The sequence below is a fragment of the Syngnathus leptorhynchus genome, chromosome 14 (assembly GCF_054491065.1).
Source record: "Syngnathus leptorhynchus isolate UIUO chromosome 14, UIUO_Slep, whole genome shotgun sequence".
NCBI classification, from domain to species: Eukaryota; Metazoa; Chordata; class Actinopteri; order Syngnathiformes; family Syngnathidae; genus Syngnathus; species Syngnathus leptorhynchus.
Window position 1 is genome coordinate 20,612 of NC_141208.1, and position 66,363 is coordinate 86,974.

At 46.1% G+C, this 66,363-nt stretch overlaps 10 protein-coding genes, 1 long non-coding RNA gene and 1 other non-coding gene across 24 annotated transcripts in view; 6 read left to right on the top strand and 6 right to left on the bottom strand.

The window, feature by feature from the left end:
• LOC147045686 (uncharacterized) overlaps positions 1-804 on the bottom strand; it is a 4,049-nt gene extending 3,245 nt beyond the window's left edge. The window contains exon 1 of the mRNA XM_085930363.1: positions 696-804. The gene's annotated coding sequence lies outside the window, so the exon portion shown is untranslated. The remainder of the gene's footprint in view (positions 1-695) is intronic.
• On the bottom strand, positions 470-541 carry trnag-ucc (transfer RNA glycine (anticodon UCC)). Its single transcript has one exon. It is a non-coding gene; the product is annotated as a tRNA-Gly (tRNA).
• A 2,315-nt stretch (positions 805-3,119) lies between the features above and the next one.
• LOC147045688 (transcription factor Jun-like) lies at positions 3,120-5,020 on the top strand. Its single transcript, XM_085930749.1, has one exon. It carries the CDS (start codon positions 3,503-3,505, stop codon positions 4,460-4,462), a length of 960 nt encoding a protein of 319 aa, XP_085786875.1. The 5' UTR covers positions 3,120-3,502; the 3' UTR covers positions 4,463-5,020.
• Positions 5,021-6,326: 1,306 nt separating this feature from the next.
• tada1 (transcriptional adaptor 1) lies at positions 6,327-9,459 on the bottom strand. 4 transcript variants are annotated; one of them, XM_085930070.1, is made up of 8 exons: positions 9,223-9,459; positions 8,316-8,407; positions 8,159-8,224; positions 7,905-7,999; positions 7,565-7,777; positions 7,313-7,464; positions 6,976-7,213; positions 6,327-6,887 (listed from the first exon to the last, which is right to left on the bottom strand). In XM_085930070.1, the coding sequence occupies exons 1-8, from the start codon at positions 9,225-9,227 to the stop codon at positions 6,732-6,734; spliced, it is 1,017 nt and encodes a 338-aa protein (XP_085786196.1). In that variant the 5' UTR covers positions 9,228-9,459; the 3' UTR covers positions 6,327-6,731. The 4 variants fall into 4 exon arrangements, with proteins under 4 accessions (XP_085786196.1, XP_085786195.1, XP_085786197.1 ...); XM_085930069.1 differs by lacking the exon at positions 9,223-9,459 and adding an exon at positions 8,838-8,874; XM_085930071.1 differs by lacking the exon at positions 9,223-9,459 and adding an exon at positions 8,738-8,870 and having other exon boundaries at positions 7,057-7,213.
• A 382-nt stretch (positions 9,460-9,841) lies between these two features.
• On the top strand, positions 9,842-13,228 carry slc25a24l (solute carrier family 25 member 24, like). Of its 3 annotated transcripts, none has more exons than XM_085930399.1 (10): positions 9,842-10,120; positions 10,367-10,493; positions 11,006-11,093; positions 11,432-11,543; positions 11,642-11,800; positions 11,915-12,052; positions 12,177-12,287; positions 12,363-12,530; positions 12,600-12,754; positions 12,882-13,228. In XM_085930399.1, exons 1-10 carry the CDS (start codon positions 9,998-10,000, stop codon positions 12,943-12,945), a joined length of 1,245 nt encoding a protein of 414 aa, XP_085786525.1. In that variant the 5' UTR covers positions 9,842-9,997; the 3' UTR covers positions 12,946-13,228. The 3 variants fall into 3 exon arrangements, with proteins under 3 accessions (XP_085786525.1, XP_085786524.1, XP_085786526.1); XM_085930398.1 differs by having other exon boundaries at positions 12,616-12,754; XM_085930400.1 differs by having other exon boundaries at positions 12,681-12,754.
• Positions 13,229-13,404: 176 nt separating this feature from the next.
• fubp1 (far upstream element (FUSE) binding protein 1) lies at positions 13,405-22,529 on the top strand. Of its 3 annotated transcripts, none has more exons than XM_085929218.1 (20): positions 13,405-13,561; positions 14,036-14,159; positions 14,864-14,899; positions 14,969-15,005; positions 15,177-15,223; positions 15,293-15,364; positions 15,440-15,497; positions 15,587-15,749; positions 15,837-15,935; positions 16,082-16,216; positions 16,296-16,398; positions 16,594-16,836; positions 16,899-17,059; positions 17,208-17,359; positions 17,439-17,515; positions 17,601-17,726; positions 17,986-18,060; positions 18,456-18,518; positions 19,169-19,338; positions 19,445-22,529. In XM_085929218.1, the coding sequence occupies exons 1-20, from the start codon at positions 13,475-13,477 to the stop codon at positions 19,490-19,492; spliced, it is 2,076 nt and encodes a 691-aa protein (XP_085785344.1). In that variant the 5' UTR covers positions 13,405-13,474; the 3' UTR covers positions 19,493-22,529. The 3 variants fall into 3 exon arrangements, with proteins under 3 accessions (XP_085785344.1, XP_085785345.1, XP_085785346.1); XM_085929219.1 differs by having other exon boundaries at positions 14,036-14,126; XM_085929220.1 differs by lacking the exon at positions 17,986-18,060 and having other exon boundaries at positions 14,036-14,126.
• Positions 22,530-22,641: 112 nt separating this feature from the next.
• miga1 (mitoguardin 1) lies at positions 22,642-26,560 on the bottom strand. The gene is made up of 14 exons (XM_085929222.1): positions 26,338-26,560; positions 26,020-26,164; positions 25,561-25,723; positions 25,227-25,436; positions 25,025-25,155; positions 24,785-24,911; positions 24,633-24,721; positions 24,343-24,452; positions 24,202-24,274; positions 24,045-24,131; positions 23,716-23,949; positions 23,594-23,647; positions 23,317-23,433; positions 22,642-23,243 (listed from the first exon to the last, which is right to left on the bottom strand). Exons 2-14 carry the CDS (start codon positions 26,110-26,112, stop codon positions 23,103-23,105), a joined length of 1,629 nt encoding a protein of 542 aa, XP_085785348.1. The 5' UTR covers positions 26,113-26,164; positions 26,338-26,560; the 3' UTR covers positions 22,642-23,102.
• A 503-nt stretch (positions 26,561-27,063) lies between these two features.
• ap1s3b (adaptor related protein complex 1 subunit sigma 3b) lies at positions 27,064-32,667 on the top strand. 4 transcript variants are annotated; one of them, XM_085929223.1, is made up of 6 exons: positions 27,064-27,225; positions 28,934-29,112; positions 29,249-29,357; positions 30,104-30,241; positions 32,048-32,106; positions 32,276-32,667. In XM_085929223.1, the coding sequence occupies exons 1-5, from the start codon at positions 27,223-27,225 to the stop codon at positions 32,090-32,092; spliced, it is 474 nt and encodes a 157-aa protein (XP_085785349.1). In that variant the 5' UTR covers positions 27,064-27,222; the 3' UTR covers positions 32,093-32,106; positions 32,276-32,667. The 4 variants fall into 4 exon arrangements, with proteins under 4 accessions (XP_085785349.1, XP_085785352.1, XP_085785353.1 ...); XM_085929227.1 differs by lacking the exon at positions 27,064-27,225 and adding an exon at positions 27,548-27,834 and having other exon boundaries at positions 28,957-29,112; XM_085929225.1 differs by lacking the exon at positions 27,064-27,225 and adding an exon at positions 27,574-27,834.
• Positions 32,668-32,735: 68 nt separating this feature from the next.
• scg2b (secretogranin II b) lies at positions 32,736-35,962 on the bottom strand. The gene is made up of 2 exons (XM_085929221.1): positions 35,843-35,962; positions 32,736-35,170 (listed from the first exon to the last, which is right to left on the bottom strand). The coding sequence occupies exon 2, from the start codon at positions 35,149-35,151 to the stop codon at positions 33,376-33,378; it is 1,776 nt and encodes a 591-aa protein (XP_085785347.1). The 5' UTR covers positions 35,152-35,170; positions 35,843-35,962; the 3' UTR covers positions 32,736-33,375.
• A 734-nt stretch (positions 35,963-36,696) lies between these two features.
• LOC147045695 (uncharacterized) lies at positions 36,697-43,938 on the top strand. Its single transcript, XR_015068212.1, has 3 exons — positions 36,697-36,838; positions 39,961-40,058; positions 41,352-43,938. It is a non-coding gene; the product is annotated as an uncharacterized LOC147045695 (long non-coding RNA).
• acsl3b (acyl-CoA synthetase long chain family member 3b) lies at positions 43,372-49,392 on the bottom strand. 3 transcript variants are annotated; one of them, XM_085930197.1, is made up of 16 exons: positions 49,170-49,392; positions 48,074-48,135; positions 47,768-48,009; positions 47,294-47,471; positions 47,113-47,222; positions 46,909-47,047; positions 46,654-46,804; positions 46,355-46,478; positions 46,188-46,259; positions 45,971-46,110; positions 45,702-45,874; positions 45,558-45,632; positions 45,291-45,482; positions 44,836-44,950; positions 44,607-44,764; positions 43,372-44,474 (listed from the first exon to the last, which is right to left on the bottom strand). In XM_085930197.1, the coding sequence occupies exons 1-16, from the start codon at positions 49,172-49,174 to the stop codon at positions 44,317-44,319; spliced, it is 2,094 nt and encodes a 697-aa protein (XP_085786323.1). In that variant the 5' UTR covers positions 49,175-49,392; the 3' UTR covers positions 43,372-44,316. The 3 variants fall into 3 exon arrangements, with proteins under 3 accessions (XP_085786323.1, XP_085786322.1, XP_085786320.1); XM_085930196.1 differs by having other exon boundaries at positions 47,768-48,135; XM_085930194.1 differs by having other exon boundaries at positions 47,768-48,245.
• Positions 49,393-56,293: 6,901 nt separating this feature from the next.
• Positions 56,294-66,363, top strand: part of LOC147045697 (paired box protein Pax-3-like) — a 17,748-nt gene continuing 7,678 nt past the window's right edge. Inside the window, exons 1-4 of the mRNA XM_085929502.1 lie at positions 56,294-56,697; positions 56,805-57,040; positions 57,834-57,963; positions 58,085-58,231. Coding sequence (XP_085785628.1) covers positions 56,394-56,697; positions 56,805-57,040; positions 57,834-57,963; positions 58,085-58,231 — 817 coding nt within the window. The 5' untranslated portion in view covers positions 56,294-56,393. The remainder of the gene's footprint in view (positions 56,698-56,804; positions 57,041-57,833; positions 57,964-58,084; positions 58,232-66,363) is intronic.

A 66,363-nucleotide genomic window follows, 5' to 3' on the forward strand; every position in this document is an offset into this window, starting at 1 on the left:
GTTGTATTAGCGCAGTGAGCGCAACACAAATAATAAAACAGACATGTATTATTATTACATTGTTATTATTATAACATTATTCCTCATTGTAGTTTTACAATACAATATAAAGAAAAACTGTGTTTTAGCAAAGGATGGTTTCGATCCATTGACCTCTGGGTTACGCCTATGCAAGGTTTCAGGTTCCAATCCCGGACCAATCCTCATTTTTCCCCCAACAACTGTTGGTAGTTTCTGACGCAATACAGCTCCTTCAGTTTTGTGCTACACTGAACTTTAGCCTGATAGATTGAACATTGATAGCTAGCTATTTGTACTGCTTATCATAGAATTACTGTCTCATGTAAACCTGGTATCTGGTCAGCTACTGGGATGCACTAGTAATACTGTTTCACGCGTCATTTGTAACACGTATCTATCACTTTAGTATGAAAAAGAAGGTGGGGTCTCAAAAAAAAAAAAGTGTATTTGCGTTGGCCGGGAATCGAACCCGGGTCAACTGCTTGGAAGGCAGCTATGCTCACCACTATACCACCAACGCTGTACGGTACCTCCCAGTTTAGTTTGATTTAAATCCTATTCCTGACAGATTAGTTCATCCCAGCGACGCATTAAAAACACACTCCAGAACGATGAGGTCCCTCTTTCTTTCGTTTTACCACAACAAAAACAACAAACCCTTTTATTCCACTCACGTCCCTACTCGTAGGAAGTCCTGCTACGCCCTCTGGTGGTCAACACGGCGCCGGAAGCCGGCACTTCCATCGATCATCCATCCATTTTCTATACTGCTTGTCCCCACGGTAAAACCTACAAATGAGATGATATTTATTCTAGGCGTATCATTGCAAATTCATTTGAATTGTAAAACACTGCATTGCATTGTCATATATTTTGCACATGTCCTATCATGAATAATATACGTGTGGAATGCATGGCTATTGGGAGGGACAACTTGATGGTTTCCCATCCAAACGTCAAAGGGACAAAAAACCGCCAACGAGAATAAAAATGCTGATGTCACAGTTTCACTTGATCGTTGTTATCAGCCTAAAATATGTTGCCTATTTTGACCATTCTTGCCATTGCCTCCTAAGCTGTAGTGAAAATGTCAAATGAGCTTGAATAAATCATGTCGTGTGCTTTCCGACTAACCGTGACCCAGTTGTAGAAAGAATTGGGCTATAGGGGCTTTGATGCTGCCCAACTGATGACTTATGCAGTGCATGGCCTCCTCTGCACAAGCCAGCGGATCAGACACAGCAACTGCACGAGTTATTGGAAGGAGCCTTGACAGGTGTGGCCTGGTCCAAAGACTAATGTCTTATTTTTAGTGTATCTGGCTTAAAGGCTCACTGTTCTCCGATGTTACGAGAAGGGACGCAGACAGTCGAGAGGGACGACGACTCGACGGAGCGAGCAAAATATTATTATTATTATTCGGCAATCGTACATCTGACTCTTCTGTGAAATGAAATGAACTAGACCGTGGTCTATAACACTAATGGTGGTCCAATCAACAAATAGAATCGGTGAGTCAGCAAATCATTTTCGTAGACGCTCATGTTGCCGACGAAATGAAATGTACCATCGTATCGTGTTTGTGACAATACGTTGCTCGACTAACAACTGTGTTTGTCGCAAATACGAGGACCGTCACAAACACGCACGGAGGAGCGGCTTTTGCATGTTTCTGGGTTCAAAGCCATTATACACACGACAGGGAGTAGCTTGCGGCCACTTTGGCTGTGGAGATTGAAAAGACGGGTTTCGTACGTCTCGGCTTGTCATTGAGTGCGTCTCCACCGCTCTGCGAATGAAACGCAAGACTCCAAAAAAGTGCATTTACACGTGGTTTGAAATCAACGTAAATGTGTGCGCGTGCAAACGGCGACGCAGCGTACGTCACTGTGACGTGTGTTCTTTCAACTATGTTAACCTTTGACTGATACAACAATTTGACAGTAGCAAAGGTCAGATGGTGAGTTCAGGAGTAGTTTAAAGAGCAGACTAAATCCAGATGTTGTTCTTCGCTGCACGCAGGGAAAAAACCCCTGAGAATTTCTCTACTCTTTCCTTTGTTAACATTGCCACGAGCGTTAGCAGTGTCACAAACGCTTGCTCGTGATCTAGCCCTTCAAAGGTGCAGAACATAGGCAAACAAACAAACAAACAAACAAACAAACAAACGCCATCTGATCGCCAGCCAGCAGAACGCTCAAATCATTCAATCTGAATTTACAATCCAAATGAGTCATCTCGTGCTGCCTTTGCCAAATCAATGCACAAACATTAACCCACAGATGAAGCAGCTATATTTTGAGGAGTTCTCCACTCCATCCTGTCTGAACGCTATTGTGTTCTTAGTGTTAAAAGGAAGCAGCAGCAGCAGCAGCAGCAGCAGCAGCAGCAGCAGCAGCAGCAGCAGCGTCGTCTGTGTTGGACCAGCAGCGGGGAAAGAAGTGAGATAGTGTCCATACACAGAAATCCAGCAGCAAGACAGGAAGAAACAGATGGTCTTCAACAAACATAGCACAGACACTGAAATTTCATCTGTCTTTCCTGCTACTTTGTGTGTGTACCCTTGGCTCAGTGCTTATTGCTTAGACGTATTCAAACACGTTATGCGTACTGGCTTCTCTGTTTTGGTTCAAGTGGAGCATGGACTGTCCCACCTCCTGACTGACTGACTGACTGACTGACTGACTGACTGACTGACTGACTGACTGACTGACTGAATGACTGACTGACTTTAAGGCCTCTCAGCTCATGATTTGAGGGCTCGTAGAAAGCAGCTCACATTAGGCAGTTCTATCTGCAGCAAGTTGCAAGCCTATGGAGGGCATGATAAAGGCGTTTGAAACTTTTCACCCTTCAAAGAACGACTTGCCTGCTAGTGGTCATGAAGGAGCGTTTCAGTAACGACTGAGCGGGTCAGGAAATATTCAAAAACACATAACGTAATGCCAGACGACATTGCTCCACTGTCTGCATTACCTAATCCCATCAAGCACCGCGGGGGGCGGGGACAGGGCTTGTTGTCGGAGCAACCCCCATGTCAGGAGATAGACCCCGCCCGGTGAATGCGCTCCAGCCAATCGGAACGCTTAGAAATGACATCATTGTTATTTTCAGGGGAGCTGCAGCTCAGAGGTGGATAAAGTTCGTCTCCACGTTGGAAGTGATCGAAAGTACTATCCCAAATCCGGCACTGGCTTTTCTGTTTAAGGAGGAGGATCAATCGAAAGAGGATTGTTTTGTCGGACATTTTACGGTTGGTGGCGGGGGAACGACGGTGTTTTTTTTGGGGTTTTTTTTTTTTTTTTTTTTTTTTTTTTTTAAACCGATGTTCGTGCGCTTGGCGAGAGAAAAGTTTTGTCGGGACACAAAGTTGTCAAGGGATTTGAACTTCAACAAAAGGCCGAGAGAAAGCAAGTCGTACGTCATCGGTGGACTGTTTTCAAGGTGGGACGCCCTCTTGTAAAGTGATCCAAAAAACTTCATGTCCGGGAAAATGGAAACGACATTCTACGACGACGCCGTGAACGCGTCCAACTCTCATCTCGACGGCGCGAGGGTACAGTACGGCTTCAACACAAAAGCCCTCAAACAATCCATGACTCTGAATCTAAACGAGCCCCGAAACTTCAAACCCCAGCTGGGCTCCAAGGCCCTGGACATCCTCACGTCGCCCGATGTGGGTCTGCTGAAGCTGGCCTCTCCGGAGCTGGAGCGGCTAATCATCCAGTCGTGCACGGGGCTGACGACCCCCACCCCGACCCAATTCGTCTGTCCCAAGAACATCACCGACGAGCAGGAGGGCTTTGCAGAGGGCTTCGCAAGGGCGCTGGCCGAGCTCCACTACCACCAGATGAGCGCAGCCCACCACCACCCCGAGGCGCCGCCGCCGCCGCAGACCACCGGCATGGCATCCGGCTCGGCCGCGTCCGACACCAGCGATAACGCTTACAGTTGCACGGTGCGCGCCCCGGACCCTCCGCAATACACCAACTTGGCCAATTTCAACCGAGCCGTGCTGGGCTCCAATGAGAGACCCCCACCCGCCGCCTGCTACTCGGCGCCCCCACCGGCTCCCCACGTGGTGGACCACCAAGCTCCGCACTCGAGGCTGCGTGCCCTGAAAGAGGAGCCGCAGACGGTGCCCGAGATGCCCGGCGAGACGCCGCCGCTCTCCCCCATCGACATGGAGAGCCAGGAGCGCATCAAGGCGGAGAGGAAGCGCATGAGAAACCGGGTAGCCGCGTCCAAGTGCCGCAAACGGAAGCTGGAGAGGATATCTCGTCTGGAGGACAGGGTGAAAAACCTCAAGAGCCAGCACACGGAGTTGGTGTCGTCTGCCAACATCCTGCGGGACGAGCTGGCTCTGCTCAAGCAAAAGGTCATGGACCACGTCAACAGTGGCTGTCAGCTCATCTTGACGCAGCAGCTCGAGGCTTTCTAGACTCCCGGCGGTGGTCGTGGGTGGCTGCTGCTGCCGCCGCCGCCGCCGCGTGTCGGGACATGTCCCGAGGGACCAAATTAGTCCGAGTGGACGCAAGTCCAAATGATCGTCAGCTCAGGCACTTTCTCCTTCCGGCTTTTCTGCAGACACGCTGATTTGTTACGATGAATGATGCAGAAGCTGGGCCAGCCACGCACGGACAAAGTACGACATCATACCTGTTACAAAGGTCACTTAAAAGGGCTTCGTCAGAGGCGTTTCGAGACTGACGTGACGTGGGAGCCTTTACCCAGCCGATATGATGTCAAGCAAGCAAGCCGCAATAAATAACACGTTAGATGCACTTGTACTACAGCAACACTAACACCATCTAACCTTTTACGCACTCAGGTGTGAATCGTTTACTGACTTTACCTGCCTTACTTACTCGTAATCCTCACATTGATGCAACTTTTGGGATACAGGTCAGGTGTAACTCGTGTTAGACGTCGAATGTTTGTACGCTGATTTGGAGCACTTCACCGTTGTACAGAAGACAAAATAAAACGTTGAACTCAACATTGCTTTCATGCCTTCTTACTAAGAAATCTTTCCTAGGACCGAGTGGGCCAAAACCGCACAGACTTGCTTATGTGGACATGGATATGCAAATTCGTGGGCAGAAAGGGAGTCGCTTGCGGTGCGGCGCGGTGACTTGGAAGTGAGGGCGCAAAGCCGCAAGCTGATTGGACCTCCGCGTACTGGAAGTGAGTCGCGACCTGCCATGTTTGGTAAGAGGCTGTTCGTCAGCATGGTGGGTGGGAAGTCTTCTGAGTCTTTTTCAGAACCACTCAGGTCTTCACTTACCAACTGTGCTTTGAATTCATTTACGTGAGGATGTGACCTCACTTCACAACCTTTTACGTAAAAGTCCTCAAAAATGATGTACTACGTACAAGGCAACACTATAGGATTTTTCTCAATTTCTTCATCAAGTGAATTCTGCCATGTTTATTACCTTTTATTATCTCTTCGGTGTGGAGAGAAAAAAAGTGGGGAACCTCGCCACCTTTTAAGAGGGATTTCCACCAATGGTAATAATAGATTTGGGTCATTTATGATACGAGCAAACGGCAAAACATTTACTGGTTAGATTTTTGGGTTCTCCCAAGATTACAGTTGAATCACAGGTGGCATCAAACGTCATCGCGTCTTAGGCTTCCCCAACAGTGATGTGCATTCTAGTTCTTTTAGGTGAACTGAATCTTTAGACATCATCTTTAGACAGAATCATCATTACAACATCCAGTGGAAACAACCCATACACATCAAACAATATAACCACACAACAACAACAACCCCCCATTATTATAAATAATAATAATTGGCTCGGGTAATTAACACACTTCTTTCTATAATACACCTGCACACTGATCGGTTGGCAACAGTCTCTCAACCGGTCATGAACGGGAAGTTGCGTCACTGACTCGTTCGTGAACGGGAAATTACGTCACCGACTGCTAAAGTCCCTCCTCCATCTATCGATCTATCGCTCGGTGCTGATTGGTCGTTCGCGAAGAAGCACCAGTGAGTGACAGACAGCATTGCCGCTATGCCATTGCCAGCAGACACACGTTATGGCGACATTGATGTTTTCATTTTGTATTTGTTGGCTTGTAGTTGATGGTGTTATTATATCGAATGTGTTTGTGTTTGAATAAAAGGTTGAAAGAAAACGTTATGCCGACATTTGTTAATTTTGGGGACACCAACTCGTATAACAACGTAAAACATATTGTCAGATGAAGCAGTTAACCAAATGGAGTCTGATTTCTATGTTTTGATTGGCGAATTTAGAAACAAGGAACAAAACACCAGACAAGTTATAACATAAATGTTTATTAAAATAATAATAATAATAAAAGTATATCTCAAACCAGCAATCTAATGTGAAACTGCGGTCAATATGTTGGCTAACAATATTTCGGCATATAACACGTTCACATACTGATCCGTTGATGCACGGGAAGGCAGTTCACCTACTCGTTCACTTTACTCGTTTGCGAACGGGAAAGTCAGGGTTCGTTCCCTGCCCAACCTCAGAGGAAGGTGCTAAAGTCTAAAAGGAAACACTTTCATCTTTGCAACAGAACAAAAATCTGCCAGCACCAGGCTGACACGCAGTGGCGTGGCGTGGCGTGGCCGCCGTCCATTTACTTTTGTTACACCGTGCTTCATCCAGCCTCGCTCGTCATTTGGACACGCCGCTTCCAGTTTAGCGTTATCCGTCTCAGCTGACCAGCACGACGCCGTCTTTGGCGGCTAGTCGCTGCCTGTGCACGCGGTCCTGCTCCAGTTCTTCGTGGCTGGGGTGCCAGAGCCGCGATAGGATGCGCTCCATATTCAGAGCGTACATGGTATGGGAGGACATCACCCCGCGGTGAACCTGGAGCAGACAAATATGAGCAAAGAAAAGTCATCCGTGGGCTTCTGCCTCTTCCAAAGCATTTGCAAGATGAGAATCATGTTCCTACACTGCCAATATTAGTAAACCACTTCAACAATGTCAAGTGTGCTTCCGAGAAGTTACGGTGGGTGCTGGTGCAGAGTCTGACCCGCAAGGCCTCCAGGAGGTCAAACATGGTGACGGGAGGGAGCGCCGTTTGGAGAGCGGCGGCAGAGCAGGCTAACAAGTGAACGGCTTGCTGCTCGGCCTGATCCGGCGAGATCTGCGGCGGCGGGCCGGTGGGGAGCGAAGCGCTCGGAAGAGGGCTGAAGGGGAGACATAACAGTGGTCTCCAATTCCAGCGTCGGACAAACTGCGACGCGGGGCGGGGGGGGTGTTAGGGTTAGGGGTGTCGTCGCTCCTACCGTTCGGTGACGCCGCGATAGGCCGCCAGGCTGTTCTTCAGATAAGGCTGCGGTGCGACGTCGCTGCCGAAGGCGTAAGGGAACTGGCCGTCCCGCAAGCGATACGTTTTCCTTCGGGAAATGACGGCGGTCAAAACGTCTTTCAAATGGTGCTGCAATCAAGCCGAGACACAAATCAGGCCAATGGAGCTGAAATGATTTCAATTCACACTCAGACACACTCGCCGTTGGATTGAGTCTTTTTCGACTCACCTCCACGGCGCAGGTCATCGCGCTGACCGCATCCTCCGTGATATTATCCAGGCCCAGCTCAAAAGCGGTCACCATCATGCGGGCCTCCAGTTGACCCCGTGTGGGCAACAGCAAAGTGTGGGCGCTCAGTCGGAGTTCCTCATCCTCGCCGAGCGCCTCCCGCGGGCTGAACGGCTGTGCCGCGCTCAGAGGGTTCTGAGGCTGGAAACGATGCTGAGAGACCAAACAGGACGCACGCATGCATACAGGTGAAACGAGGAACCCGATGCGATTATTCTGAAATGTCGACGACGCACACGTTCGTAACATTTGTTGGGGTGTAACCGAATGTGACACGCACGTCAAATTTCTGTCTCGAGGAACATTTCTTTTTTCCTTTAGGTTTGCCCGGTTTTGAAGCAGAGCCACTTTGCCATTGCAATTGCCCAGCGCCCTCTAGAGGAAAGATAAAATACACACATGTAAGTACATTACAGCCCATTTACATATTTGGCAAATATTATTTCATGAATACTGGTTGGTATAAACCGTGCGTTATACATAAGCGGATCGCAGCTGCAAAGTAACATGCTGCAGATAAATAAATGAACTAACCTGGAGTGGAGACAATGATCTGGCAGCGTGTCAGAATTGCCAGGAGGAAGTCATTATGAACATGGACTGCACAGAGCGAGAGAGAGAGAGAATAAAAAGGGAAAGAATTATTTTGGTTTGGAAAAAAATAAAGCAACGTTACTAATAATGTACAAACCATTTTCCTGTGCCAACAGGCGTCGTGCCTCAATATCAAACTCTTCCTTGCTTATCTTCTGCTTGAACCACAGTTTGAGGTTTGCCCAGTATCTGGACGGACAGAAAAGAATCAACACACACACACACACACACACATAACCTGCCACGACACGAAGAAAAAGTGTGTACGTATTGAGCACTTTTGGATTTTCCTGTACAGTGCAGTATATGATGTGTCGCAACAATACAGTAGCCACACAATGAAGCCACGCAGGATGAATAAAACATAACAGAAGCAACGCCACCGACGTCAGTGTGAAAGCTAGCCGCACGCACACACTTACACACACACACAGACACAGCTAAGAGGCTAAATGTATTCAAATCTCTCAAACAGCGCATGAGAACCTTCCCCTCACCACACGGAAAGGATCTACTCACTGTTTGACATTATCGCCAATTGCATCAGTTAAATTCTTCTTCGCGATTTCAAGCTCGCTAGCATGAGATGCCATAGCGTCCACCCGAGCGGAACACTTACGTCATCATCCAGCGACCTTTTCTGAATATCCAAAACTTTATTGCAAAATGTTTCCCATATTAAAGAGCGACCTTTACGACTTGGGGCGATTTGTATTTTTTCCCGAAGATACGAATTGCCATTCATGTCATTAAACAGTGTATGATGAAGTAAATCAAAGTTTGGAGATAAAATGCATATTGAGTCATTTATTTATTTATTTATTTATTTATTTATTTATTTATTTATTTATTTATAGTTACGTACTCCATTCAGAAATTAACTAATAATCGTAAGAATAATATTTTTTCTCTTATTATTTTTTTTCCAGCTACCAACAGCGCAGGTAACGTATCACATCCACTGTCTATTTTTACAGGAATGGTTTGAAGGTTTTTTTTCTCACCTCATGCCTGATGTACACAACTTAATACTCCATTCAGAAATTAACTGATAGTTGAAATAATTATGTTTTTTCTCTTCTTTATCATTTTCGGCTACCCTTACCCTCACCCCAGGTAACCTCTCACACTTATATTTTACGGAAGTGGTTTGAACCTTTCAGTCGACTGATAAGTAAATAGGAAAATGTCTTCCTTTAAAGTTGAAATAGACTCGCATCTCCCTCCCTTTGCGGCGTCGATAGTAAGTCAAGCTCACGGACTCGAAGTCTGACTGTCGGCAGCTTCCCCTTCAGAAATTCTGGAAGCTATTATTTTGAAAAGGCGTATCCTTTTTGACTCAGGGAGTCGCTGTTTCAGGCGCATCATTTAATCATTCCTCGGCGTCACTATCCTGGTGCTGCACATCATCCGAGAGGTAATAAATCTGCGTATGGCGTCATGACAAACGAACGCATCAGTCAACCCGCATTCTTATTAACAGCATCATTACCTTATTGGTTACTAAATACAGATGCAATTTTGATCTTATTATATTTTATTTTTTCATATATTTATTGTAACAACTGCCCCCCCCCCCCTCCCCAGACTTCTATTTTAGATTATTTACATGATGATATTTCGGACCGACTGGGCCAAATGGCTACCGGCTGCAACTATACAGCGCCACCTGCTGTACCAACAAGACAGTGTGGCGCATTGTATCGGTGATTTACTATCACTCAGTGAGTCAGCACGTGTGCGAGGGTGCAGCGCAGTGCGGATCATCATCATCACCAAATGGCTCAATTTCGAGGATTATTTGTTAAACTGGACCGGAATCGGGATGGTTTCATCTCGTTGTCGGAGCTGCACAGTGAAATGAGCTCGCACGGCATCTCGGTGGCAGATGCTAAGGTGCAGGTAAAGCTTCTACGGCTTGGATGATGCTGACATTATTTTCTTCAGCTCCGTTCGTTAACATGTGCTTACCACACACACACACACACACACACACACACACACACACACACACACACACACACACACACACACACACACACACACACACACACACACACACACACACACACACACTCACTCACTCACTCACTCACTCACTCACTCACTCACTCACTCACTCACTCACTCACTCACACATTCATATAGAATGTGATTAAGTCCTACGACAATGACAACAATGGCCAGTTGGATTACGACGAGTTTCTCAGCTACATGATGGACCGAGAGAGGAAATGGAAGATTTGCTTCGAACACCTGGACAAGAACAAGAGTGGTGAGTGACTCAATGTAAATGATTGAAATGAAATTTGAGGAACATTTTTAAACAGTAAATAAAATGGAAAATACACCCACGGGCCACAGCATTGCAGGTACACCTGCACCATCGAATGCAGCGGTCATCAATCAAAAGACTGTAAAACGTTGCATAACTTGAATCATGGAAAAAGTTGCACTTTTAAAGTCAGGCCACTGCAAACTTGCCCAGGTTCAAATAAAACTACCACATAATGCTGCAAAAGTTGAAAACGTTAGAACAAGAATTCAATTGCCTTGGTGCAAATGCTCCAAATGTTGAGCAGGTTTAAATAGGACTATAGCAATTTAGAATTAGAAATAACACGATGATGACCCCCGATACCTATGCAGGTTCAAATTAGACTTCAGTAGCCTAAATCCCGTAAAAGTTGCATCTTTGATAGATGTGCAGGTGTATTTACAACTGCTGTTGTCATACATCAACCAACAAATATTTCTTGTGCTATTTTGTGTGTCTTTTCTGATCAGGGCAGATTGACCAGGAGGACATCATCTGTTTATTTAAGGAGATAGGAGTGGTCATTTCAAAGGCCCATGCCAATAAGGTCATCCAAATGTAAGACCTTTTTGGCTCACTTCACAACTCTGGATGGAAAGTGGAACCTCCAAAGTGGAACACAAATGGAATGTTTTGTCAAATCAATGTCACCTAAACTATCATAGGCTTGTACGTATATTTCAGTTCACCCACTGGCGGAGCTAGGATGTTTTTCTTGTGGGTGCCAATGATATCTCAGGGGGTCTGCAAAATAACAACAACTCTGCTTTTATTGGTTTAGCAGCTATTCTCTCATTCTCTACTGCAACTACTAGGCACACTAACTAGCTAGCACATAGCTCGTGTAGCTACAAAGGGCCACTCTTATGTGCACCGACAATGTTGCGACACGACAGGATGGACACGGACGGCTCCATGACGGTGGACTGGGATGAGTTCCTGCAGCACGTCATCCTCAAACCGGTAGACGACATCGGCGAGCTGGTGTCGTCATGGAAACACAGTCTGGTGAGACTCCAATGAGCCCTCGGCTCGACCTGGCTCCAAAATCAGACAGAGGTAATGTACTTCCATAGCATTGTAACTGATGCATGTCAACGTCGGAGGTATTTGACGTGGGCGAGAGTCGAGCGCTGGCCATGGACTTTCCAGAAGAGAGTTCCGGCATCAGCGCATGGAGGAAATTTGTTTTGGGTGCCGGTTTGGCCGATGCCGTATCTCGGACGGCGACGGCCCCCATTGACCGCCTCAAGACTCAGTTGCAGGTCAGCACCTGATTCCATTCCATTTGCGTGTGTTTAACAAAGGGACTGTGGTGTGGAGCCCCAAAAGATTGCGTATGAAACACCTTTTTGTTCTCATTTGGCTTGTCTTTGTAGTTTTACGGATCCAAGGCCTTCTCTCGAGGCTTCCGTGAGCTTCGTGTCGGCGGCCTCCGTTCGATGTGGCAAGGCAATGCTGTCAACGTCCTTAAGGGAACGCCGCAGTCCACACTTCAGTGTCTCATCTACGCGCAGGTGAGTAATCGACGTCCTGAAGGGAACGCCGCAGTCCACACTTCAGTGTTTCAAGCATCAAGCTCCCAGAAGTATCTCCCCCCCCCCCCCCGTTTCTAGTAAACCTTTCTTGGTCTGAATTCAGATGAAGGGATCTGTGCGGGGCAGAAGTGAAAAGAGTCTGAGCGTGCAGCAGCGCTTCGGTTTGGGTTGCGTGTCCGGTGCTGTGGCTCACGCGGTCTTCTACCCTCTGGAGGTATAAAACGTAGACAAATAGGAAAGGAACCTTCTGCAGCTACGTGGGACTGCAAGCCCTTTTATGTCCCAACAGGTGTTGAAAGTGCGCCTCAACCTGCAGCGTGTGGACGCCTACCGTGGCTTGGTGTCTTGCGCCCGCTCTATCTACCAGAACGAGTCCTTGTCGTCGTTTTACAGAGGATTTAAGCCCAGCATCCTTTGCATGATCCCGTACGCTGGTGTGGAGTGTGCGGTCCATCAGGTAATGTGGTGTTATCGAGTGTGTCAAATAGGACTCCCAAGCTCTGTCTGGAAACGGCTTTGGCAACAGATTCTTCATTCACTAGTCTATCATGACCTGGGCCCAGAGCCACCCAGTCTACAGCAGCGACTCAAGGCTCTTCTTCTTCAGTTTTGTGGCCTTCGCATGCGGACAAATGAGCAGCTACCCTCTGGCGGTGATAAGAACGCAGCAACAGGCACAAGGTAGAGAGACGTCTCCTACGTCTACTGTCAAATTTGATCCCAGATGAGGGCTGTAGGATGACAGACTGAGACGGTATTCTTCAACTTGATTTGGGACAATTTCATCACCTGCTTTCTTATTTCGCAGCCGTCTACCTCGGCTCACGAGTCACTTCATCGGGGGTCCTGCTCGGACTCAAAGGTATATATGAAAGACACGGACTGCGCGGCTACTACAACGGAATGGGTGCCAGCTTTATCCGAGCCATTCCATGCGCCCTCATGAACTTAACCTTATGCAGACTGTTTGAAAACCTCTTTTGTTCCACGGGCACATGAGGTTTGGTAGGGGCCTTGAAGCGTGTGTCGCGCAAAAATAATGATGTGAAATTTGTCAGTGTTCCAAGCAATAAAAAAAGTGCCATTCTTGCTCAGATCAATGGACGGTCTGACTCGTGCACAACTAAGCGACTTGCCCAAATGTTGTTTAATGTTTGCCCACAAGTAAATGATTGTTGTTTAATGTGTGTTCAGTATCTGTAATGTAAGGTCATATAAAAGAATGTAAATGTCCGTCTTTCACTGTGTCCATCCATCCGTCCGTCCAGCCGCGTGACAAGCTCGCGCGCGCCAATTATCGCGAGACAAGCTCGTTTTCCCGAGATGCTTTTCGGTGCCCTCCCGCGTATGCAACCCGCCATCTTGTCGCGTCGAGGAAAAGAGACATAGCCTGCCTAAGATATGTCGGACTACAGCAGCGTGGCTCCCCCATCCAGCGGCGGCGGAATGAATGACGCTTATAAAGACGCTCTTCAGCGAGCACGTCAGGTGAGAAAAAGCCCGGCGTTCTTTCTACTTGAGCATAGTGTTGCTTTCGCTTCAGGAGTGTCAGGTATTGTGGTACTTCTTTCGCCTTTCTCTCGCGCTCCTTCTGGCCTGGCCTATCATCGAGCTACGCTAACGCGAGATGACTTATGCTAACATGACGCCACAATGGCTGGCGGTTACCGAAAATGAGAAATTGCTGTCACACCACTGAATTTGTTGTCCATATGTGGCTTCGTAAGTACGTAGGAAAGATGGATATGTGCAAATATTCGTGTAAAAGAAAGTCAAAACGTGCTAACACGGGCTTAAAAAGCATTCCTTTGTTGGTCCACACTTCCGGAGGCGAGTCAAGCTAAAGGCCGCGCGCGTGCGCGCCCTTCGAGATATAAAAGCGAAGTTCCAGGAGGAACACTCGTGACATTTATTTCTGTTCTTTTTTTTTTTTGAAAACAAAACACAATATATGTCTTTCAGATCGCAGCGAAAATTAGTAATGATGGCGTTGCAGCCCCTCCGACGAGCGATTTCAACTACGGAGGCCAGAAAAGGCCCCTGGAGGACGCTGGTGGGTATTTTCCCATGCCTAACCTGAATATCGGTCAGTGACTTAAATCGATTCCATCCCACTTTAGTGATTCATTGCTTGCTTGGTGTATGTTTTTGCTTTTAACTGAACTAACCAAGCATATGTGTTTTTAACTCGGTCAAATTTCACTCATTAATCCCAATGCATGATTTGCTACGTAAAGGTATGTTTGGTGTACTTAACAGTAATGTAATTTAGAATTTTCCACAACAGCCATGGCAGCAATGTGTTTTTTTTTTTTTGGGGGGGGGGGGGGGGGTGTCTACAAATCAAATGAATGTCAGAGGAAATGTTGAATGTAACCAAGGAAAGTATACAATACATAGAATTTTAACCTTTCAACCCATTTTTCAAATGTGAGACCAGTACTCCAGCTCACACATATGGACGGACCCCTTCAGTGTTTGTAATAAATAGTCATGGTTAGCTGGATTAGAAATTGATTAAAAATGGTCTGATTAGCCGTGTGCATCCTGGGTAATGTCATTTGATAGTTCCTGACTCCATAATGTTGAATGAATTCTTAAAGGGCAGTGGTGTTAAATTTTTATCAATTGCGTTTCCTATGTTATTTGAGTTCAAGTTCACAGAAGATTTTAAAGTTGTATTTGCCCTGAAAATCTCATCTGCTCAGTGCTGTCCAGTCATTTCCAGTAAGTTAGAGTGAAAGATAAGCTTGAGACAATTGTAATGATTGTTTTATCACATCGCCACAGACCAACCAGAGACGAAGAAGGTGGCAACCAATGATGGTGAGTCATCTGCACATGCAAGTGTGTTTGTATTCTGGTTGTAGCTCATCACTATTTGTTATTTTTCAGCCTTTTCTGCTATGGCAGCAATGGGCGGCCCCCCGAGGTGAGCTTAGTTAGCAGAGAGAAATAACAGGTTTTATTTTTCATAGATATAGATATATAGATATGATTTATTGATGGGGTATCTGTAGAATGTTCTGTTTCTAAAGTATTTGGAGCACTGAATCGAATGACATTAAACCATTGCATTGTGCTATTCCCTCACCACCTTCAGATCAATATCGGAGGAATTCAAGGTTCCCGACGGAATGGTTGGATTCAGTAAGTTCACTTGCCTGTGAAAATCTACTCCTGCAGTGAAATACACTGAGGCTTTGTCCTTTTGTGCAGTCATCGGCCGAGGTGGCGAACAAATCTCACGTCTGCAGCAGGAATCGGGATGCAAAATACAGATTGCCCCTGGTGAGTTAAGTTTTGAGTCAGAAGACGCGGTCGTGTTATTGCTTGCAGCGTTGAATTGAGCTTTCTATCCTCCAGACAGCGGAGGCTTGCCCGATAGGTCGGTGACGTTGACGGGAGGACCAGACGCCATTCAGTAAGTACTTTTCTTCCGCAAAGATCACATTGTTTTGTTTATTATGTCATCAGCAATAACGTGCGACCTGGTTGTCTTCTTCCCAATAGGACGGCAAAGAGGCTGCTCACAGAGATCGTTGAGAAGGGACGGCCGTCCCCGGCGTTCCACCACAGCGACGGTCCGGGCATGACGGTTCAGGAGATTATGGTCCCTGCCTCTAAAGCCGGCCTAGTCATTGGCAAGGGAGGCGAGACCATCAAGAGTCTACAGGTGAGCAAGCGCTCTGACTGTCTGATCGAGCTAAAGTTCACATGCATCGCAAGCTGACTTCTTGATTGCTTGATTGTTGCGGTGCAGGAAAGAGCCGGAGTAAAGATGGTCATGATTCAAGACGGCCCCCAAAACACAGGCGCCGACAAACCTCTACGTATTTCAGGAGAACCCTTTAAAGTTCAGGTAGGTTATAGTTTTTTTTTTTTTGCGTGTGTGTTATCTGGCTCGAGAATAGAGGTCTCGAAATTAGTTGCCGATCAAATCCAACATCTAGCCATTGTTTGATTTCAAATTGTCCAAGTCCTTTGAATAAAATTCACATTCTACAGCAAGCCAAAGAGATGGTGATGGAGTTGATCAGAGATCAGGGCTTCAGAGAGCAAAGGGGCGAGTACGGCTCCAGAATCGGAGGCGGCGGCGGTGGCGGCGGCGGCGGCGGCGGCAACGGCGGTGAGACATTAGATGTAAGTCAAGCCTTTCACTAAAAGGACAGGATTTTTCAAGCAAGCGGTGACCTCACCGTAGTGCGCTTTCCTTCTCGAGGTTCCGGTTCCCCGGTTTGCAGTTGGAATTGTGATCGGTAGAAGCGGAGAGATGATCAAAAAGATTCAGAGCGACACGGGGGTTAGGATCCAGTTTAAACCAGGTTGGTTAACACCACCGCCACAACCACTGCCTCGAATGCCTTTTTAGTAATGTTGGTCAATGATTACATCCCGTGCACCACGCTGACAAGCTGATGGATAACCCAAACCCATTTTTCTGAGACCTAAGGATGACATGAAGAGAAAATGAGTGAAATGAAAGTATCGTTTCTAATCTCCCTGCTCTTGCATTCTAGATGATGGTAGCGCACCAGACAGGATAGCACAGATCATGGGTCCTCCTGAGCAAGCGCAGCATGCAGCAGAGATCATCTCAGACTTGCTGAGGAGCGTCCAGGCCGGCGGGCCTCCGGGTCACGGCGGCGGCGGACGAGGCCGAGGACGCGGGCAGGGGAATTGGAACATGGGACCTCCGGGTGGGCTCCAGGAGTTCAGCTTCACCGTCCCGACCATGAAGACTGGCTTAATCATCGGAAAAGGTGAGATCACCCACCCTGGAGCACTCTGATTGGACCCAAATCATCGATAAATTGTCTTCCAGGTGGTGAGACTATCAAAGGAATCAGCCAACAGTCAGGGGCCAGGATTGAGCTGCAGAGGAATCCTCCTCCTCCTTCTGACCCCAATGTTAAGATGTTCACTGTCAGGGGATCGCCCCAGCAGATTGACTATGCCAGGCAGCTGGTAGAGGAGAAGATAGGGGTGAGTAAGGAATGGGAAGTTAGGTTTTCCCTCCACAGACCCAAGACCAATCTCACTTGCAAGACTTAAAACATTTGGTGGATGGATTTGGTCCCCAATGGCAACTGTTGAGAGATTGTGCAGGAATGGTATATTCCTTACGTTTCAGGGACCCGTCACACCAATGGGTGGCCCACACGGGCCCCCTGGTCCACATGGAGGTCCGGGCCCACATGGTCCTCCGGGACCCCCGGGACCCCCCGGTGCCCCCATGGGGCCGTACAACCCTGGGCCGTACAATCAAGGACCCCCGGGACCACAGTAAGTTCACAACTTGTTTTGATGCAAGCTTTGAAGTGCAACCGTTTTGTTAAAATCTCTTATTTTTGTCTTTGACTAGTGGTCCCCCAGCACCATACCAGCCTCAGGGGTGGGGCAACGGCTACCCACACTGGCAGCAAGGACAGCCTGATCCAAGTAAGAACCTGGTGGCAACATGGGCTTTTATGATGATCAATCCAATCTAAAAGTATTTTGTTTTTTTTCCCCACTATGGGTTCAGACAAAGCAGCTGCAGATGCTAATGCCGCAGCGTGGGCAGCGTACTATGCTCAGTATGGCCAGCAACCTCAGGCTCCCATGACGCCGTCCAGTGGTGCGCCAGGCACCACTCAGTCCAACGGTCAAGGTAATGTTCTCCCCTGCGGCGTCAGCTTGAAAGTGGAGTGACTAGGTTCACGTCATTAGTCTTTAGTTGGTTTTGGTAGACAGGAGACAAGTTCCCTCCCCCCCCGTATCCCCCCACCCCCCCTTTTTTTTTTTTTTTTTTTTTTTGGAATATCAAGGACAGGATAGAGTCCTCCAACATCTTTAGGTTGACAGCCCCGCGGAGGAGGAAGTCCTGCTCGGAATGATTGACGAATTACAAGTACCGTTTTTTTTAACAGGTGACCCACAGGCTGCAGGTCAGAGTGGACAGGCAGATTACACCAAGGCCTGGGAGGATTATTACAAGAAAATGGGTATATAAACGTAGTCTCAGTGTACACCTATTTGAACATACGTCAGTCTAAACAGCAACTGGGCTGTCAATAATACGCCTTTTTTGAACACCAGGTCTGGACATGTCAGTATTTCAGCCCCTCGTGGAGTGTATTTTTTTGATCGCACCTCCGCTCAGTTTGACCTTGAGCAGCCTGTGCTGTTTAGACTGCACCATTCTCAATGTCTCCTGGACTGAAGCACCCTTTCATGCCCTTAGAGCAGTCTTTTGTTTCCAAGATATATTTGTTGTTTTGGACGTGCTATGATTGTATTATTGCTTGACAAACTGTTTTTACGTGTGGGATGTTGCTTGAGTCCTGCTGCTGATAGGCAACTGCGCCCCACACTGACAAACGTCGTGTTCTTTCCACAGGTCAACAAAGTCAACAACCTCAGGACTACACTAAAGCCTGGGAGGAGTATTATAAGAAACAAGGTGAGTGCAACCCCCCCCCCCCCCCGACCTGTATGTTGGGTGGCTGTTCTCCTCACGCAGCACTCTGCAGTAGAGATGTTGTTCCACAGCCTCCCAAGACAAAAGCAAAAGGTTTCTGACCCCCACTCAGAGACATGGGTGGCGGGTTCGTTCCCCTTTTTACAAATAAAGCATGACTACGCTAGACGTAACCATTTATTCAGTCGACCAAGTATCTTATTCATTTAAAGGTGAATTACAATCACTGTGATTTCTAAGTTCCTTCGAGACTAGTTCCACTTAGACCTACTTTTCTTGTAATATCGCTGTGGCCGCACAAACGTTGTTCCCAGATACGACTGTATAAGCGATTGTTGACAGAATTTCGCCTGGGTACCTTTTATGTGGGCCAGTCAAATGTTATCACCTATCTGTAGCGTGTAACATTTTTTTTAATTAATGAAAGTTTCATACTTTATTTTTTATGAAAAAGAATTGGCCAAAAGTTTTGATTTTGTCAAAAAACAAAGTTAAGTCATGTACATTTGGACCGTTTCATCATAAATTGAGTTCCAAATGAAGTCACAAAGTTCTTCTTTTTTTGTGTTTTAATTTACAACCGTAGTGCCCTTTTGTTTAGTTGTGCCTCAAATCTCCCATGCTTCTTCCAGGTCAAGCGGCCCCTCAGGCGGCCGCACCAGCGGCCGCCGCGGCCCCCGCCACCCAGCCCGGCGGGCAGCCGGACTATAGCGCCGCTTGGGCCGAGTACTACCGGCAGCAGGCAGCTTACTACGGCACGGGGAACCCACAGACCATGGGAGCGGCACCACAAGCCCCTCAGGTACAATCCCCCCCCCCCCCCCCCTCCCCCCAAATCTCCCCCTTTTGAAGAACTGTGTGCACGGAATAGTCCAGTAGGGATTTCTAACCTCCCCTTGCTCCCACAGGCTTTACAGGGTTCCGGTGTGAGCAGCAGCAGCAGCGTTCTAACCTAATAAACCTTCCTCCCTGCACAGGATGTCTGCAGTATTTTTTCCCTGCTGTTAACATGCATTGTATCTTCTATGTATTTCTCCTGCACAGGGCCAGTAATGCGAAGTGGACATAACGTAAATGCTTCATTGTTGAACACAAAATCCTTTGTTAAATGTTTGGATGCAGACGCCTCGGTGAAGATCTTAAATTTCCTTGGTGTTTCACGTAGATGTCAAATGACCTGACGAGCACATCCTCTCTCCTCCATTTATATACACACTTGTGTTTTTCTTGTAAATGTTTTGTTTTTAGTGAGGCTACTCAACTCATTCCAGCCCTGTATCTCTACATTAAATGTGGTTAGAAGTCATGTTTGAACTGTAGACCTTACCATGTAAATCATCTCGGTTTTAAAAGGAAAAGCAATGCTTCTTGCCTGTTGTGTTTTTTGCAATAAAACAAACTGAAACCTCCTGTGTTGGTAAGTTGGGGCTCACCTAGTGAGGAGAAGAGGGCCGGCCGAATGTCACGTTAGCTACTAACTAGCGAGCCACCTGTGGGTTGACACAAAGCGATGACCTCCTGTTTCTCTCCAACTGTCTACAAGACGCTTGTTGATTTGACACTTGTTGATTTGACACGTTTGCTGCCATGCTTTCTTTCTTGATGACTTGAGCCAGACGACTTGTGCGCATTGTTGTTGTTGTTTGAAGTTGTCGAGCTAGTATGCCCATGTGATTGTTTTTATGCCTTGACGTGTAGACCCTTCCTCCTCCACAGGCGAGTGTAGAAAAGTGGTAAGCCAAGTTTTTTTTTTTTTTTTTTAATCCCCTCTCGGAAAGTGATTGCAAAGAAATGTTGCCTATTTTTTTATTAGTGTTCCCTTATTTTTCTTCCAGGACAGTCAGGTAAATTGTATGATGCCATTTTTTTCCGTCCTGCCCACCCATGTACAAAATGACCAAAGCAATGCAAAAAAAAGTCAATTTTTTTGTTTGCTCTTGTCACTGCTATTAGTGTCTTTTCCATTACGAGCTTTGAGCTCTGTTGGCTCGGGCATGGGGCGGCTAACGCAGTCCACATCCAAGTTGAGCCCTCCTATCCTGTAAGTACCCAAGCTGACAGCCTAATAATGCTTGCAAATGATGGATGATATTTTTTGTCCCATTTTGCCCTCCCTTTTGTCTTTGGGTAAGTATGCACTGTTGTGAAGCCAGGCGTAGACGCTTGACTGTTGAATACATTTTCTAGCACTTTCTGCGTCAAACACGTTAGTGCTGTTGATTCACCATTGGATACTTTTGCTCGGTTGTCGGTCGTCGACTTGTTCTTTTGAAATGCCCGCCCTTCTCTCACGGCCACTGATCAAAATGTACAGCGTAGCATGTTCTCATTTAGCCTTCTGTCGTGTTGCAAATGTCATATTTGAGCATGTCGTACTGAATTGTGGACTTGTCACATGAATATCGAGCCATTGATTTAACTGAGCACTGTGTGAAAAAGTTTTGGATTTGACGTGACCAGATCAGAAAGGAGAAATCGTATTGACTGCAAATATATAGTGCAATATATATATATACACACGTATATCTGATCTTTGCAGTGTTCCCCCCCAGACCTTACACCTTAGGTTCTGCTGCAGTAACTCAGGTAAGCAAAGCCTAAGGAACTAATAGTGAAATACAGTGGAACCCCCAAAGATTTATTATTTTACAGACGAATGTGGTTAGGCTGCAAAATGTCATACCTTAAAAGCAAACAGTCTGTGAGAGAGTGCAAATGTCACAACTCTTCTTCTCTGCCTTTGCGTTGGTGTGGGAAGTCGAAAGGCACCGGCGGGCCGTATTTTCAGTTGACATGTTTAGATTGTTTCTATAATTGTATTCAATGCCCGTTTCTGTAGTTTGACGATTTTAATTCAACCAGGTCTAATTGGCTCCATTCAACAGCTGAAAGAAATACAACGGAAAAGTTAGGCAATGTTTTTTGCTTTCAAGTATGCCAATAATTTAGAATAGATTAGGATGTTAGTTCTGTTCCTGACCAATGACCCCCCCCCCCCCCCTGCAAGAAAGTGACAGCAGCCCATTTCCTGAGAGAGGAATTTAACAGGAGGGTTAAAACTGTTTGATGCTGGAGCTCAATGACTTGTCAACTGTGTCTGTCATTTGGAGAATGACTCGTAAGTGAACCGACGCCAATTAGTTTGGCTTTGGAGGTTCCACTGTCTTGTTTGTCAATTTGACCACGTTTCCATCCATGCAAAGTAATGCTGACTGACCCTGTCCATGAATTCATGCTTAACTGAAAATCGACTCACTCGTATGACTGTGGATTCAAAAGTACAAAGTTGTTGCTTATGAGGAAATATTGCGTCTATGCATATTATGATAGGCCTTTACATATTTTTCCTGAATTCTCGTAGAGCTGCTGCACAAGGTTAGGGCAATTTTCTGAAGAAGAAAAAAAATGCTGACCAATGTTCTCTGGTGGTGTGTATTCTGTGGAAAGCGCAGTGCTGACGTACTCATTGAAACGCCTTCACTTCTCGCTCACAGTGTTGGAGGATGCTGCAAGCTTAGGCGCTAGAATCAGAGCCTGTGGTAGTTTCTGCCGAGCGTAGGCCGGCCGGGCAAGAGCTCCAGCGCTTAAGGTAAAAAAAAAAAAAGACCCAATTTAAAAAAGAAAAAAACGTCATGTCATATTTGTGGACTGCAAAAAGTGCAAGCTAGGCATGTTTTCTGTTCGGGTTGACTGTTTTGAATGCCGCCAAAGTGATTTGTTTTTAGTCGTCTGATGGTTGTCATTTATACAAAGTCGTCATGGTTGTTGCAATGAATGCGTTAGAAAGTTGGATGAGGACAGGAAGTGAACTTTGAACATGTCGTGTCATTGAAATGTCCCACTAAGGCTCTGTCTTTTTAAGGGGATGGGTGGCCGGGTGGGGGACAAGTTATTTAGCCAGGAGGAAGCCTTCTTAGAGGTAAATGTGCTGTACTATATGCTCACTTGTACTGTGATGTTCATTGATCATAATAAAAAGGTGTCACAAACAAATCTTATGAACTGGCTCATGAGATCAAATGACTTATTAGCATGAATTCGCTTGTAACTTTGAAGCAAAGACTACGTAGGTTCCAGAATATTTGTCAACAAATCACTAATGTCACTCGATGTTAGTCAGGACCTTTTATTTTGATTCGAATCTCCGGCGCATGAAGTAACACATTTGACCAGAAAGGACAGCTGGTGGATATTTGATGACTACCGCAGATCATAATGCCTTTAAGTCAATACGATGAATATCTCAAGTTGAATACAAGGAATTCCAGCCTTTAAAAATAGACAAAAGGTATGTGTGTGTGTGTGTGTGTGTCTATTAAAACAAATATTTCACTCAACATGCATATCATAAAAGACTTGTTTCTACTCCATTTGACTTAGTGTAAAGCCTCCAGTACAGATGACATGATGGGCAAAATACAGCAACCGCTCACAGCATGCGAGCCTCCGTGAAGCCAAGGGAGGCGGGAGGTGGGAGGCAGCTGTTGGGCCTACAGCAACCGCTCACAGCATGCGAGCCTCCGCGAAGCCAAGGGAGGCAGGAGGCAGCTGTCGGGCCGCAGCGAGTCAGTCTGTGCCCAGGTAAGCCAGCAGCAGTTGGGAGCGACGGTGGAGTAGGTGCAACATGTCCTCGGCCAGGCTGTCGGCGCTCGAGTAGCGAACCTTATCCAGGTCAAACACGTCCTTGAGGAAGTGCACCACCTGATCCTAAACCACAACAATCCATTATGAGGCAAATGGACTCAAGTGTGCCAGGTTTTCAACAAACACCGAGACTTACCTTGAAGAAGCAGCAAAAGTCGTGCAGGGGGCTTTTAGGGCCCAAGAAGCCCCACGCCAACACGGGACTGATCTGCTCACACAGTGTGTAGAAGCGGGCAATAAAGCCATCTGGAACCTGTGTTAGCCAAAGAAAAGCAAAAAGTATGGCTCGACTAGCAGCTGGAGTCGCATACAATGTCCAACGCCAACTAAAGCTGGCCAATCCCTAGGTTTGAGAATGCGCTCCAAAAACCGACTACATGTGCTGGTGGAAAGCGGCGAGAACATGCGCAGACCTTCATATGCTGCCTCTTCTGCTTCAGTACCGACCAGCAGCTTGACGCCACTGCCTAAAAACAAGACCAAAAGAAACGGAGTCACAACTTGCAGCGGTCTGCCATTTCTCTTCTGCCCGCACCGTCTCCTTGAAGGAGCTGTTGAGCCAGCGGTTGTTGACGACGTTCTGGATGGAGGCGGGCGGGTTCTCCAGGTCCTCGAAGGAGTCCATCAGGATGAAGTCTAGCACCACGTCATAGAAGTTGAGGTGCTTAACGCCCCGTGTGGCCAATTCTACTGCCGTGTCGTCCCAGTGCTCCGCTTGCTCCAAGAAGCACATCATCTCCTCAAACACTTCCTCAAACCTCTTTGGGCTCTGAAATCCACGGCGTGGCCAAATAAACCGCTGCAGATTGCTCACGGACAAGCACTTGAGAGGTCTGTCCGTCACTATCGCTGCGGTTCTTGTACCTTCTGCGCTTTGACGATGATGGACGACAAAATCTTCTTCCCGGCATCGGCCAGAAACAACCGAGTGGTTCTTTCACGCAGAATGAGCTGTAGACAAAAAGAATAATCGGAACCTCACCCTTGCGGCTTACTCGACAGATGGATCGGCGCCACCTACCTGACACGCCTGCCGCACGCAGTGCAACTTGGCGAGGAAATCCACGTCGCCGAGGCACTCCAACAGCTCCGTCCTGACCGATGTGGAGCCAAACCGGTTTCAGCATCTCGACCTGTTCCTGCGTCGGACGCGTTTGTTTACCGTAGCACCCTGCAGGAGATCTTGCCCTCCTCCGCCATCTCTAAGGCCTCCTCGTAGAAGGGATGATGAGTCAGCGTGTAGAAGCTCCTCAGCTCTCTGCGCTCTGACAACTACAAATGTGTGCGACTGAGACGGAATTTTTCACGATAGGAGTGTGATGTTAAATAAGGCTGTTAAATGCTGGATGCCGCTCATTCTGTTTCTTTGACAAGAGCCACCAAAACGAGCGAGCGAGCGCCTCGCCTTGCCGCCGCGTGAAATGTCACGGAGGTGCCTGGAATTTTCCTCACCTCGACTGCGGACACAAAAGAGTCGGTGGAGGCCATGCTCATGCTGTCTCTCGGACAGACGTCCTCCTGCTCCTCTCGAGACAAAATGCCTGACAGACGAGACAAAATGTTAACACGCTCATCCCCACAGTTAATAGTTTGGAATGACTAACCGCGGCTGCTGGCGTTGGACCAAGCCTCTGACGTGCCCCCCAGCATACCCTCCAACTCGCCCTGTAGTCGGTAAGCCTTCCGCAGCATTGACTTCAGCCTGTGGATAAACTCTGCACCCATAACATGCTGCAGCCAGGGAGGGAAAAAAAAAAAAAAAAGGACTGCACAATTGTACCTCCAAATGAGAAGAAACACTGCAAAAAGGTTGATGGACGGAAGACAAATGTAGACGCACGTACTTCGGCATTCTCCTCGACGACGGCGTCCGCCGCTCCAGTCTTGACTGAGATCAGGTCGTCATCCGCCTCCTTGCCCCTGAATGTCAACGCCTCTTCCCACCGCCGTAGCGCCTCTTCAAACAAATCCATACCTGCCACAGGACAGGGGGCACGGCACGCTGGCTCGCTAAGTCACAACAAAGTGCTATCCAAAAACACTTACCCATGAGGTAGAGGCTCTCGGGAGTGGCCGCCACACCGCAGATGTCGGCGTGGCCTAGTCTATCCCAGCAGCTGGACTCCAAGGCGCAGGTGCCGCTGCTGGATGTGTCCGCATTGGACGCTAGACTCTCAGAACGCTCCCTGGGGGCTGCGAGCGAGAAAGCCGACTTGTGGTTGAGGGAGACTGTCGTCTTCTGACCGTTGCTCTTGTCTGCGGGAAGATTGTCTCTTTATGCAACAAAGTGGAACTCAACCAAATGCTGCATCCGTGTGTTTGACTCTTTGTCCTGTTCAATAAGTCCCCCCACACTCTCGACAGGTCTATATTGCCTCACCATCCTCCGGCGCTGAGATGAACGACTGGACGCCGGCTTGATCCCATTGCGGCGAACCGGTCTTCTTGCGCCCTCGTCTCCTTTGGAAGCGGCGGGCCAGGAAGAACAGCGAGACAGCGCCGAAGGCCGCAGCGGCAAACAGCTTCTTGGTGCCCGTGCTCACCTGATGAACACACACAGGCGAGTGTCACGTCTCCATCTATTTAAGATCTAAAATGGACTTTCTATTCAAATTTGATTTGTAGAAGGAAAGTGACACACCAGAAAAGAAACAAAAACACATTTGGCAGCCATAAATAGACAAACCAAAGTGTAACTCTAATCCTACCCTGAACTCCAGCAAGTTCCGCTAACCCAAAAGTGGCCCTTGAGTTTGCGGTGATATCAGAGCAAGAAAAAGCTTTAGGATAAAAAAAAAAAAAAAAAAGAGAAAATGGATCAATCAACTTCCTGGTGTACCTGCACCTGGCCCACAGAGCCACACACAGCCAGCGGCAGGTGGATGACACGCAGGGCAGCGGCCTTGGCCGAAAGCTGGGAGTACTGCGTCATTGCGCCGCTCTAGCCATGACACCGGTGGCTGGTGCTCGTGCGGCTGTCGGAACTGCGTGGCGAGCGGAACATAACACCTCATTACACAACAGCCATTACAGTTGCAATAATATTGTTCATAGACTTACATATCAGACAAACGTTTTTCCCTATTTGAAAGAATCTATTTTCTGTACTGTTTGTCAGTGTGCATGGTGGACGGTACAAAATGAGACTTATGATTACCTGTGCATGCGATTTCTTCTTTTCCGCCTCCAGCAGCGCCAGGCGGGCTGGCGGGGTAAGAAAAAAAAAAAAAAAAAAAAAGAGTTCGTCCGGTCGATCGGATGACCTCCACAGGTCGAGCCGAGTAAAAAGGACTCCTGCTCGGCTAACGTCGTCAGCAGAAGCAGCAGCAGCAGCAGCAGCTAGCGCTAATTTATGTATCTATTCGGGGACTTAAAGCGCCCCTGCTCGGCTAAACGTGGTATTGCAAGTCCAAAGTGAAGGTGGTTTACAAATCTTTCAGCTCTTACATCATTCCAACATTGGTGGTAAATTAGCCTTAACTGCGGATTGTAATTCCAAAAGCGCGTGTCTTTTATGACTCAATTTGTTCACATTTATTGCGTGTACAGATGTAATAAAACTCTTATTTTTACTTGGCTTTTGCCATCCGAAAGTCACAGGGAAAAGCGCTATTAGTGCGTCAATCGCACCGAAAGAATCAGCCATTTTTTTGGAATAATTAGATTAATTTAAATGGGAATGTTTTCATACATGAGGACCAAAAATATGGTTTCCAATATAGACTTTCTCGCAGTTCTTGGACGAATTAACCTCACATAAGAGCTGGCCTTGCTTAAAATGAATAGTAACACATCATCCTTGTATAACATGTGCCATCATTACGTCACAACAACAAAGTCGTTTTTTTTTTTTTTTCTTCAAAATTATAGTCCTATTTCAAAGTGATAAAGGATTTTTAGATGAACCATTGGGAGAATGACGTGTTTTTATAAGTGAACAAGTTTCTCTCCTTGTCAAACTGTATTTGATACGTTCTAAAGATGATTGAATTTCCAGTTGCGTCTATATGAAGCCCTTTGGGTTTTCTCTTGCATTTTGCACATGGTTGGTATTTAATGCTATTCTATTTCTCTCCCGGTGTTCTTTCATGTTTACTTCTAGATGTACTGTTTTCTTCGATGCGAAAATGTATTGTTGTGACGTGATTGGTATCGTCCACCTTTTTGGCTAGATCCCCCTTGAAAATGAGACTTTGGGACAGTGGGTTTGAATTTATTTATTCATGTGTACTTGTTGGTATCGCCAAGACGAAGCTGTCTCAAGCGAATTAAGTCTTGTACCCGTCGCTTGTTCTTTGGCTGCGTGCATAGCGCGGTGGGTCGGTGTTGTACCAAAGTAGTTAGTTACCTACCTACCCCCGTGAAAATCAATCCGTCTCCCCTGCCGCGGGAGCGCGCGCGCGCGCGCGCGCGGGACGGAAACCGATACCCGGCCGGATGCCGTGCGGCGACAGCCAGCACCAGCGTGTTTACAACGCGGAAGAAGGGCGGAGCTTAGTAACTTTGCTCGCGCTTATGGCTCTCGACGGTGGACGATAGATAGGACGGCTATGACAAGCTTATGTCTCTTGAAAAGGAAATCGTAAGCCCGTATGAGGGTTCCATTTAGATCTTTTCATTAGTGGGACGCCTCGATCAATCGGCCGGCAACATGGTAAGTGAGCTCCACGCAGGCAGTATTTGCATCACCTGTTTGCACCTGTTGTCGCGCTGACCTGACCGGTTGTTAGCTGCAGAAAGCGCCTAACAACTTCATCTCCCCGAAAAAAAGAGCATTTCCTGATTGATTTATATCTTTTTCAAATTCACGCCCAAGTTGCTTTCTACTTTCAGTGAGGCTTTTTGTATGTTCAACGAACATTGACTCTTGAGATAGACACGCCAACCGTATTGCAGGAAAACAGGTTTGGTCACTGGCTTGATTTCCGCCTTCATTTGACTCTCAGTTGAAACGGATCTTCCCCCCCCCCCCCACTCCTTACCGACGTAGGAGACATACGTTTAAAATTGAAACTCAGATGTTGCAAAATCATTTTAGTCATAAAACAATAGTAATGTAAAAATAGATTGAATAGTACTTGAGCTATAGCCAATATTTTATCCACCTAATGTGGCTAAATATTGTAAAAGCTATAGTTAAAACAACTGTGATGCACTGCAGTTCAAGATAGTCCGAAAACTATACTTGGGTAAAAGTCCAATGTGGCAAAGGCAGAAAATGAAATGCTGCTCTCAAAGACAACACAATAGCTTAAGAGGTGATGTTACATTGTCCAAATTGATACAAATGCTCTGATACTACACGCCGATAGCACTTCATGCCATGTGGCCATGTGTTTAGGACACAAATGATATGACAACACGTGGAATTGATACCCTCTCTCAAGAAAAATCACTATTAATGGTAAATACACCTTCATATATGATCCCGAAACATGCTTAGATCCAGATGAATGAATGAATCCCCATACACATCACCAAATACAAATAATGTTCAAATGAACAGGGGAAATGGTGTGCGCAAAAATAACGTTCTGAAACGCCTCCGTTTTGCTTTATCATTCACGTTGTGCCCGCGGTGTTGCTCTCGTCAAAGTTTGGTGTCTGTTTGGACAGTCAAGTTATTCTTTAATGAGCCGTGGCGCCGCAGAACACACATTGCTCGAGTTAATGGTGTCCTCCGGTAAAGAGGACGCGTCTCTATTGGTTGGCCACTCTGACTTGTTGTCGTCGCTTTGCGTCCTCATTGTCAGATGCGCTTCCTGCTCCTCTTCAGTCGCCAGGGCAAGTTGCGCTTGCAGAGATGGTACACTCCCATGTCTGATCGTGAGAAGAAGAAGATCATCAGGGACATGACCACAGCTGTGTTGGCGAGGCAACCGCGTACCTGTAACTTCCTGCACTGGAAAGACCTGAAGATTATTTACAAAAGGTGCGTGCGTCGGGCTCTGCATTCTTTCTTACAAAGCTTTTGTCATCTTCTCAAAGATGCACTCCCTGAGTAGATCAAGTCTCCCTCCGACTGACTTACTCACCCGACCGACTCTGTCCCGCTTTCCCCCTTTTAGATACGCAAGCTTGTATTTCTGTTTGGCCATCGAGCACCAGGAGAATGAGCTGCTTGCTCTGGAGGTTATTCATCGCTACGTCGAGCTGCTGGACAGATACTTTGGCAATGTATTTTTTTTTTCTTGGCCTTCTTCAATTCATATTGAAGCAACAGTAGTTGTGTGAACGTTCAACACAGTTCTATTAACAATAAGGACAATTGTTCACTGGTTCTTTTGTCTCAAACAAGGTATTTTAGGTTGCATTACCTGACATGTTTCGCCGTGTACTTCCGCCTTCATCACCTTGTTTGAGATAAAAGAACCAGTGACAAGTGAAACAAAATGAACTTAGTACAACACTTGTTTAATCTGTCTTTAATCACCTCAGATTCTGGTTTTAAGAGTTACATTTCCCATTGAAGTTGATTACTGTATATTTGATGTACAGCAATTTCTTAGTCTTTGTACTTTGGTGCTCTCGCTATCATCTAATGTGCCACAAGGTGGCGCCAGGCCCTGTCTAAATATTAACTGGTGTCACAGAAGCGTTGTAGGGGGGTGTGAGCTTTTTATGTTGGGGTAGAGATGTTTAGTTTGGGTTGTTGAGAGGTTAGGAGAGTCTTTTTTTGCACGTCAAATCAACTGAAAGCCATCAATTTTGAAGGGCCAAGATTCCAATCAATGAAATTAGATAGTACAATTCATAGTATATTGAAGGATTAGTGTAGGCAATTATTCCCCCCCCAAAAAATCGAATTGTTTATTATCAAAAGCACATTTTGCATGAAAAGGTGTGTTAAGATGTGTGTGTGTGTGTTTGCAGTTCCAATGCCGATTGTATTATCTGACATCATGCCCGGCCTCTCCTCCCAGGTGTGCGAGCTCGACATAATCTTTAACTTTGAGAAGGCCTATTTTATCTTGGACGAGTTCCTCATGGGAGGCGAAATCCAGGAAACCTCCAAGCAGATTGTGAACCGCTCCATCGAAGCCTCGGACATGTTGCAGGAGGTGAGACGACGCCGAACAAAACAGAACAAAGCGCCACCGAGTGGCTCGCAACCCATGCGGGCGTGGCGCGAGTACCAAACGTCTTGTTTGCAACGTGCCACATCGTTAACGTCAGCAGCCACGAAGGCCACCTAATGAGACGCTGGGATTTTCAATGAACCCGATTTGATTCTCTCTCTCTCTCTCTCTCTCTCTCTCTGTAAAAGACTCGACACCATTTTGCTCACTGTTTAAAACGCACATAAGAGGCATTTACATGGACAGCAGTAACCTGATGCCTTGCGACGGAAGTCCTCAGTGTTGGGGTTTTTTGTTCTTATATGGCAGCGTCTAACTAACACTTTCCCCAAAGTGGCCACAAATGGAAAACCGCTGTCCATGTAAACATTGCCACAGACGCGCCAGGTGAAGGCAACACCGGTCACACACAGTCGCGGCTTGCAAGAACAACATGTCGGAATCTGCGGCGGACCGGCTTCAAATAGGTTCGGCCTACGCAAATGTACCGACGGACGAGTTTGTTTTGCGCAGTGTGTGCCCGGCTTTGGTCTGCGGGCCTCTCTCCAGGTGGCAACGGTTTATAAATGTCAAATGAAATGCTTGGGTCAACGTGTTTGGTAGATTAGGTCTTTGTTATAACATAGTTCCCTTTGAAAGCAGAAGGCCAAGTCAAGTCAAGTTTATTTATATAGCTCTAAATCGCAAGGCTTCAAAGGCTGCCAGCTAACACAAGGCGCAGGTGTGGCAGTGTTGTAACACTTGACCTCATGGATGTATGAACACAGCCGCACGTAGACGGATTCTTACCATCATTTTTCCTCTGTGAAGAATGGCTAGTGTTACTGCGGCTTGCTGAGCAATTATGACCACTTCTACCATGTACGACCTATATAGCTGTAGTTCTTTCTGTATTATACTGCCCCCAGGTGACCAGAAAGTGACTATTCCATTGAAGTAACAAAATGTGACAAATTGTTGAATTGTCTGCATTTAAAAATAATCATCCTAAAAAAAAAAAAAGGCTGCCACGGATTTGTGCAGTTCTTCTTGATTTTCTGCTACACCCCTCTATTCTTCGCCTCAACTATAAATGGCGTAACATTGTATTTTGAATACAGAAAGAAAGAAAGAAAGAAAGAAAGAAAGAGAGAAAGAAAGAAAGAAAAACTTCCAAGAAAGAATAGCTGTTAATCTTGGAGTCCAAATGAAAAGAATAAACAGGCAAAGATGATGAATATATGTATTTGTTGGTTTCTTGAACTATTAGATTGATTGATTTTGGGGAACCGGTTTATCTAATAAAGCCCACACGCACATTGTTAGAGCAAAAAACTACTCCACCAAACACTAACTTTCCTTACTAGGTTTTGCATTGAGCTCGCTGCAGCACGGGAAGCTGTCGTTTCGGCGTAGTTGTGTGATGGTGCGCTCCCTCGCTCGCTCGCTCGCTCGCGTCGCCAGTAGTCAGTGTGATGGTCCATTTTGATTAACAGTGGTGCTGCTGAGACTTGCTCATTTTCTGGATGTTTGCTGTGTGCGCTGCCTGTTTTTCCACCCTTGAGTGTGCATCGCTGTGGCTCTGCTCCCTCTCTCTTCTGTCTCTGCCTGCCTGCCTGCCTGCCTGCCTGTGTTGGTTAGCGGGCAGATTTGGCGCGGGAGGGGGCACGGGCGGCGTCGGTTTAGCCACGCTTCCCGTCATTCTCTCTTCGCGTGCTTCTCGCTAAGGGCCGGACTAACCCCTGAACTTGGAATTGATGCCCTTAGCCGTCAGCCGGCTCCCATTGATTGTGATCATTATCGCTTCAGGATGGCAGCAATGATTGGTATGAGGTGGAGCTGTTTGGACCTTGAATATGGACAGACAGGTTAGACGTTCCGCTTGTGTTAGTGACTGTGTGTCGGTGTTCTCTGCACCTTAATTCCAGGTGATGTGTAAACGTGTGCCTCTTCACCCTATCTATCACACAATTAAGCCTCCAGACATTTGGAAGGCGATTGATCCTCCGTGTGCTTTTCTGCTTTCTTCTTTTCTAGACGATGGAGGAGTATATGAGCAGGCCGGCATTTTGACACTGGAAAAAGGGGACAAAGTCAGCTCAGGACCTTAATATGCAAGCATAACAATTACTTACTTACTTACAAGCCTTTTTTTTTGGTTTTTTTTTGTACCGCCGCAAAAGGGTGGGAATATTTCATAGCTGGAGTGAACGCTATTAATGTCTTGCCATTTAAAATGAATGATTTCAGTCTATTTCATCAAAGCTATTTGAGTGACCAGGCAAAAAGCACATTCCCAAATGAAATGTTGATTAACTTTTGAATCCCTCTCATCTCAAATTGTGCCAGCACCGTCCTTTTGCTAGTGTGGAAATGAAATCTTTCTTGATAACAATTTGGACCTTCTAATTAAATGTGTATTTTGATAACATTCTTCTCATGTTTTTGTTTTGTTTTAAATGAGCAACGCAACTCGGCAAAAAGAAAAATAATACCGCTGATGCTTTATTCATCTGTGCTTCATCACACATTATCGAGCATGTACAAAATGGTTTAAAAATGAGCATATAGAGCACAACCGCCGGTAGGCCGACAACGCAGAGCTTTGCAGTATGAAAGCGATTGGAAGGCAGGCTGATATTTAGACTGGTAGATAACCATCCGTAATCACAATGACCACAACTTCACAACTTCACCCTCGTTCCGGTCGGCAACCCAAATGTTAGCAAAGTACTGGGATCTTCACATCTACTTAAATTGAACACATTTTGAAATCGAATGTCAAGTAGACACTTTCTGCAAACACAGTGTAAAACTTGAACAGTGTCACAAAACGTCATTAGAAACTCTTATTTGATATTTGTAGAGAATTTAGGAGTAATAGAAGTTACAAACCCTGTGATTTGAGTCTCCTATGATGTCATTATATTTCTATAACGACCTTGCAGCAAATAGGGACAAAAAAAATAATATATATATATATATATATATATATATATATGTGTATACTGTGTATATACTTGTTTTTTCTTTTCTTTTTTAATTAGGGCGATATCAGCTATGATTTGTACAAGAAAATTTGTAAACTAGATCACATCCACCATACAGAGAAAATTGAAATACTTGAATCATAGCGTTTACATTCCAGCCGCAGCTTTGTCACGGTGCTCTTCTCCTCCTCCTCCTCCTCCTTCTCCTCCCGAGGCCAGGGCCACGGCGGAGTTCTTGGCCTTCATCCCCTCCTCCGCTTCCTCCTCCTCGTCCTCCTTGCTCTGCACCTCAGCGGGCTTCTCCTCTTGGGCCTCCCGCTTGGCCACCGGTCTGCTAGCAGAGTCCGCCGCCTGGCTCAGGTAGTTCTTCACGGCCCTCTCGTACAGCTCGTAGGGGAAGCGGCCTTGGGTCTGAGCCCGGGTGTCCCGCTTGGCCATGCCGTCGGGTGGGTACTCGGTCAGGATTTTGGCCGCCAGATAGGTGGTCACCTCGTCCTCCACGTCGCCGCCGTCGTCGTCATCGGCCCGACGGCGAAAGGGCATTTTGTTGAGCTCGGACAAGAATAGATTCTCCCTCCGTCCGGCCGGGGGCGGGATTTTGACCGCATTTGGATCAGGGTGGGTCCCCGCTGGGATCCTATCCGCCGTAGTCTCGACGGGTCCGGGCATCACCGGATACTCGTTACTGATGGTCTCCACACCCACGATGTCCAAAAAGTCCTCTCTATCCATGTCCTCGGGGGTGGCGGTCTTGCTCTTCAGGGGCAGTCTTCGGCCAAAGTAGCGAACCTTGGGGGTTTGTCCGGTGGTGTATCGAGACGACGACGACGACGGGTTACGGCGGAGCTTGCGGAGCTCCTCCGTGAGCAGCGTGTCGATGAGGTCCTGCGGGGGGACGTGGAGCTTCAACGACAGCTCCAGAAGCTCTTTGACCGTACGGGCATCCACGAGGGAGGGACGGATGAGTCTCTTTCGTCGCTCCCCGGTCCGGTCCCTCTGCTGAGTCTGATCGCTCATCTCCAGAACTTTAAGTAAGTAGTAATCGACCAGCTTGGTGTCATCGTCGGCGGCGTCCTCCTGGTCCTGATCTGAGCGCCGCTGCACCTCCTCCCCGTCGTCTTCCTGATCCCCGAGGGCCCCGTCCGCTTCCTCGTGGCTCCCGTTGACTATCTCCTCGCTCTCCTCTCGTTCCTCCACGGGGACCCACTCCTCTCCGGGGGGGGCTCCGTCCTCATCGAGCTCCTCGTCCTCCTCGTCCCCAAAGACGTCTCTCTTCTGTCCTGCGGATATGGGCATCCTCTCCAGCTCCTCAAAGATGGAGCGAAGGTTGGCCAGGCTCTGAGGTGTGTACTTCTGGTCCAGATCCTCGGTAGCCCGCTTCGAGGCATCCGTGTTCTCCTCATCCTCAAACATCAACGGGTACTTCTTGTGGGGTCTGGGGTAGTTGCCGTAATCGGCCGGCGGGCTCTGCGCCGTTTCACTACCTTTGGTGCGGTGTCTGTGTAGGCGGCGGTCGTTCCCGGGAGTCGACGCAGGGCTGAGCTTCGCCTTATCCCGGAGGGACTCGAGTAAGGATCTCATCAGATGTTCGGCGGTGATGTCCTGGCGTTCGGCGGGAGCCTCATCGTCGCCCTCCTCCGCCTCCTCCTCCTCCCCCCCCCCTCCCTGTTGCTGGGAGGCGAGTTGAAGCAGCACCTTGAACTTTTCCACTTGGTCGTAGTCTGACGGCGCGGGTCCGGGGCGACCCCCGTTACGCTGCTTCAGGTTCTCGATGTACTGCAAAGCTTTGAGCAGATCGGAGCCGGCCGGCTGCCCTTGGTAGTGGCGGGGGAGAGACGCGGCCTGCACGCCGCATCGGTGGAGGAGGACGGCGAGCAGGACCAGGGCTGCCCCCGCGGGCAACTTGTGGTGGGAATGCAGCATATTAGAGGTAATTGGTCACCTGTCAACAGCAAAACAATCAATGCAGATGATTATCTATCTGTCCATCCATGCATATATTATTCCTATCCAGATGAGATAGAGGTGTTACTGTTCTAGTAGATTTCTTTTTAATATTTTGCTTTTGTTACTGTGCATGTTGCTATTTTTTTGGGAGGCGGGGGGAGTGCCAATTCTTACAAAATTCATCTTGCGAAACTAATCAGATGTGAAAGCAGAATTGAATATTAAAATGTGGTTTTCCCCCAGCAGATAGATAGATAGATAGATAGATAGATAGATAGATAGATAGAATACAAATACAATATGGATTGGGATTGTTAGATGGCTTACCAACATATTGTTGTTATATGATCTAATTGAATGTGATCGCAGTTGTCCTCATTTTCTTCCATTTTCCATGCTATTTGCACTGGAAGGGTTTGTTTCTATTCATCCATCGATCTATTGTGTATGACTCATGCCTCGTTTTGTGTGTGTGTGTGTGTGTGTGTGTGGGGGGGGGGCAAGTCGAGAGCTAATTGAACGACGGCGCAACAAAAAACCTTGCAAATCCATTTAAGATGTGCGAGATTTTTATTGCAATAATACACATAAAATGTCTGCCTACTTGAATGTAACGCAATTCGGGTAGCTTATGAGGTGGAATTGATCGGTGAAATGCGCGTCTTACCTTTGAAAATAACGCTCAGACAACAGCGGAGGTGTTGGGCATGTCCTCTTGCAGCTTTGTTGTCTTGTGTTGTGTGTGCAGCACTCGGACAGCTCCTCCGCATATATGAGCAGACACCTGACCACCGCGTCATCGCACGACGCACGCAAGAGCTGTGCTCCCACCCTCTTGAAAAATAAAATTATATATATATATATATATATATATATATATATATATATATATATATATATATATATATATATATATATATATATATATATATAAAATTCACGTTTTATGGCATGGCATTCAAAGCAGCTCGCTCGCAGCATTAAAAATAGCCCTCGACGCTGACTGTGCGAACAAAGGAGATATAGCCAAACGCATTTAGTAACGTAAAAATACGGCACAAGGAGTGCAGGAGAGTCAATGTTTTTTTGTTTGTTTTTCCTGTATAACAAAACAATCCGTTATTGATCCCTCGGATTCGTGTCAAGGCTAAGCAGCACAAAACGGATAGAAGAATATCACATGCATACAACGACCTTGTCGATAGATGGATACGGATCGATACGAATATGGAGGGATGGAGGGACGGATGGATGGAGGGTTGGGATGGGCCGAGGGACGGACGGACGGATGGATGGATGAAGCATTGATCAGTGTTCTTCAATATTAGTACCACTCTAATGCCTTCATCGTACTTTTATCATCTTTCTGCAAAGTTACATTTTCTTCTGTATGTCGGGGCTAGGGAGGAGTTAAAGCCTCCAGCAATGACTCACAGGCGCTGTCGCAGTTCAGCAGCCCCTCCCTCCTCTTCCTTCTTCTTCTTCTTCTTCTTCCTCCTCCTCCTCCTCCTCCTCCTTGAGATCAGCCAACCAAACGTTGATAAAGAGCCTCCGGTTGACTCTGGGCCAAAGCTGCGACACTCCCAACGTTGACAAGATGTCGACGCAGCGTGTCATGCCGTGCCGCCGGCCACACCGCATGTGGGGAGCGACAAGATTTATGGTGAGCCCTCCAACAGGCTTCAAAAGAGCACTTGTTTCCCTACATGTGACGGTGATCGAATCAAACGTACCTTGTGTCTCCTATGCAGAAACATTGATTGTCCTCAGTAGTTTGCAGATGAGCTGGAGCCTGATTCCCTCCTGCATTAAAAAAAAACCAAAAAAAAACCACACCCAAAAACTTTCAATGAAGAGCTCCACAAATACCATATAGCATATACCTCCTCACGTTTGTGTAAAAATGACTTTTGTGGTGCAACATAATTCCCTATGCACAGCTTGAGTAACTGCCTTTTACCGTCCCTTCCAAAATAACCCAACACAGCAACGTGGACACAACTAACTGCAAGTGACTACACTCCAAAGTGAAAATGAAAAATCTTTTTTTTTTTTTTTTTCTTTTAATCATTTTATTCATTGATCACGGCTCTTTTAAAGGCTGTTTTTTTTTTTTTTTAATGGCAATGCAGCTGCTTTTCCATTGCATTTGCATCTCCGTGGAGCCCGTTAGCACCCGGCAGAAAAGCCAAAGCCCTCTCTTGATCTGCTCCTTTCATCTTGGAAAAAACCCAAATCAAGGCTTCTTGTCATCAGCCACTTGTACTTTCTAGGATGAAGTACAAAAAAAGACTTTCCCTGTCCTTTTCCATAGCCACGATGTGGTCACACGCCTCTCTCGGCAGCAAACAAATCATTTCGCCGGCCATTAGCAGATTGCTGGATGATGCGTACGCAGGCGTGCAGTCATTGAAATGCTCAGATAGCCTATGATGCGGATGTGGTGTGACGGTGGTCAATATGAAAAGGATTCATTTACTTGCAAGACTGATAGCATGTGTTGTTTATGGTGGAGAAGAAGGTATAGTCTGGGTCCATGTCCAGAGTGCCGCTTTCGTCACTGTAATCAAACGTTAGTTGGAGTTAGTTAGTTGTTCAGGTTCCCGTAGCCACTGTCTTACTTGTCCGTCGTTGCTTGATGTAGGTCGAGTACTGTCCCTGAGCATGATGTTTGCGTTTTGCGTTGTTACCTCCATTCACTTCCAAATCCAATCCAGTTGATTTTTTATTGAGGATACTTATTTATTCCAGCTCAATACTCTCTCACCGTCAGTACCGTGGCCTCTTCTGGTGATCCGTTAAGCTTGACGTATAGCTCGGAATTTCTGCTCCGCGTACTCTGTATTATCTTCATTCATTCTTCTCAGGTTGACGTGCTTTCTTTGCAATGTCCGCGTTGGTCTTTGTCAAATGTTTGTTTGTGTAGATGTCTGTGCCTTTGAGCAACTTACCCTGTTTTAGAAGTGCTTCCTGTTGATACATTTCAGAATGACTGCCGGCTTGTCGTTACGGTTTCGTCTGGGCAGTGGATGACAGGCTTCAACCAACTTTTTCTTGGGTTGTCCCCCCCCCACCAAATGTGACAGCTGCGAGGAAGGGTGAAAATCACACCCTCACCTCTGAAGAATCTGGGTGAATTTTAACACGGGTTTGCCACGGGCTCCCTTGTAGATGTCATTTTTCTTATTGGCGTTTGCATCCGAAGCTCTCAACTCCTCATTGATGATACAAACATTGAACAGATGACAAAGTTGGCTTTTATTTTGGAAGAATGACTCATTGCAATATGAGTCACTGCCAGGAGAAGATGGGCTCTAACCCATTTGTCTTCATCACCCCGCACCCGAGGAGAAGAGGGGAGAATCTCCCCTCGTGGTTGTCATGGCACATCTTCTTTTCATTCCAGGTTTCCATGGCGACGGCGCTTCGCTGCCTTTCAATTGCCTCCACCTTTTGTTTCTTTGCACGCTTGCGTTTACCATCCTCTCCTCTAGCTAGCAGGCACCTCCTCTCCCGACAGAGTTGTGCCGCCGGCCGGAGGAGACGTCGTGTCAGGTGTCTCCGAATGGAGCTTTAATTGAGTGTGGATTTGGGGCAAATGAGGGCTTACATTTGTGTGGCTGCTCTGCGGGCATATCCTGTTTGAAAAGGCCACGTGTCACAAAAGCAGCGGGAGGAGTGAGCGGGCATATTTCTACATGAATGACATGGCCCCACCGGCTGGCTCCCTGTGCCCTTCACCGCTAATGGCCATCTTTTCCGTCAAAGAAGTTGGCTCGCTAATGAATGTTGAAGCATACGCATGCAAAATGAAGATGGCCACCTTTGAGCTAAAAAAAAAGGCGAGTTGTGATCGACTGCGAGCCTCAGATATATGATGTTATTTGAATTATTTAGCATTTCATTTCCTTTTTAACCGTTGGCTTTCATGAAACTCTTCCTTCGGTCTCTTCTGCATTTGATTCTATTACGGTATGTCAATGAACATGGATATGGATGTTAAAGGTCTGACTGCACACATTCTGGTGGTTCTTGATTGCTTCTTGTCACTTGAAATGTCTTCCATGCTGCTCCTTCACTCCACTCTTTTTCTTTCTTTTCACGGATGTGCGTCGGCGGGCGCAGCACTCCACAGTGCTCCGCCGGCTCAACCCTTTTAACAATAATGCAAACAGATGATGTTAGTGTCTGTGAAGGGCGAGGGGAGCGGAGGGAGGGGAGCGGAGGGGAGCGGAGCGGAGCGGTGTTCGGGCGTGTGACGCACACGCACTGACGTCATTGGAGCAGCACAGGCGGGCGCGCCATGCATTTGGGAGGAAGAAACAATGTCCCGTCAAGGGAGCATCATTAAATACATTCTATTTATAACAGCGAGTGAATGCACCTTAGTGTAGATTTGCATTTGAAGTGACATACTACATTCAGATCAAGTTTTGTCTGTACATCCACATTTTGACCTCTTGCGCAATATGACCGTCTGCTCCATGTGATTATTGTGGTACAGAAGTTATCTTTATCAATATGATGCACAGTGGCTATAAAAGGTCGACAGACCCCTGTGCTAATGCCGATTTTTTTGGGGGTGATGCGTGTGGGATCTGAGCCATGGTTTGATTTGGAGAGAATGCGTACAAATAAATGATCATCTAAGCGGGTCGTTGGGAATGAACCCATCGCAATTAAGCAGGGCTGAATCCAGTGATCCTAGTTAAGATGAAAAGTATTACGCCCACGGCCTTCATTTCACCTGCTCCATGACCTCCTTCTTTGCTTCCTCCCTTTCAGCGCCGGCTTTGCCCGCCGCTCCCCGTTGGCCGTGTGATGATGCGGCTGTCCTCCACCTTCCCCCCCTCCATCGATGCTATAAATAGCCGGCATCATCGGTGAGTCATCGGCCAGACATATGGGTCCCCCCCCCCCCACACACACACACACACACACGGTTCTCTCTAGCCGTCTCTTCATCCTTACTGCTCCCCCTTTGTATGTTGGCGTGAGCGTTTTGCACCTCGACACCGTGCCTGGCATGTTGCCGTCGCAGGGCACAGCCAAAGGTCACTTTGAAAGAAAACGAAAGGTGGAACAAGAGTTACTGCCATGCACCTGTATATTGTGTTACATGTGTTATTTTTCACCAGTGAAATGAATGGAAGTACCGCTATTGTTATAGGCAGCCATTTTAGTTTTGAGCCACGTTAGTCTTTTGGACACACATACTTATTAGTCGGAGTCACATTTTAGTCAGCTACGTATAGCAAATCTGATGTTCATTCACAATAATTGGACGAATTCCGTACTTGTGTTTGTAAAAAATATATAAACATAAAATGAACCACAAATATGACAATCTGTTTGGCCAAATGCTAACAACAAATGCTGTTATTGTGGTGTTCGACCCCGTTAAGCAGTGGCTATTTGAAGACAAATAATGCAGTAATACAGGTAGCTAGATAATCTAACAATGCTCGCAAGCATATATTCTTTATCCTCTGTGAAGAATAACCATGACCGCTACTTACCGAGCAGTCGTAACCATCTCCTTCATATAATATAACTTGAATTAATACCATTTGGAGGCACCTCTATTGACTATTTCCTTCCTACTTGTGTGTTCATTATGCTAATCATATGAAAACATATGAAGAAAGACCCACATCGGTAGGACAAGGACATTTTCTTTCTGCCTTGTTTAGCCCTGGTTAGTCACCTCTGCTCCCTGCTTTATTGGCACTTGTTACCTCCTAATCCTAGTTGATCCCCTCGCTGTGGGCGGTGCACCTCAACCATTCATTCAGGCTCCAGGATTTCATTAGTCTTTCTTCCAGCCGACAGCCACGCACGCACGCACGCACGCACGCACGCACGCACGCACGCACGCACGCACGCACGCACGCACGCACGCACGCACGCACGCACGCACGCACGCACGCACGCACGCACTCTGGTGGAGCTATCCTTGGGCAAAGTCCAATAAGGGCTCGCCGTGGAGTGTGCGCAGCGCTGCTGCGAGGGCCTCACGATAGACAATTTCCATCACATACATTGAGACTAAGCTTCAACGAAAGATCACCTATTGAATAGATTCTATGAAGCTGTGATTGAAGGACGTGTTCTATAAGCATCACACTCTCATCGCTCACTCACGCACACTCACACCATGGCCTTTGTTGCCATAGGAACACCAGTTTGGAGATGATCGCGATCCAAGCGGCCGATCGTACTTCTTGCTCGCCCGCCTCGGGAACAAAGAGCACACAACTTCGACACAAACCTTTTTATTTTGTTACATCACTTTCAAGGCCAAATCACAGAGGTAAGGAGAGACTTGCTTGAAATGAAGGACTAAATGAGACTTATTTGGGAATATATATATATATGTATGTATATATATATATCCTCCATTACTCCCTGAAAATTGGCCTATTGTGTTTTTTTTGGGCTATAGCAGTGACATTGCAAGATGGCGCAGAAAACAAAGCGGTCTAAAGGAATTACACCTGCATATCTATCTGACGCCATCATCCGGTGGAATGTTGGTGCCAATGAAACCAACTGTAGCCTGGGTTGTTAGAGATGCTTTATCCTAAATGAAACAACTTAGGAAAGGTCAAATGCGCTTGAAACGTTAGCTTTTGCAAGATTATAGTTGATATACGTTTGACCATTCTTCATTTTCTAAAATATACCCGGAGGAAACTAAGTTTGAAATGATAATAGAGGAAATTTCCTCTCTCTCTCTCTCTCTCTGTCTGTCTCTCTCCACAACCCAAGTGATATTCAACTGTCAGATGACTAATTGGGACGCAAAGAACGTACTGGACTTGTAATGTAACATTCGTGGGAGCCCTGAAGACAAGCTCACGTGTCGGAAGGCAACAAGAATGAACAAGCAAAAATATACAAGCACAATTTGCATTCCTGGGTGCTCAAATGACTCAAGTTCATTCCATCAAGCCAATACATTTGGGTTTGTGGGGGAGAAAGAAAGAAAGAAAGAAAGAAAGAAAGAAAGAAAAAAAGAAAAGACATCACTAAAAAGGTACAATCAATCATAATGTACATCATTTCAAATATGGAATGGACAGAATTGTTGACCAATGAACTAACTCATTGTTGATCATCACACCCATCCCCTCAAGTCTTCACATTAACGCTGCGACATCTGCTTTTCAGTGTCTCTCTACCATCCTCCACTTTACTCCTACGTCTTCCTATGTACGTTGTTCTACTAGACTACCTTTAGAACCCAAAAAAAGGGGGATTCAGTCTTTTCCAAATCTTCCCATATAATTGAGACAAAAACTGGAGAATAAATATTGCACAATCATTTGTATTATTTATATTCACAGGTAAAAAATACACAACAAAACCATGCCTGAGGAGCAAGTATACGCATGTCCTTATTTTTTTCTAGATAGTGGAAGGGAAGGCAAAGTAACTACAGTCTATTCCTTTGAAGACATCCGTTCCAATGCGACGCTTCACTGGAAACTTTGCCGGGTGATGGCAAGCTAACCGTCCGTGCCGCCAGTTTGTCCTGGCCAGACAAATATGAACAATCCAATAAGGCGCGCCACAACTAGAGGAATATCAATTGCCTGCAACCTGACAGCCAGCATTCTTAGAGAAACCTCACATAGTAAGTTCATTTCATCCCAACCAAGCGTATGGTGACTAGAATCGATATAAGAAGAGGCATCATGAGGAAAAGAACATAAAACGTTCCAAGATAACCAGACTCCCATTTGCCGCATCGAGACGAGAATAACAACTCGGGGTAAATTAGTCAGTCCCGACCCGACGACGCGCGTCAAGCCAAACGCGTGTACTTGAGCTCACCGCGACTTGACCGGGCACATATGTAACAAGCTAGCCACAACCTAACATCATGTCGAGTGTTTACGGAAATACACTCGTGCAGCCGTTCAATCCGGACGTTTGTAAACAAAAAGCATTGGTTGGGAGTGCACCAAAAACAAAACAAAAAAAAGTCAGAAATTAGCCGCGACCCGACGACCGGAAGGTCGTTTACAAAGCGGCCTTCGCATATTGGAGTAAACTGATAGCACGCAACGCAGGTGGGAAAAACAACACCAGGAAGGCCAGAGAGCAAAGTGGACAAAAGGCTCTCGACAAAATTAAGGTCAACAGATAAGGTCAAGATGAAATCCAATCAAAATGTTAAAAATAATGGTGAAATCGTGAATCATTTAAAAAAAAAAAAAAAAAAAGAATATAAAGACAACCCCTCAAGTAAACACATAAAAAACATTTGACTGATGGCTCATAGCTTTTCAACACTTTCTTCTCAAACACAAACATTTGCACATACCTTTTACTAGAAACATCCTATCCCCCCCCCATAAGCCAGCTATTTTACATTTGGAAGGGAAAAAAATGCACCAATGAAGTGAAATTTGGCCAAATTCCACATATTCTTTGTCAATCTATCCACGCCAGCAACACAAAGAAGAATGAAATGCACTTGGAGCCGACGGCTGAATGAATCCGCATATGTATCAAGGTTAGACGAGCGTATGTCAAAGAGGCAAATGCTATAACCGCTTGCTTTGCTGACACGCTTTTGCCTTTTTCCAAACCCAATCAATACTTGACTATTGTTTGCCTGGCTTTCTTTTTGTCCGGTGGGTGATGTGCAGTGAAATGTTCCCCATATCAAATATGTGCCTTCCAAAGCCAGACTCTTCTCACTCGGTGTCGTCGATTCTAAATACCTCATTAACCGTCGACAATTTCAGGGCAAGCGGATTGATTTGGCTTTTTGAAACGCTCGCTCACAAGCCATTGATTCTGCCACATTTCCCCCCTCCCTGGAGTACATTTTGGCCACCGCTGGCTGGTCTCGGGGGAGGGAGCGAGGACGTCACAGCGTACGTCCAAACCTGGTATTTGTTTCTCTTGGCCTGGGTTGCCACGGCAACTCCGAGGGCCAAACGCATCATTGGGAACTGGGCGAGTCGCTGCTCGGATAGAAGAGCCGGTCGAGATGGATGTTTTTTTCCCCCGCGTGTGATCAATAGCAAGGGTCGGTCTTGGCTCCCCGAAGTTGTCGTTTCAGGGGCGTCGGAGCCTCTCGTGTTAGTGCGTGTGCGTTGCGTGCGCGCGCGCCGGCCGGCTGTGTTATTTCCCTCCGTACATCCTCTCAATGTCTTCTTGGTAGTGCGTCTTGAGCTCTTTGCGTTTGAGTTTGAAAGCGTCTGTGACCAGGCCCGTCTCTGGCGTCCAGGCTTCGGCGCTCAGCCGCACCTTTTTGGGGATCTCGAAGCGCTCCAGTTTTGCTGTGCGAGGAACGGCAAAAAGGAATCGGTAAACACGATGCTTGGCTATTTTTGCGCTCAGACCAATTCCGAATTCAAGTTTTGATATAGCTCTTCTGACCGGTCACGAAAGAGGATGCGAAAAGCACCTACACGAGAGAGCGGCCTCAGTGAGGATGCGGAGCACTTCCTTCTCCATCTGTGGATTGTTGCAGATCTCCTCCCACGTGCCCCACGCCTGCAACCGCTCCGCTAGTGCCATCAGCAGTTTATGGTTGGGCACCACAAAACTGATAACGTATGACTGGTCACTGCAAAGCGACACAAAGAAGATTAGGAAGAAAAAAAAAAAAATCCACCTCTTTTGTCAAACCACTTTTACCTGTTGGCATAGGCACAAATGTTGTCGACCAGCGGGCAGTTCTTCAGAACAGCCTCCACTTTTCCCAAAGAGACGTACTCGCCAGCTTGTAGTTTGACCAAGTCTTTTTTGCGGTCTGTGGAGAGATAACAGGTCACTATCCTCAAAGCTCTTGCTTCTGTATTCTTCATTGCGTGCTTAAAGCGCAGATATAGCCCTGGTTGAAATTGACGGCGTCATTGTCCTTCGAAAAAGCCTACTTAGCTTCACGCTAACAAACAATTGAAAGCCCCGTAAGCGGGCGGTCGAAGCAGTTGTACAGTCATGCCTTGACTGTATGCCACTGCCCCCGGATGGCCAAATTGTGCACAGCAGAAAGAGCTGTAATGAATCAGGACGCGCGCGCAAACGCCTTTTGTTCTGTTCAATGATGTCAGGTTGTTCTAAGATGAGCCAAAGGCATTGGAAATTCCCACCAATGATCTTGAGGCATCCGTCATGGTCAAACTCCCCGATGTCTCCGGTGCAGAACCATCTCTGGCCTTTGGCGTCCACAAAAAAGTCCTCACGGTTCTTGGCTTGGTTTTTGTAGTAACCCATTGTCACGTTGGGGCCGCCGATCAAGATTTCCCCCCGTGGGTTGGGCTTATCCGTGCTGTAGTAGCCTCCTGGGGGTTGCATTTTTAGAAGCGGACAACCCGGCTTACTTTGATCCCAAAGTTGCCTCGCTTTGCCGGACTTACCCTCTTCCCAGTCCTTGAGCATCATTTCGGAGCAAACTAGAGGTGCGCCCACCCGTCCGGTGCTGTAGTCCCAAACTGCAGCAAAGAAAAGCGAAGCCAATTGATTTGATCGTGTCGACGGTGTTACAGTGTTTGCCTAGTTACCCTCGCTGATGGTGCCCGCTCCACAGGTCTCCGTGAGGCCGTAGCCTTGCCCCACAGGGCAGCACAGACAGATGTTCATGAAGCGCTGCGTGGCGGCCGACAGCGGGGCTCCGCCCGAGAGCAGCACGCGCGTGTTGCCGCCCAGCAGTGCCCGCACCCGCTTGAACACCAAGCTGAAAGAGAATAAACAGAGCAATATTGACCATAGGGTTGCTTCAAAGGTCATCGTGACCACCACCGCCCGCCTGCCTGCCTGCCTGCCTACCTACCTGTCACAGAGAGGCGTGCTGTAGCCTTTGGAGATCTGCTCCATCTTGTAGTTGTACGCCAGCACAAATAGCGTCTTTTGAAATCTGCTCATTCCCTCCACTTTTGTCATGACATTCTTATAAATACGGTCCATGATTTCCTGGCCGCGAGACAGAACTTTGTTAGTACTACCTTTCTACTTTGGGCACGTCCGGAACGCTCCGTTCCGAGACTCACCGGTACAGCGGCCATGAGTGTAGGTCTCAACATGCTGGTGTCGCCTTTGCTGCCCTTTTTGATTTTGGTGGACTGCAACGATCAAACAAGGCACGGACGGCGTCAACTGTCTCGACGCTTCCTGTGACATTTACGGGCGGCGGCGAGCAAACGTTTGCGACACCGACCTGGTCGGCGAGAGTCTGCGGGGAGGAATAGCCGATGCGACAGCCGTGAGAGACGCACACCAGCTCGGCGCTGAGCTCTAACACGTGGGCCAACGGCAGGTAGCCGATGTAGGTGTCCGTTTCACTGCCGACGCACAAAGGACAGCTTTCTTATCTTGCGCCTATTTCTGCAAGTGGTGCTTTTGGTCCGCAAGACCAAACTACCGGCATCTTATTTCGCAATACTCTGGCCGTTACCCCGGAGCCATTTAGCCGTGCGCATTAGACGCCACTAATTACACAGTCTCCATTTTCCATACTTGAGGTCGGGGATTCGTTCTGCCATCCCGGTGATGCCGGCGATGATGTTGCCGTGGGAGATGACCACACCCTTGGGGATGCCCGTAGAGCCGCTGGTGTACATGATGACGGCGATGTCCGACGACTGCGGCTGTCTGCGGTCGGTGGCCACTGTGCGCACCACCAGACGGCAAAGAGCTGAGCCATGCCATGCCATGCCATTTTGCCCACCTTGTCTCATTCAAATGAAAAATGGCTGTCGCGCGGTTGCTCACAGTTTTCAGGCCTGGATCCCATCTCTTTAACAGTGTCCATGCTGTGGACCATGACACCTCTGGGGACGTCCCGCCAGCCGGACGTTTTCTCGTCGACTACGATGACGTACCGCAGCCGCGGAATGTCGCACAATATCGCCTGGCAGGGAAAAATCCATCCTGAAGCCATTTGACAAGTTTCCAATCTTAAGTTCCAACCGGTACCTGGAGACGACTCCGCAGTAGGTCTTTACTGGTGATGATGTGCGTGACCTCGGTCTCGTTCAGACCGTGGGCAATGGCCGAGGGTCCCAGAGTGGCGTACAGTGTGACGACTAACCGATAGGGCGAAGAGAAAAACAAATTCACACGTCCACAGACTACTTGGACATTCCGGGGCACTCACGTGGGAAATTGTACATGAAGCAAGCTTGAGCGGCCACGATCCATTCGGCTCTGGTCTCGCAAAAGATGGCGATGTTGCACTGAGGTTTTTGGCCCAGCGCCGCCAGACCGCTTCCGAACATCTTGGCCGCCCGGTAGGTCTCGGCGTACGACAGCCAGTTGTAGTTTCCCAGTATGACCTGCACGGGACGGGTCACGTGATTAAAATCTGGCTTTTGTACAACTCATTCTGGAGACTTTTGAGGGTGACAATCTCAGTTCACTACAGTGCCCAATGCGGGTGGGGGGGGTTCCTTGCTGCTCTGGCACTGAGTGTCCCCAGCGCACAAAGCGCCTTTTGTTGGAAATACTCTTGTTTTGTTTACACGAACCTTGTGCTGCGATGGAAATAGTGGCTGACCACGGTGTGACGCATGGTCACCAACGTCAAGTCTCACAAGTCAAGGCTTCACTGTATGAATGTGGTCTCACCCACCTTTTTAAAGACCTTCCCGTTAGGTTGCAGCTCATCCTCCTCACTTAGCACTTCTCTGGTGCCCAGACAGTCCCGCTGGGGAAACCTTTTGGCTGCATATTCAAACACTTTATCTAGCGTGTCCACCCCAGGGTGAAACCACGCCGCCAGCTCCCGCTGGCTGTCGATGGCCCTGTACGGGCCGGCCGGGTGTCCGCTAATTGAGCGCGCTTTGATGCGGCGGGCCCGTTCCAAGTTGGATCCTGAGAGGAAGTACCAGGGTATGAAGGTGATCATAGAGTAGACCCAGACCATCGATCGGAAGACCTGCAGGAGCAGGGGGTTGATGTCCTCTTTCAGCTTCATCTTGAGTGTGGGGGAGGGAGTCACTTGCAAAAAGAAGCAGACCAGGAGATTAAAAAAAAAAAAAAAAACAGGTCTTGGCTGAACCTTTAGTGGGTGGGCTTGATTTCAGCGGGCGAGTCAACCCCGCCCCGACCTGCAACACGGAAAACGTGAACCTTAGAAAACGCAGCAAAAATCCAAACGCAGACAACTCCATACAGCCGATGGTAAAACAATCAATCCTTCCGTGCCTGATGCCCACCTTGGTCTATTCTTAGCATCTTCTCCCAGTCAGCAAAAGGCTGAAGTACATCAGTCTCCATTTTCTCATACGACCATTCAACAATGTCTGCAACTATATACTGTAGATAGAGATGGTCTATCTATCTATCTATCTATCTATCTATCTATCTATCTATCTATCTATCTATCTATCTATCTATCTATCTATCTATCTATCTATCTATCTATCTATACACACACACACACACTTAATGTGTGGGCTGCTGTTTCAGAAGGGTCCCTTCTCAAAGTTGATTTTGGTTTGCTCCCCTTAAAGACATTCAATGTGACTTAAAGTGGAAAAAAAGTCAGAATCCTGTCACCTCCCCCTTTTTGTTGTTGTTCACTAGCCCTCATCCTCTTCCGTAGACTTGACTTAAAAACGGAGATGTTACGATCACGTATCGATGACTTTGGCCTCAAGACCCACAGATTGAGAACATTCACAACGACAGACTGGTAGCAGATGTATTTAGATAAAGCCCATGTAAGGAAATTTGGTTTCAAACTACAAAACAAAGCGTCTAAAGAAACATGAGGCGTAATTGGAAGAGGGGGCAAAAAGCCGCCAAGATGGAAGCCTGCGACTAGCTTGGATATTTGCTGGCAAAAGAGGAAGCACTTTTGATAGATTTCCAATCACACCCTTGGCAGCAGTTCAAAAGAAGTTGAGTGCACACAACTGAATGGTTGTGGGGGTATTGTTTGGGGACAACGTGTGGTGTAGATGCCGAATGGCGCTTTAGCATCCCGGTTGCAAACCATCGGCAAGATTTGCAAAGCGGTTCATTCTCACCTCATCCGCTAGCGTCACACAGCTTCTGCCCGGATTTATTCAGGTACTCTTATCCTTTAGTGCGAAATTCCGACATTATGTCGAGACCGTACAAAAGCCTTGTGTGTTTGTCTTCAAGTCAGTATTTCAAGAACACCAGTGTAAAATTGGGTAAAATGGTACATTTTAGCATCAGCCAGGGGTTGCGTTCCCAGCCCGGAAGCGACTGGGTGACGTCGTAGCGTTTGGTGGCTCGTGATTGGAAGACTGTAGGTGGTGCGTGCTCGGGGGAGCGGAGACGTCAGTCGGGTTACTATCGGTCAATTTGTCAGAGACAAAAGCAGACAGAAACGGGTCGCCGCAGTTAATCAACCTACCTACTATAAAACAGAAATCGGTTTATATGAACAGCAATGAGCAAAACTAGTCGAAAGAAGCTATATTAGTCTTGATTAGTCATGATTTTGAGTGTCAGCAAAACTAAGCCATGTCTGCCATCTAGTGGCGCGGTGATATTTTATTGTATAAATATCGAATGTATCATAGGCCACCTGCGAATTCACATATTCGCTGATTTCGCCCCCATTAATTTTTTGTATTTACCTGATCCGCCACCCCCCACCCAAAAGAAACCTCCTGCCATTTTACATGGAAATCACACAATTAATTTTTGTAAATAAATAAATAAATAAATAAATGAATGAATGAATGAATGAATGAATGAATGAATGAATACATACATTTATTTATCTTTCGTATCGAAAAGGGCACTTTCATCCATCCACCCCTTGTAAAATGTGTGTCCAATCTGCTAATGACACTAAGATGCATCTAAAGAGTGACAGGAACTATATATCACCCCCTGCGCCTGTGTCTGTTTTTGGGTGACCTCTTCTTCCTGTTGTTCCTTGAGGAAACACCTTTGACTAAACTGACCTGTGTCATGCCCGGCTGATGATTTTTAGAAAGAGAGGAAAAAAAGCAGAGGCACCCAATAAGGCAACCTTGTTGTATGTGTTCCAATCAAAGCCAAACGGGTAACCTCCCAACTTGCCCCCTTGACGTCCAGTTGAACTTCCAGAAAGAGAGAGAAGGGTTAGGGAGGAGGGAGAATCTTGTGTGCTTGCTTGGGATTAGGGAACAAAAGGATCCCTCTCTGCCATCAAAGAGGATCGGCTCTTGACTCATCCATCCCCTGCTCTGGAGTGACGGCCGGAGGGAGGCGAGGCGGAGGAGGTCGATGGCGGCGGCGATGGCTGCACATTTCAAAGTAATCTCTAACTTTAAGCCCCGCGGTCCCCTATGAAACCAAGCTGGCGGGCCCAGACACTGTGTTGCCTCCTGTGGCTGGCTCCCTCCCTCCCTCCCTCCCTCCCTCCCTCCCAGTGGTAGGCTGGCTGCCACCCCTCCTTTTCTCTGCTGCTTTAGTCACGGCGGTGGCATTTAAGTGCTCTTACTCCCTGACTGCTTGACCAAACCAAGGGGTGCCTTTGAAAACCTGAAAGAGGTGGATTTTTTTTCCTTTGCGCTCCCGAGACTAGCGTCGCCTCTTAAAACAACAGCAAAGCTCAGATAAATGCCCACTGTGTTAGTTGGATTCCACTGATTCTTAATCCAAAAGGAGACATCATTGTGACTTGTGTTCTGGCCAATGTGGCTTTTATTGTTCTCACACTTGACAAGAATTTCCAACCAAATATTTACCATTCACTCCAATTTCATCTTTTGGGGGACCAATCTGAAACGTTCCAACTGTTCTTCTTATCTCTACAGTGTAAAAAAAAAAAATCACTTGATTCAAATTCTACTTTCCCCCCATAAAAATACCCACAATGTAGCATTTTTTGTCGCTTTATTGACTGCAAACAATGTGGCCCTCATCTCACCTGCTGCACAACTGGTTTTCTTTTTTTTTTTAGCTTTAGTGAATGTCTTTGTTTTTTCCCATTCCATTTCATCAGTTAAGACAACTTGACCGGCTACTGCCATGTGTGCACGCCACGGAGCAGGTCGTTAGTGGAGTTGATCTATTCTTGCAGGTTATATGATTCGGAAAACAAACTTGAGGCCGTGAGATGATTTTAAAAGCCCTGGGAGGTCATCTGCACGTTCTTTGTCTCACTGCTTTACAACACTACTTATTTTGACCCCCCCCCCCCCGAAAGTTATTTCTCTCATCTTGTGAAGGCGCACGTCCCCTCAGGGTCATTGGCTCGGAACCCCTCCCGCTGGGTCAGTCAGTCCACCGCGGGTGGTGGGGGTGGGGGAGTCAACCGTCGGTACAATAGCTCTTGTTGTACGAGTACATCAAGCTGGTCGCTTCTTGAGAAAGCAATGGATGACGTGATTTGTGTGAGACACAGGTGGCAACTGTACTCACACTTTGTACTTGAGTAGAAGTGCAGATAGTTGCGTGGAAAATGACGAGGTGGTTCCAATATGTTTTGGGGGCCTGGATATGGGTGGGTCAGATCCAAACCCTGTCCCGTTCACTCCAGCTACTGTACCGATGATACCTTGATAAACAACGTGGGCTTTTGGAAGCCCACAGTGGCTGGAGCAGCTCGAGGCAGGCACAAAGCGTGGACTCGGAACTCACAGCCGAACTAAACAGCGTTTTGATCCACTCGATGGATGATGTGAAATCCATTTCCAAATCTCTTACCCAATTTGTCATGTTTGCAGTAGATGCAACGAATGCCTGCGGCCATTTTGTTGCTCTTCTGCGATTCAGCACCACAACAGTGGACAGCGCCATCAAGTGTGTTTCCGTTAACACAGACAGGGTTCTCAAACGTTTCGGGTCAAGGCCATATTTCCCAAGGATCCGAAGTCTAACTAAATATAACCACCACGTGTTGCTTTATATGCCATAGGAATGAAAAAGTTGAAAGATTTTGGAAGAAAAAGTCATGACCCTATGACTAAGAACAATGTAATGCAATGAAAATGGAGACATAGAGTGGTGTCTTGAGGGACAAGTGAGTACGAGTTCTTTTTCTTTTTTTTGTTTCTCAAATGCAAGGTGTCATCCAACTGAATATGTAATAGCTAAGCAGCGCTCGCACTAAGAACTTATGTGAGTCAATTGAGATGCCATCGTGGTTATTTGAGTTATACCCAGTCTTTTTGTGATATTTATGTTGGGTCATATGCTGTGAGTTTTTCTCTTTTCTTTCAAATATGTGCCATGGTTAAATAAAAGGCTGGAAAAGACGGAATGGCGTTTTACGCATGGGGTGAATGTACGCCCTCGTGTGGCTCAATTGATCGCTGCAGTTGTCTTGCAGAACAGCATAAATTGAGGCAGCTCATTCCATGAAATAAACGGCAGTGAGAGATAGTGTCAGCGTTGTGTTGGGCTCATATTGACGAGCAGCCGCCCGCCACAATGTCATGACCAACTGCTAGATAACAATGTCAAATTATTTTGGACCCAAACCTTTCTAAAGATAAACATTTTCATTTTGGAGGTATCATATTCATTTTCTTATTATTTTTCTTGTTGAAAAACGGCTCCATCTTGCTGGGAACTGTTACGACTGATTTTATTGGACACTTTCATCAAAGAATAGACACAGCACCGTTATCATACATGGCATATTCTTCGATATTCCTCTCAATGTGTCAATCAAAATTGTGCATTTATTACCATTTGTAAACTTTTGATACCATTCTTGTATTGGATAGCACTAGATTGTGCTCATGGTCATAATTTGCGGGCAGTGTATTGAAGAAGCAAAAATCAATCACACTGTACTTAATCTGAACGATTGTAATATTGGATGAACTATTTCTTTCTTTCTTTTTTTTCTACAAAGGTGGGTGGCACACACGCAAACACGCGGGCACACGTCGCGTCAGCTGAAAAACAAGTAGATAAGAATCTAACCTCAGCGATTTCCCTCATGGGACCGACCGTAAGCTATTACCTGGCTGTTTCCGCTATTCAAGGTTCCCTGCATGACTACAGGCTGTGTGCTTGTACTGTGAACAAATTGTGCTCTTCTTCTCTTTCTTTCTTTCTTTCTTTCTTTCTTTCTTTCTTTCTTTCTTTCTTTCTTTCTTTCTTTCTTTCTTTCTTTCTTTTTTTCTTTCTTTCTTTCTTTCTTTCTTTCTTTCTTTCTTTCTTTCTTTCTTTCTTTCTTTCTTTCTTTCTTTCTTTCTTTCTTTCTTTCTTTCTTTCTTTCTTCCTTCCTTTTCCGACCAGCTCACCTGGCTTCACCTCCTTTTGTCATGGTAACGCCGCTCGGTTTGAGCTCCGGCCCTCGGCTATTGTGGGTCATATGTATTGGATCACATCAAACGCAGCTGAAAAACAGTCCTTCTTTCCGGATGTCCGTCGTAACGATAACACCCCGAGGTGAGTAATGGGATTTCCTCCTGAATGTAATGCATTCCCTTTCCTGACATTGCCCAAACCCCATTGGAGATGTCGCTTGATATAATCCAACAACAACAAGAACGTCATGTAAATTCATTTCGATATTTTCTGGACACACCCGTGTTTAAATGCCAGGTCTTTGTGATGTCAAAAAACAAACAAACAAACAAACAAACAAACAAACAAACAAACAAACAACACAATAAAATACTATACTATAATACTATACTATAAAAATCAAATGGCGTTTTTTTTCTCACATGTACTACTCCACAGTTAAGCAAAATAACATTTGAGCTTTTCCCCATACGCATAATGCTTGTTTTAGTCCAAGTGAATTCTTTTGGTGTAAGGCAGACAAGCGCAATGATGATCTAAATTTAAGCACGCTGAGCAGTACCATAAATGAGGGATTGATTCTCTCACTTGTCACTTTCCACGCCAAGATCCACATGCGGCATCTGAACTATCTTTGGGGAGATAGCAAATGACCAGTACTTCTTCGTGCACTTTGAAGGCCCCGAAAAGGCGTCTCGCGTTTAGTGAAGGCAACACACTGTTTCTTTTCAGGGACATTTTGTAGTTGATTTTTAATGCGTTTTGTCCACCGCCGCCACAGTACATTTCTGACTCGGCTTGCTCTGCTAATTGATTTGACACGCTGGATCCAATGTCCTTTTCATGATAGTCAAACTTTACTATGACTTTTATGGACATATAATGTTTCCACATGTTCTCTGTCCACACAAGGCCGTTTTTTTCTTCTTCTTTTTCTGGGGCGGCCCAAAAGCAAAATGCAATCCAAATATTGAACGTAATATGGGAAAAAGGACTGCAAAAAAAGAAAAACCTGACAATCTTTATTTGATGTGTTTTCTTGCTCGATTTGCTTATTCATCCATTCCCTCCCTTCAAAGCTATTTGATCAGTAGCCATATTGGAGAACATGTCCTAACAATGCGCTGGTTTGTCCTGCGGGGGTCACGACCAGTTATATCTCGGGGATGTCGGCCGCTCAGCCGCCTATTGTCTGGTTCCTTAGGGAGAAGAGGCCAAAAATGTATCGGTCTGTTAAACACGCCTAATTATCACGACTTGACAAGGCTTCAGTAAGTCAAATGATCCCTCATGTGCTTCTATGTGTCCCTAATGGAGCATTTGCACGGCTGTGTTACACTGCCGTGTGTCTACGCCACATGGCCATGCAGGTCCCATTGTTGCTGCAACTAGTTGGAGGTTGTTGTTTTTTTTTTATGGGGGGGGGTTGTGTGGTCTAAAAAAAGTAAAAAGCTACTCCCCAGATTTTAGTGCAATCATTGCATGGTGTTTTAGTTCATATTTCCATCTGAGCATTTGAATGTGACCATCACGGCACGGCTTTGTCAGGCCTTTACTGACAAACTGTCGTAACACGCAAATGTAATGCTGAATTAAGAGCAAAAGCAAATTGTAAAGATAATCCAAATAATAATAATAATAATAACGAGGGATACATTGACAAAAATTGAAAAATGTACAAAACGGGAAAAGAAATCAGACAAATGTATCCAAATTGAAAGAAAGTTGTACTGTTGTGATTTTCTTTTAACAATGTAACACAATATTAAAGAGGGGTGGATGGATGAATGTTGTCCATCTAGTTACTATCTTGGCAAGTGTAAGGATAGCCATGATTGTTTACGAGTGGAAGATAAGGAGAAAAAGACTGTCAGTACGGTTGCTTTGCTTTTCTCTCTACGCTTTTGTGTTTTTTCACACCACATTGCAGAGACTCTGTGAACAGGATATGACTGATATTTGCATTCCGTGTCACATTTCTCCCCCTAAATTGTTTTACATCAAATAATTGTATAAAAACCTAGCCCAACCAATGTTTTTCTAAAAACACAAATCTATCTTCGTCATAGCTGCATCAACCAGGGTCACCTGCAAAGGTTGAATTAAAAAAGCAACTGAAAACGTTCCAATTCTGAACACAGCGTACTGGAAATTCTGGATAAAACTAAATGTAAGCGCATTGTGTTGTAATGGAAAGCGAAGCATTTTCCAAACTGTAGTGCCCTTGTGAAAAAAAGAAAAAAACAACAATTGAATGTGGATTTTCGTGTGCTCACAAAACACCTTTGCAATCATATTTCTGTTTTAATGTATTTTAAATGTGTTCTTTAATATCTTAGTGAGTGTAGTCTGGGCTCCCTCTAGTGGTACACAAAAAAATGACCGCCCAAGTACTGTTTAGTTGTATTGAACTTCTTTGTACAAAAGTTTGCATCTCAATTAGGAACTGTTTTTTCTTTTAAAATGTGTCCTTTTGTGCAATGCATTTGAATGTAATGAATGAATTTATTGTGTTAACTTATCGTGTTCATGTTTAAACTGTGAATAATGTTACTTTGGTCTACAATCATATTTAGGCATACGACGCTCTTTCGTAAGAATACTTGAGCCTACTGTATTTAAAAAAAAGAATACAAAATAGAACCATTGATTTTGTTAATCTGTTGAATCCCTCGAGGGAAATTCAGTCAATCACCAGACAATGAGTGGATATGTTCTGAGCCTACGAGACAGCAATCAGGTCAATGCATTTGAAAAAGCTGTGAAAAAGTTACATGCGGCATAAACCTGTGACATCGCAGCCAGATGACCCTCGTGAGGTCAATCCACCCTCCAGAGGAGCTCACTCTGGGTCCAATCAGAACGCCCCGGAGCCTCTGGACGTCCGGAGCCGGAACCAATCAGCGGACTCGCCCGCGAATCAGAGGGGACAGCCACCACAGATAAAATGTTTGACTATCCTCCATCCTCCCAAAACATCCTCTCGGGACGACTTTCGAAGCTTGACCCGAACCCCCCACCAAATGATTCAAGTTCCCTTGTTAACGGCAGTTTTCAACCTGTTGAAGAGAGCGGGCAAGCCGTTGCACTTCTTTCGTTTTATTTTGGTGGGGTGGGCTGGGGGGATTAAAAACGAGCGGAGAGGTAGCACTTTGGAGCGAACTTTTTTCCTTTTTCGCTTTTCTTTTTTTTCTTTTTTTTTATCCTTGTTGTCGGTGCTGCCTGACAAAGTGTCAAGAGGCATGACAGCATTGGCAGGAGGCTTAACGAGAATGATGAGACCCGGTCCACACCAGAATTACGCACGGGGAGGCTACTCCCTTGAGGGTAAGTCAAATCGGAATAAATCATCATCTCTGAAAATAATCAATATTCATATCTAAATCATATAACTCTTTTCGGCTGATCTCCTTCGCTGACCTGTCCGTCTGCAGTGTCCACTCCTCTGGGCCAGGGTCGTGTCAACCAGCTCGGCGGCGTATTCATAAACGGCCGGCCTCTGCCCAACCACATCCGCCACAAGATCGTGGAAATGGCCCATCACGGGGTTCGGCCCTGCGTCATCTCCCGCCAGCTGAGGGTCTCCCACGGTTGCGTGTCCAAGATCTTGTGCCGCTACCAGGAGACTGGATCCATTCGGCCTGGAGCCATCGGAGGGAGCAAGCCAAAGGTTAGCGCCAAATTAGATTCCTTGTAGTTGTTGAAAAACTTTCTTCAAATGGGTGTTAACTTCATTTTAGGAGCACATTTAAACAACAACAACAACAACAACAAAAACCCGATAATAATGTATTCTTTCAGCGATCTTTCCCTAAACGGCATTTTTGAAAAAAGTCACGCGTTTGAAAAATGCTGCATAAAGAACGTGTTGCAATTGTTCATATATATTTCCCTTTTAATTATGATTCAATGTTTGTAGGAATAAGTCCCCCCAGAAATGGAAGCACGAATAGCACTTTCAAGACACGGTGGATAAAAAAAAGTGATTGTTTTTATTTTCCTTCTATTATATAGAATAGTTCAAATACGTCATAAAAAATAAGCATGTTTTGCACGTGAGCGCAAACGGCCTAAAATGTCTCTATAAAAAGTGATTATTATTCCTTGCTTTAGTATTAAAACAAGACATTGAAATAGCACGAAAAACGAACTTATATATATATATATATATATATATATATATATATATATATATATATATATATATATATATATATATATATATATATATATATATATATATATATATATATATATATATATTACGCGAAATACAAGCTCCAAGAAAAAAAAGCTGTATATAAAAAGTGATCCTTCTTATATTACAAGCAGTTTATAGGCAAGTAGCTAGTACTTTCGATTTACAGAAAGATACATATTTTATTTATTTATATTTATTTTTATGAAGTGCTGAATATAAAAAGTGATTGTTTGTTTGTTTGTTTCATTCCTTCCTCATAAAGCAAAGTGCTTCCCCAGAACTGGACAAGAAGATTGAAGAGTACAAAAGGGAAAACCCGGGAATGTTCAGCTGGGAAATTAGGGACAAGTTATTGAAAGATGGCATCTGTGACAGAAATAGCGTTCCTTCAGGTAAAAAAAAAAAAAAAAAAGAGAAAAATTCTCTGCAATTAATAGTTTGAGAACAGTCTTTCTGCTTTCGTAATGTTCTGATTCTTCCTTCAATGTTTTTTTTTCCTCCCCAAAAATGAAGTGAGCGCCATCAGTCGCGTCATGAGGTCCAAATTTGGCAGTTTGGGTGATGATGACGAGGAGGATGGTGACGAGGTGGTGAAGAGGGAGATGGAAGAGAACGAATCGAGGACTAAACACAGCATCGATGGTATCCTGGGTGATAGATGTAAGTCTATTTGTTTTTTTTTTGTCTTACATTCCTGTGAGTCTCCAGGCCCGCTTTCTTTCATACAAAAATGCACTGTAAATCCATTAAAACGCTCCTCCTTCGCGGCGAGAAAAAAAAAAAAAATCTACAACAAAGGTTGCGCAATTTTTAGGACGGATGATATTTCTCAGTCAAAGAAAGATTGGTTTTTAGAAGCATAAAAGTAAGGTTGGCTTGGATTTATGGAGTGGAGCTAATCGGCACCTGTTGACTTCAGACCTGTTGCATTATTGTCTTTTGGCTCGAGGAAATGGAGACTCAATGGAGTTAATGATTCATGACAACTGAGCTGTAAGATCGCGCGCGTTTACGCACAGACACGTCAACGAGCTAAATTCATTTTTTCCGAAATCGCATGGATGGATGGATGGATAGATAGATGTTTGTGTTATTTACTGAAAGTGATATAAACACCCAAACCGGTGATTCGCGCTTAATTTTGCGCTTTCAAATTGCGCATTCAGCGCTTTTGTCACGGCTCCGAGCGAGCGCAAGGAAACGTTGTCGTTGCGACTAGATTAAAACCCCAACCTTTTCTTCTTCTTCTTCTTCACTTTCATCTCCAACGAGAATTGACCCCCCCCGTTTTCTCTTCAAGCCTCGGGCGCTCACATTCACGCATTATCTGGTGGCAGCACTTGCCATCCCTAAACGTCTCCTAACAGCTCCTATTCAGAAATGAATTTGACTCCATTGTCAATAAGCAGTCTAAATAACATATTTATCTAAAACAAAAACGCTTTTGAAAATATTGTAGGTTCATTCAAATATCAATACAAATATAAAAACATCTGGATAATGACGCAGTGTACTTGTTCTCTAATGTACTTTATTGATCATCTAAGATCACATTTACCTTCGTTCAAGACTATTTGTTCTCTTATTTCCTAAATGTATTTTCTTGAGATAAAATCAAAAGCGCATGTCACAGCATAAACCCTCATATGTGGAAAATGACAAATAAGAATAAAGCGATCATTTGCGTTTCATCAAATCTGGAGAAAATATTCCAAATTCACAAAATATCGAAATAAATAATACTATTGCTTGTCAGCGTTTCTAATCCAATGTTGTAAAAATACTAATGCACGGGGGGTAAAAAAAAAAATCAAGTTAATATATGCTAATATGCTAAAAATGTTGTTTGTTGACGAACTCCTCGTATTTTCATCAAACGGGTGACATCCTACAAACAGCTCACATGCTTTCCTCTCATTCATATACAGAACTGCAGTAGATCTTTCTCGTGTCTCTTTGTGGAAGTAGTTGTTGTTTTTCCCTTTTATGGCTCCTTATTAGAATGTGAAAAGGCAGCTTTTGGGAGGGAGGGAGGGAGGGAGGGATGCGGGGACTCTGGAGGAGAGCGTCTTCTGGCCAAATATTGATGAAGTAGGTGTTTGCAGAGGCCATTGTCGCGGCGCTGAGAGGCCTGTTGCTCTCTGCCCCTTTCTCCTCCGGCGCCATTGTTGCCTTTCCTTAAGTGCTCACATCAAAGGTGACTGACTCATTTAGATTTATTTGTCTGGGAAAAGGACGGCAAAAAGCTTGGGGAGATGTGCCGGTCCGGTTTGCCCCGCCTGGGGCCTGCATGGCATTGGTAGAGCTGTTGTTTGTGTTTTAGATGTTACGCGTGGGCAGAATTTCAACTCCATTTAGCGCCTTTGAGCACAAAGCGCTGGAAGTCACTGTGATGTAACCTATTCAAGTTCATCCCTAAAGACATTTGGAGATAGTTGTGGAAAATGACTGGCAACTATGTAGCGCTAAATTACGGAGCTGTCGTGGGAGTTTCCCGTTTGCTCACGTGCTAGCCGGTGACTAGCGATGACCACGCGCTAGTACGTGAGACCATTTATACCCTGCTTTTAAAAACGTACAGATTTTGCCCAAACTTTTCTCTGCGGTGTGGCAAATATGGAAAGCATGTTTATTTTCACTTGACAGTGACTCAAAGTGATAGCATCCTCACTCCCGCTTACTACTGTTTGCATTTGAGCCTCATTGAACAAATTGAAGCCGGCCGAGAAAGACGAGTCGCCCGCCACTCTTGCAAAGATCCATTTATGGCAGCGGGGGAGGAAAAAGAAAAGCTCAGAAATGCAAACAGTCAAAGGGGTAACTTTTTCTTTTCAAGGGAGTCCTGCCGTGCCACGTTGAATGAGGCCCGCCCGCCCGCCCGCTTCTTTCAAACGTGCCATGGTGAACGCAGTCAACATGTAATAATTGCTCTCATTGAGGCGCATTCCAGCAATCCGCCGCCATTGCGCAGCCTCAATTGTGCGGAATCCGGCTTTGACAAAAACATGAAAGATGGCAGCGCTAAGGAGCCGAGCGGGACTTTGTTTGTGTAAATACGCCGACTCCCCGGCGCAAGCCAGGCCAAACCGTCATCCGATTGGAAAGCATCCAGCTGCCTTTTTCCAGGAGGGCCGCAACCTCCTTAAGGGGTGACGGTGTTTCCGCGGTGAATATGTTTGAATACGGGAACTTTAGCTAGACGGGAGGCCGGCGGAATGTCTCTTGTAACGGCTGCACTTCCGTTTTTGCTCTCAGGGCAATGATAATGGACAACTTTAGAATTGGACCTCACTTTCTGCGTTCATACGGCAGTTGTTGTTTTTGTGTCATTTTTCAGCGTTCATGTTTGCATCGTGAAATAGTATGTTGGACAAATTTCCAGCTTCACTTTGAGGATAGTTCTCGCTGTACGTGCTTCGAATACTTTGTCGTAAGGCCTGTCCGTGTACTGTATGTACGCAGAGTGATGGAATGTCTTCCCACTGTCCCTCCTTCTCTTAACGCTTTCATCGGAATGATTCTCAAGGCCCCCCTGAAAAAGAGAGAAAGCCAATCCACTCGAGCTGATCTGCAACTGAATGCGACTCTATGCTTCATTAAAGCCTCTTTCTCTGTTGGCGCCGCCATTGTGATCCTCCCAATATTAATTCAAAGGACAATTAATGAATTCAGGCCAACTTTGAAGTAATGGGCCGGCAGGCCGGCCGGGGTCTCGCCCTGTGCCGGCCCCTCTGAGCACTGATGTACTCTCCTCCGCATTCTCCCCGCTAACCCCAGAGACACCGTGAAGTGGCTGAAAGAGAAACTATGAGCAATGGAAGGTCAAGGAGAGGAGCCCCACTAGAAAAGAAGCTCTCTATTTGCAAGCAAAACTCTGTGATGGGGAGGATAAAGGAGCGGGAAGAGAAAAAAAGGGGTCGGGGGGCGAGGAGACTCTGCAAAGAGGAGCACAATGGGATAGTTAATTGACTCAAGCCAGACAGCGTTGTCAATCACTTAACTTTGTTTAGCCTCCCTCCCTCCCTCCCTCCCTTCCTTCTTTTTTCTTTCTGCCCCTTTTTATCATTGGGCAGGCACATTATGGACACGCCAGCAGCGCCGGATCCACGTTTTGAGTTTTGATTCAGTGGATGCTGAAAGTCGGCAGGCTCAAATCTATAAAAGCGCTGGTTGTTTCCATACACATGATGCGACTGTCAGGGAAAAGTGCAGGAATGCGAAGGTTGCTCGGAGGGTCAGCGATGAGGTGATCTTTGCGGCAAATGTACGCGAGAGCCGTGAAAAGGTCATAGGGCTAACCGAGGGTCACTTGACTGTTAAAACTATCAGGCCCCCCCCACGGAGGAGCTTAGAATAATGTTGAGGGAAAGGCGGACTACTGGCCGCGCCGCATGTCTCTTTTGAGCTAAATGAAGATCCAAATGGCTGACTGTGGCTTGTGCGCATGCACGGTGTAAGGAAAGGACTGAAAACAAAGCAAAAGTTGCACTGAGCAAACTGAGGACAGTGACTGAAATTTTAGGTTGGACCCACTTTGCTACTTGGTGATTGAATGAGCATTCGCTTTAGCTTGGTTCAACAACAAAATTGAATGAATGGGAGAATCTGAAATTTTAGGTTGGACCGACTGCTACTTTGTGATTGAATTAGCATCAGCTTTAGCTTGCTTCAATGACAACATTGACTGAGAGAATCTGAGTAAGTTGACATTTTGAAATCGATTTATAAATTCATTCTCAGCACGCAGTATTACACGTGTAAGACACGTGTATCATTAGTGTGAAGGCGAAGGCCTTCACACTATTGTTATTCTACTTTATTTTTCTTCTTATTATTATCCTACTTTATTCCTCCCACTTTTTTGACACTTAACTACTCCCACATGCTTTAACCGATTCACCCCATTCCAACTTTCACACGTTCCAAAAATTCACGGCATGACTGCTAGTTTCAATTGCTATTTCATGTACTCTGTAATGTAATGTCGCTTTTCAACAATTGCGGCCGGCCGGCCGGCCGGCCGGCTGGCTCTTCAGTGTCTTTGCCGTGACTAAAGAGGGGTTCGCCGCAGTTGGTTTCCATCTGCACACTATTTCTTAACTCATTCACTGCCATTGACGGCGGTAGACGTCAATTATCCATTCGAACTGGGCTGGCAGTCAATTCGTTCAAAGTGACATCGCCAGCAAGCGGCCCGTCATGCATATTTCAGTGTTTTTTTTCTTCTTCCCCCGATCACCGCGATCAAGGTTTGTTTTGACAAGACTGTTCCTCAAACTGTTCAAATAGACTCATGTACTCACCGTCTCATGACGTCACCACTTTGATGCGGTCGTTTCAGATGGTCTGCCTCAGGCAAATCCGAGCGAGTTGCCATCTGAATGGAACTGTTGCTGGGCTGGCCGCCGCTCGCTTTGTGCCTGTCCCGCCCGAGGGTGGAAGTACCACCGTCAAAGCGTCACCTGACCGCACCGCAAGTGGCACACACCGGGCACGCATAATGCCCATCGGTGGACTTTGTTCTTTCAATCTCGCATCACCCGCGAGCTCTTTGTAAAGTGCCAGCCGCCTTGGGGCTTATTCACTCCATCTTTTTATGTCCATCACCATCATCCCCCCCCCCTCCTCTTTCCCATGCAGGCAGCTGCGGGTTACTGCATGGGGGCTCTTTAGCAAGTCAAGTGAGCAGCCCACTCACTCCTATTTTTTTACCCCCCTTAACTGTTAACCCCAGCTGAGCCCGTAAGCTGTCAGTTAACTATTCTTTTCCTCCCATGCATCTGCTCGCCTGCCAATATTTGATTCGGGGCGCCGACCGGCACTATGAGCTGCGCTCTGAAAAGGGCCAGATCTACTTCCCTGGGCAAATAAGCAGTTCATTTGTCTCCTCTGCCCTTTGTTTTGCGTCGGCAACATGTCACAGACTCAATTACCTTCTCTATTAACAAGCCTTAGAGGAAGGGCAAGACAAGGCTGTAAAGCGGCCCATATGCTGGGCTTCTCTTTTCCTTGCCATCACTTGTCATTTGGCTCTCACTGTCCACCTTCCTTTCTGTAGCCGATTCATACCGGATGCTTGCTTGCTTGCTTTCCGAATATTCTGAACATAGAGTCCCTATTGCCATTGCATGGTGCACATCCAAAGGGAATTGCAGTACAACTTCCTGTCTGTGTTGTAGAAAGTAGTCCAAAAAACGTAAGATAAAAAGTATATTGAAACGACAATTGTGAATAGCAGTAAAGATGGACAATACGCTTTATATGTAGTACAAGAAGCAGAGTCAGTAATATTTGACGTACAAAATGTGCTCTTAACATTACATGATTGATAATACTTTTACATGCGTGAATAAAAGAGCCACTATCTTAATCTAACAAACAAAAGGGCATTCATTCATTCCTCCATTCCTCCATTCCTTCATTCGTTTATTCATTTGTGCGTCCGTCCATCCATCCATTCATTCATGTATTTATTTATTTGTGTATTGATCGATCGATGGATTGATTGATTTTTATTTATTTGCCAGTGCAATGGCTTCTCTTGGATAAAAATCTGCTGAACAAGAACTGAAATTCAGTTTGTACTTTTTTTCACATAAATCAAATCACTCCAAATGTTCTGCCCTCAATATATTAGGCCTACTCAACACCCAGTGTATGCGCAACCTACATGAGTATGCCACCTAGTGATATTACAACTTAAGAAGACAGGTTTATTTGTCATGATTTCTTATTTGTTGGACGTATCAATGCTACAGGTGCAGTTACAGGAATTGGATGGTCCTCAAATTAGCCTCAGGAGATAATCTCCCCCGGCCTGATCAGTGCTGAAGCGTCCCTGGCGGCTCAGAAGCGTAATCCGCCCGCTATATTGAGCCCCGACAACCCGCAATGGCGCTAACCTGTTGAATTCACCCGATACGAAACATGAGCCAACGTCTCCACGATCAATCCAGTTGTTGCATGCCTGTTATGAGCCCATTAACCCGCATCTTATAAATGTCTGTTTTACGGATCATTCTCCAGTAGCCCCAATTTCCGCCCCCGCCCGCAGTAATAATCTATCTTTCGATTAAGATTCTTGTCGGAGCCATAGCCAAACTGTGAGCCAGCGGCCGTGAAGTATTTTCAGCTCCCCAGAGCTTTAGCTCCGGCGTAAAATTTGATTTGGGTGTTTAAGTAAGGAGGGTGAGGGAGGCCTCCCTTTGTATGTTTAGTATCCTCTTCTGTTGCTTGTTATGGCGAATGTGTGGGAACAAATTCGCAACTGCGTGCGATCCAAAGTGGCCTCGTTCGGAAGGGAGGCGACGCAGCGGGGGGGGGGGGGGGGGGGGACCTCGGCACCCGTTCCCCCGCCATCTTCAGGTGCCACTGGCCTTCTCTCCCGTTTAGCTTCACCCCCTCCCCCCCAAAAGCCCATGCCCCTCAGGCAGGGGATGGAGGGGGTGCTCCCCTGCTGTGCCCCTCTGCATCCCCCAGTGGCCCTTTTTGGACCCCTTTGTGGCCCACCCTTCCACCCTTCACCCCCTCCCACTCACTCCCCTGCTGGGCAGGTGACAGGCCCCTGAATGTGGGCCCGGGCGTCCCTGATGGCTCCTACAGATGGAGCGTGGTAATCGGTCCAATAGAGGCCCGCCACAGGCTTTTCCCCGCGAAGATACAAAGGCTTGGCCACATCGCTTCCACAACATTTTTTTTTTTTTTTTAAATGACCGTGAGTGAGAGAGTAAGAGTGCCAAAGAAAGCGCAAAGTAGAGGATGACAAAAGCAACACTGTCATCCGCCATTAGGGTCCTCTCTTTTCCCTACTTTCCAATGCTAAAAATAAGGAACCAGAGGAAATGAAAAGGCAGCAAAGGAGGCAAGATCCACCCCCATTTTACACTTAGTTTGAATTACTTTATGAGCTTCCCTTCCCTCCTCCAGGAGTCCATTTTGTGCCATCCTTACTTCTCTGACTTTTGGTGCTAATTAAGGAACGTTGCAAATCACCACCAAAGCAATGGTCATGTTTAAAGAGTATCGAGCGATGCTTTCCCAAAGGCCGCATCAACAAACCACAGTCTCATAGTCCGGCAGTATTTGAGCATCGAGCCTGCCGCATACCACCGTGTCTCTCTTTTTTAATTTATGTAATTAACACGATTATTTTATTTAACAAAATAATTCAAATTCAAATAGAAAAAAACTTTTTTGGGGTTCATAAAATAAGAGAAAAATGAAAAAAACCTGAAACTACATTTTACATGTACAAACTAACAAAAGCAACAAAAAAAAAAAGTTTTCCTTCTTTGTGAATTCATTGAATGAGTCTTTGGGATTGCTCAACAGCAACAAATTTGCGTGTTTGTTATGGCTGGAACGACTCCCTACGGCGTGAAGTAACACGTGTCTTCATTTTTGATTCATATATGATAACATATTCTTAGCTTTAAGACTTTGGGCTCACACAATAATCCTATTGTTTGTTTTTTTTTTTTAGATAACGCCATTTTTTTAAATACACCCCCCCCCAAAATTAAAAACTAAAACGATTACTAAAACTCAAAAACTCATCAATAACTAAAATGAGACATTAAAAAAAACTAATCCTAAAAAACCCAAAAAAAACAAGACACCCTTCTCTGAAAGCAAATTAAAATGAACTAAAAAAACCCCAGATAAAAACAACAAACTCGAATGAATATTCCCAAAGTACTATTTCAGCTATGGTAATAAAGACCACCTCTCAGCATCTTCAGTTTCTTCTGACTTCCCAGGGCCCAAATCCGCGCCTAACGCCCGGTCAGACG

What these genes read in the sequence shown, in the direction of transcription:
- LOC147045688 (XM_085930749.1), top strand. Translation starts at nt 3,503, where the DNA reads ATGTCCGGGAAAATGGAAACGACATTCTACGACGACGCCGTGAACGCG.
- tada1 (XM_085930068.1), bottom strand. Translation starts at nt 8,811, where the DNA reads ATGGCATCTCATGCTAGCGAGCTTGAAATCGCGAAGAAGAATTTAACT. An exon ending in CGATGACCTGCGCCGTGGAG is followed by an intron (nt 7,465 to 7,564) that starts GTGAGTCGAAAA and finishes GCTTGATTGCAG; the next exon opens with CACCATTTGAAAGACGTTTT. An exon ending in TATCGCGGCGTCACCGAACG is followed by an intron (nt 7,214 to 7,312) that starts GTAGGAGCGACG and finishes TCTCCCCTTCAG; the next exon opens with CCCTCTTCCGAGCGCTTCGC.
- slc25a24l (XM_085930398.1), top strand. Translation starts at nt 9,998, where the DNA reads ATGGCTCAATTTCGAGGATTATTTGTTAAACTGGACCGGAATCGGGAT. An exon ending in GCCAATAAGGTCATCCAAAT is followed by an intron (nt 11,094 to 11,431) that starts GTAAGACCTTTT and finishes GCGACACGACAG; the next exon opens with GATGGACACGGACGGCTCCA. An exon ending in AGTGTCTCATCTACGCGCAG is followed by an intron (nt 12,053 to 12,176) that starts GTGAGTAATCGA and finishes GTCTGAATTCAG; the next exon opens with ATGAAGGGATCTGTGCGGGG.
- fubp1 (XM_085929218.1), top strand. Translation starts at nt 13,475, where the DNA reads ATGTCGGACTACAGCAGCGTGGCTCCCCCATCCAGCGGCGGCGGAATG. An exon ending in CTCTTCAGCGAGCACGTCAG is followed by an intron (nt 13,562 to 14,035) that starts GTGAGAAAAAGC and finishes TATGTCTTTCAG; the next exon opens with ATCGCAGCGAAAATTAGTAA. An exon ending in TGGTAGAGGAGAAGATAGGG is followed by an intron (nt 17,060 to 17,207) that starts GTGAGTAAGGAA and finishes CTTACGTTTCAG; the next exon opens with GGACCCGTCACACCAATGGG.
- miga1 (XM_085929222.1), bottom strand. Translation starts at nt 26,112, where the DNA reads ATGACGCAGTACTCCCAGCTTTCGGCCAAGGCCGCTGCCCTGCGTGTC. An exon ending in CATCTCAGCGCCGGAGGATG is followed by an intron (nt 25,437 to 25,560) that starts GTGAGGCAATAT and finishes ATCTTCCCGCAG; the next exon opens with ACAAGAGCAACGGTCAGAAG. An exon ending in GTCCAACGCCAGCAGCCGCG is followed by an intron (nt 24,722 to 24,784) that starts GTTAGTCATTCC and finishes CTCGTCTGTCAG; the next exon opens with GCATTTTGTCTCGAGAGGAG.
- ap1s3b (XM_085929223.1), top strand. An exon ending in CTGAAGATTATTTACAAAAG is followed by an intron (nt 29,113 to 29,248) that starts GTGCGTGCGTCG and finishes TCCCCCTTTTAG; the next exon opens with ATACGCAAGCTTGTATTTCT. An exon ending in TGGACAGATACTTTGGCAAT is followed by an intron (nt 29,358 to 30,103) that starts GTATTTTTTTTT and finishes CTCTCCTCCCAG; the next exon opens with GTGTGCGAGCTCGACATAAT.
- scg2b (XM_085929221.1), bottom strand. Translation starts at nt 35,151, where the DNA reads ATGCTGCATTCCCACCACAAGTTGCCCGCGGGGGCAGCCCTGGTCCTG.
- acsl3b (XM_085930196.1), bottom strand. Translation starts at nt 48,112, where the DNA reads ATGAAGCTGAAAGAGGACATCAACCCCCTGCTCCTGCAGGTCTTCCGA. An exon ending in AGCGGGCACCATCAGCGAGG is followed by an intron (nt 45,633 to 45,701) that starts GTAACTAGGCAA and finishes TCTTTGCTGCAG; the next exon opens with TTTGGGACTACAGCACCGGA. An exon ending in CACTGAGGCCGCTCTCTCGT is followed by an intron (nt 44,475 to 44,606) that starts GTAGGTGCTTTT and finishes TTCCTCGCACAG; the next exon opens with CAAAACTGGAGCGCTTCGAG.